The following is a 72,089-nucleotide window of genomic DNA, read 5'->3' on the forward strand; positions in this document are numbered from 1 at the left end:
TACTTTATGGAACTGACAGAGCTCAATGAATCAAGCTGATCTGTGTTGAGGAGTATTGATATGGTTGCATTTACCAGTCATGTTATAAAATATATATATTTGCTGAAATCATACCCCTCAAGAAAGCAACCTTTAATACAGGCAGATGGAGGACACACAAAATATTAAATACTTAAGAGAAAAACTTAAATAAATACTTGTTCTGAATCACTTTAAGCTAAGATTCCATATACGCAGTAAGCCGTAGTGGCATGCCTTATGGATTATCCGGCAAAAATGAAAAAGCATGTAAATTGATTAAAAAATGATTAAAATGCAGATCTCGATGATCCAATTTGTGCACATTACTACATGATGATCTGACAAGGTTTTTCTTTTACTGTTATTCTGTGGAATTTTGACCCACCATAAATCAATTCTTAACATTTGGCTAATATGTACTTGATTATGGCTATATAGAATGAATTTTAACAAAATATTTCCAAGCTTGAAATAGATTTATATAATATCATTTATCACAAATATCAATGGAAATGAAAGAAAAACAGACTAGATAGAATGAAAAGGACAAAAATAGAAGGAAAGACCAAATTAAATGGAAATTAATAACAGTTCTAAAAAATAGACAACTGAACTGAGGGATTTTGGAGGCATTTAGAATAGTTAAAAATAAAAAATCACATTGGAACCTTCCTTGATGATAGAAGAAATAATTTGATACCATTTTAATGCTGAAAAGTAGCCTACTATGAAATGCTGAACAAATTAGAAAATATTTCATAAGGTAACCTTCCCTCAAAGTCTTCTTTTTCTAATATTAAACATTATTGCCATGTCATGAATTGAAAGACAATGAATTGAGTCAACTGGATGCCAAGTCATGTCTAACAAACTGAGCCTGTTTTATTTCAGTTACATTACTATATTAGATTTATTTCACCAAAGTCAATTGTTCAAGCTTACGTTTTGTCAATCAGTTTTTTTAGTCTGGCAGATATTTTAATCTATTAGTTTCTAGCAATATAAGGAAAGTCAATAGACATCTGAACCTATATTTCTGTTCTATTTTTATCTACATCCAGGCTACATTTAATCTTTATAGATTTGATGGAAATTTATTCCTGGTGAAATATGATGAAAGTTATAAAACAGTTTTAAATTCTGTCTGTTTTTATGTCTCAGACTCAGTTTGTCTTTTTTATTATCAATGTTGTCAATTTTCCAGTTAAATCTGATTTGATTTGTTATTTGTGGTTAGACCTCCTGTATTGGTTATTATGTAATAGTTAGAATACAGAGGATTTCAAACTGGGGGTAATTTGGAATTTTGGGATCTAATGAGGTGCATTGTAGCCTAGCATAAATTTTTTAGACAATTATAATTCAAGCTGATCTATTCAGTCAGGCTATATTCTCTGATAATGCAGAGAAAAACTAAGAAAAAATCATGAAATAGTAAAGAGTTATAGTAGGTAGGGGTTAATGTAATGGATCAATGATTCTAAAAGGGGTAATCGAAATTATGTAAAATATTTTGTGGTAAAGAAATGGCAGATCAAAATTACTGAGAACCTAACCCTAGCTGTCAGTCATATAAGGCCACAGAATTTCTTAATGAAATTAATTTTCACTCATTAGACAATGTAGCAAGTGCTGATTAGATGAAAATGTGGGCTAGGTTCTAAGCTCTTTAGACATGTAACTAGACTTCACAATTTATTACTATAGCCTACAAACATAGATAACTAATCTAGACAGGGTGTATCTAATCAAGGCATATATAACAGAAGTAAGCTTAACTCGAGGCATATATAATAGAAGTAAGCTTAACTCAAGGCATATATAACAGAAGTAAGCTTAACTCGAGGCATATATAATAGAAGTAAGCTTAACTCGAGGCATATATAATAGAAGTAAGCTTAACTCGAGGCATATATAATAGAAATAAGCTTAACTCAAGGAAGTAAGCTTAACTCGAGGCATATATAATAGAAATAAGCTTAACTCGAGGCATATATAATAGAAATAAGCTTAACTCAAGGCATATATAATAGAAGTAAGCTTTACTCAAGGCATATATAATAGAAGTAAGCTTTACTCAAGGCATATATAATAGAAGTAAGCTTTACTCAAGGCATATATAATAGAAGTAAGCTTAACTCGAGGCATATATAATAGAAGTAAGCTTAACTTGAGGCATATATAATAGAAGTAAGCTTAACTCGAGGCATGTATAATAGAAATAAGCTTAACCCGAGGCATATATAATAGAAATAAGCTTAACTCAAGGCATATATAATAGAAGTAAGCTTTACTCAAGGCATATATAATAGAAATAAGCTTTACTCAAGGCATATATAATAGAAGTAAGCTTAACTCCAGGCATATATAACAGAAGTAAGCTTAACTCAAGGCATATATAATAGAAACAAGCTTTACTCAAGGCATATATAATAGAATTAAGCTTAACTCCAGGCATATATAATAGAAATAATAGAAGTAAGCTTAACTCGAGGCATATATAACAGAAGTAAGCTTAACTCAAGGCATATATAATAGAAGTAAGCTTAACTCAAGGCATATATAATAGAAATAAGCTTAACTCAAGGCATATATAATAGAAATAAGCTTAACTCAAGGCATATATAATAGAAATAAGCTTAACTCAAGGCATATATAATAGAAGTAAGCTTAACTCCAGGCATATATAACAGAAGTAAGCTTAACTCAAGGCATATATAATACAAATAAGCTTAACTCAAGGCATATATAATAGAAGTAAGCTTAACTCAAGGCATATATAATAGAAGTAAGCTTAACTCGAGGCATATATAATACAAATAAGCTTAACTCAAGGCATATATAATAGAAGTAAGCTTAACTCAAGGCATATATAATAGAAGTAAGCTTAACTCGAGGCATATATAATAGAAGTAAGCTTAACTCGAGGCATATATAATACAAATAAGCTTAACTCGAGGCATATATAATAGAAGTAAGCTTAACTCAAGGCATATATAATAGAAGTAAGCTTAACTCGAGGCATATATAATACAAATAAGCTTAACTCGAGGCATATATAATAGAAGTAAGCTTAACTCGAAACATATATAATAGAAGTAAGCTTAACGCGAGGCATATATAATAGAAGTAAGCTTAATGTTTTTATGTCCTACTAGTTTTATTTAATTTAACTAGTAAAGGTAGACAAAGTCAAGAAATTTTACTAGTATATCAGTATCAGTAACTCTTGAATCATTTTCCAAATGATCTATACCATGTAGAACCTGTACCACACATGACTTCTGTGTATTATCCAACTCATATTGGAAGTTGAATCAATTTTCTCAATAGAAAAATAAATCCTCAACTTTAGCTGGAAGAAGTTCAGGAATATCTGAAAACAATGGCTGAGGAATAGGAGATGACATCAAAATCCAAAAGTTGTGGCATAAAGTAGCAATAAAAAACATTTTATACCAAAATATTATTTTTTGTTTTTAATGAGATGCCTGTATTTGTCAGTAGTCAAGAGTTAATGCCCTTGCTACTCTCAACCCAAGATTTTTTTTGTTAAATTTCTTTGGTATTTGGATAACATGAAAAAGTATCATGGGTTTTTGAAGAACTTGACAATCTATTATTTATTTATCTGTTTCTTACAGGAGTTTGTGTTTGAAAGTTATGCCAGTTCAGTGTTTGCTGCTGTACGAAGGGCTGTTAATTTAAGTGAAGATAATTATCTCAATTCTGTAGCTCCGCCCCAATCACCTTATTTAGAATTTATCAGCAATTCAAAAAGTGGACAAGATTTTTATTTAACGTAAGTATATGGTTTATTATTTTTCTGTCATGTAACTGATAAGAAAGCAGTTTTGCTATATCTATTTGTAAATTGCTACATACACTTAAAGTTATAGAAAACTCTTGAGGTTCTAACATAGTAGAAAGAGGGCTTGAATAAGTGGAAATATTGTATAGTTTCAGACGACAATTTGAGGAAATTAGTGCCTTTTTTAGCCTTATACCTTATAGATTGGAGTTTTCCAAAATATTTTATGCTTCCCATCCTAATAAATATAGAATTCTTGTTTATGGACATATACTTTATATCTTACAATATATTCATTTTGAACATTAATTGAGCACCATTAACTATGCAGAAAACCAACATGCCATGACAGCTTCCAGTCAAAACATTTTTATTAACATTGATATAACTGAGCTGAGCTAGACAATACAAATTACCATATAAATAACATGAAGTTGATATATTTAAATTAGATGTTGATGTGAACCCAGATGTTACCATAGTTAAATAGTATAACATTATCTTGTCCATTTATCACAACCTATTTTATTTAAATCATCTAAAATCAGCAATGTTTTAAATATATTTAGATAGAATAATATAGTATTTTCACTGTTAATATAGTGCTCTATACATCAATATATCAACCCTGTTGTTGATTGTACCCTGATTTTCTTATGGGTTACTGCCAAACTATTATTCAGAGTTATTGCCTTGAACATATTTCTGTAGAAATAACATTGGTAAAAGTGAAGTAGATAAAAAAATTATTGAGACTTTCCAGGGGTTAGATAATGTATTGATTAACAATAACTGCCAGTGGCATATTGAATGTATAATTCAATTCAATTGATATAAATGAAATGAATTGAATGGAGTTTTACTTCCTACTTTTCTGTCAATAGATATAAGAAAGAACAACATTATTTAAGTGAGAGCATGCTAAGAGTTATTGCCCTTGACATATTATTTGTATATTGTAGGAATGATATGCAGTATATATTTAAAACTGATAAGAAATATTGTATAGATTATTTTATATCTATTATAGGGTAAGAATTTTCTCTTTTCAATCTATTTCCATCTCAAGTCCAACATTTTCAGCTGAATTTGAGCAATAAGTACAATGTAGCAAGCAAATTAGGGATTGCTCACCATTCTCAATATGTTCAATAGTCCAATTAGATAAACACTTGAACCAATGTAAATGAACAAGACTGTTTGATTCTTGCAAACTATGAATTTTGAATTTATTTTCTATTTTAGAGATTATTTAAACCATTTTTTAACGTACCCACACTCTCTGATAGTGAAATTTCTAGGTTTATATTCTATCAATATACCAGGAGATCAGAAGGTTCGTCTATTTATTTTTGATAACTTATTCTTACAAGTAGAGATTAGAGGGTTGCTAATTACAAGCAACTACCTGTAGTCACCATTCAACATGCTGAACAAGTCGAGTCAATCAGAGGCTAAGTTTGGAAGTAAGACTAATGATGAATTTAGAAAAAAACAATTGTTTACTCTTTTAATGGAATGGCTAATATAATTACTTTCACAGCCCATTATTCATATATTTATAATCAGTATGAACGATGTTGGTATACATCTTATTATAATGAACAGGGACGTAAATCTTGACCCTTACAATTCTCTCTCTCACTTGAGGTTCCTGTGCTTGTGCTTTCGTAACATTACTTAACAGAAATGTAACAACCTAAAATTCCTAAAAATTCCCTTCTCCCTTCACTATCAAATTCAGTCTAATGGAGACAGCAAGATGTCAAATTACAGCAACTCTCTTATTATTTTATTTCAGAAATATTTTTTAGTGATGCAGAGTATATTTTATCCAAGTCATCGTATTGAAGAACGGTACGATGTTAAAGGATGTTTAGCTGGGCGTTATCAGAAGCCACGCCCACCTGGTAGTACCGTAGTAACTGTTTATAAAGATCAAAACTTCGTAGATCAATCCCTTGATTTAGGTGAGTAGTAAGTCAATGTGACACCCTAAAAATTCCTTTCATGTTGTTCAAGTCTCCCGACTTTGCACCCAATCTCCAGATTTTTCAAGGCAAATTCTCTAGATTTTTTTTCCTGACCTGTACACATGATGTGTTCAACATCAATATTCTGTTTTTCAAAAAATAATATGATTCAATTTAACAGTTTTACAATACTTTATTGATGAACTGTTGTCTTCAAAGGCCAGATCCCTTGAGGCAAATATCGCTGTTTGGGCAAAATTTCTCTCATTGCACACTGTATAATGCCTGATTTATCACCATTTGGTAAAATAATTATTCTTCCAGATGGTGTTAATGTCCATTTTACATTGCCTGACTAATAGTTATAATTGTAGTGGCTCAGCCACCATAGGGACTGGTTTAACCACGTCCATGGACCCCAACCATCTAGTTGCACAACAATCAACTGTTATATAATCTTTCAAATTATAGGAACTCAGGGTGAATGGTTTATAGAGCAGCTAAAAGCTGATACATTATTTATGAAAGAACTGGGTGTTCAAGACTACAGTTTATTAATTGGTAGACAGATTCGTCATGTTGATGAACAGAAAGAGACATTTCCAAATTTAATCGAACGTTTGCAAAAGTAAGAATGTTTTTAATGTACAAATCTTGCACACCTTGTGCTGAGTTCAAACCTTATAATTGTTCTTACTATTAATATTGATATCGTGAATTTAAATATACCATTAATATTGATATCATGGATTTAAATATACCATTAATATTGATATCGTGAATTTAAATATACCATTAATATTGATATCATGAATTTAAATATACCATTAATATTGATATCATGATTTTAAATATACCATTAATATTGATATCATGAATTTAAATATACCATTAATATTGATATCATGAATTTAAATATACCATTAATATTGATATCTTGAATTTAAATATACCATTAATATTGATATCTTGAATTTAAATATACCATTAATATTGATAACATGAATTTAAATATACCATTAATATTGATATTATGAATTTAAATATACCATTAATATTGATATTATGAATTTAAATATACCATTAATATTGATATCATGAATATAAATATCAGACATATGATAAGATAATGTGCTAAGTAAATATAACTAAAATCAATCTTAGTTTATTATTGTTGAATTGTTTCCATGTAAAAAGGACCGGCAATTTTCTTAGTAAAGAGAAAGAAATTATGGTTTTTTTTTCAAATTTCAGATCACATATCCTCTCACAATCTCCTACCCATAATTCCACAGACAATGACGATACAGCAGATAGTCCAGATCAACCAGATGGAAAACAACCTGAGGGAAAATACACTGGCAAAATTGGAAAGATCACTTTTCCTAAATCACTGGTTGATAAAAGCTACCTAGACGAGATTAATATGTCCAATAGAAGACTCTTACCTAATTGTAAAAATGCATTACATATTATAGACGGACCTGAATATCGTTATTTTCTCGGCATCATAGACTTTTTTACCCTGTACGAATATCGTCAAAGAGCTGGACGTGTAATTAAAAGTATCAAATTGTGCTGTGGAGATCATTCCACCATTCCTCCAGGCCCTTACGCTGATAGATTTCTACGATTTATTACAGAACGAGTGAAATAGATGGATTTTTTGATACCAATAATTTATTAATCAAATTACCAAATAATCTTTTTATACTGTGTTTAGAAAGTCTGGTTCTTGAATAAGTTTTCTTTCAGTATAAATACAGTCAAACTGTAAATCCATGAAAGATTATTTTGTCAATGACCAGCTGGTAGAAAATATCCTTGAAGTAGTTGTTATATGAATATGCTGACTTGCATAATAAACAATCAAAAAATAAATCTCATCTGAAAAATATTGCCTATTAATCTGGAAAGGATTTTTTTTTAAGAATTTTAGAGAAATTTAGATTTTGATTCAAAGTGTAAGTAACAAAAGGATTTTTCTCAATATCTGTTTGACTATGTGCTTGTATCAAGATTCTCTTTTAATGGTAGATCTGAAGTACCTCCTATTTAATTTGTGTTCAAGATTGTTTTGAACTTTAAACTTTGACCTCTTGCAAGGATTTTGTCCAATGAAATACAGCTCTAGACATCATTATTTCAATCTCAATTTCTATTAATTTAATTTTTTTGAATTTTTTCTGTGACCTCAAAAACTTTATGTAAGTTAATGAAATATTGATCTTTTAATTTATGACAATTTTAATTACATTTTATTCATTTTAGTTATTGTTTTTCTTCATGTTATTAAGTTTTAAGTGCTATGATATTGTTATTTTGCATTTCTGGGAGGTTATTATGACTTATATCCCAAATATCAATCATGACATATTAATATGATAGAAATCAAACCTTCATATTAACTTGTTTTTATTCTTAAATGGGAAATGAAATGAAATGAAATGAAATGGAGTCTTACGTCCTTTATGGGTAATGAAATGAAATGAAAACAGTTTTACGTACTAAATGGGAAATGAAATGAAATGAAAAGAGTTTTACGTCCTTGATGGCAAATGAAATGAAATGAAAAGAGTTTTACGTCCTTCATGGGAAATGAAATGAAAAGAGGTTTACGTCCTTGGTGGGAAATGAAAAGAGTTTTACGTCCTTGGTGGGAAATGAAATGAGATGAATAGAGTTCTACGTCCTTCATGGGAGTATATACCAACTTCAAAATAATAAGAATTGTAAAAAGAATATTTTTAGAACACAGATTATCAATTTCAGTTAAAATTCTTAAATCAATTCCTAATTATCATCAACAGAAAGGGTAATACTTGTTTTATGAACTGAATTTGCAGTTATAATTCTGCTTTTAGATAATTATATCTATTAATAGTTATCATATATATATATATTTCAAGTATACCAAGTACATCTTATATCCAACATTTAATTTTGGGTTCTGTTTTGCTAAAGATACAGTCAAGTTGAATTAAGGACTAGACCTAGTCTTGGAAGAATATATAAACCTTATTCAGTAGTAGTTATTTTATATCATAGTATTTTTCCTAAATGGTTTAAAGGGGTTCTCTAGCCTCTATATGTGCATCAGGGGACTTTCTGTTTTTTTATTTGCACACAGTAATGCACATTCTTGTCATATTTTCAAGAAACAACCAGAGAATTACCAAGGCTAGGACAATTGTTTTGAATTCGATAGATATATATTTTCAACTTCCTTCCAATTATTTATTAATTTTATCCAGTCGATATTATATTTATTTAATTGCAAATGTTTTGTTTTCATAACTGTATTTATTTTACTGAAAACTCTTTTTATTATTTTGTTAATGTAGCATGCTGTTTTAGTATTATATGTGAGTTTAGAAATGTACTCATTTCTGTCTTAAAATATAGAGAACCATCAGATCGAATATTATACATTGTTATTGAACTTACTGATGCGAAAACAGTACCACAATTGAATTCTATCTTTGTAGTCTATAACCTTCTGTTTCTAAAATGGAACATCAGTGAAATATCTATGAATCATTAATGAAGGGGCTGAATCGGACCAAAGAATTGTCTAGGAGTGCTCACAGTACCAGGCAATTAAGAACGCAATGATAAGATATTTGAAAGTGGAGTTTGGGAAGAGGGGAATTTCGAGGTAAAGCGAAGGCCGTCTTTTTCTGAGGGAGCTATACCCCCACCCCAGTTCCGTATTTATAACATTAATTGATATTCTGGTGATGAAAAGATATACTTTTGACCTCTTTTAGTTTTATTAGAGCTGTTTATATTTATGTTATTATTTTGCTTTTTTTGTATCTCAAAACTATAAAATGTGACAATTATTATAGCCTCCTCTAGTTGTGTGCCAAATGATCTGTTTCATATTCTCTATTGTATTTATAATATACTGTATAATTTATAATATGGTATTGACTTCTCTTCCCTACCACCAGCCTGGAGTGAGTTTTAAAGACGTTCCCAAGCAATTGTTGTTTTGTACTGAACTGCTGGTGATATATCAATAGTTACTATAGAATGTAAGACGGAACTGTTTTAAAACGGTTTTATGAAAACATACAACTGAACTTGAGAAGTTTTTGAGACAATTTTAAATTTAATTATTATTTAGGATGGAATAATTTATTTAAACTTTTCAGTCTACTGTTCGTAAATTACATGAAATTTTGATGATTTCTTGACACTTATCCCACCCCATGTGTTAACATTAGATCTTCTATTGGATGGAAAGGTTTTCGTTCCTTTTTCAAAATCATTGATTTCATAATATTGACGTCACCAAAAATTCAACCCAACCGATATTTTTATTTCCTATTAAGATCTTCGCATTTAACAATATTAGGCGTGGGCCTTGCCTCCTGACCCCCTGACCCCCCTGTAGCTACGGGCCTGCCTCGTGTTAGTAATTCTGATGAAACACAGACAATACAAAACTATTACATAATCTCCAATGGCTTTATTTAAGAAAATATCGCAAATATTATAATAAAAAATACTGATTGAAATCATCCAAAATAAACATAATAAAATAGAGCTATACCCAGTAAAAATATGGTGGCTAGATTGGAGCCCCATTTCCATGTTAAAGTTTGGCTGATCGAGATCATATCGTGATGGACTACGGTATGGCTCATCAACCCTGCCTTGGACTCTTCATCTATACCACAGACCCAGTTTAACATTCTTCTTGGTATACTCACTGACGCTGAAATATAAACAACATGCCCTAATGCAATAAAATTGACTAGAGTTCATCTCATTGAACTAGTGGGCTAGACCGAAACATCTACTTCTATTCAAGCTTCTGAATGCTATTTTGATCCTATTCCAGTCATCAACTGTCATAATAACTATCAGAGGCTGGAATAGATGCAGATGTTTCGATCTGACTGTGGACAGGTGCTTGGATGTAATATCCTCATCATAGCAACTTCATTGAAGATAGAGATGAATTCCATTTTTTCAATATTTAATCGAGTGACAAAGTAGGTATGCGAACCCACTGAACAGAAGTCAAGATGAAGAAAATAACACAATGACACCATCCGAACACCTATTTAGAGAAGTCATATCACCAAACATATTACTACCAACATCAATATTAACAACCACGGTGTTGTTACGGACAAGATGTTTTATTTTGGGAGGCACAAACCATTTGGATTACAAACAAACTATTGTACTATTTGCGATCGTGGACACATTGATAACCAGTATTGAACAACCATAACATCTTCAAAATTTCGCGCAATATGGTAAAGTTTAATCCAAGACTATATCATAAGCAGCAAAATTAAGTCTGGCTACGGGCCTGGTAAGTAGTAGCCACCCACCTTTATCAGCAGATCTATGTTTCTCTTCAGATTCTGAGCACCGAGTTTGCTGTTCGTCCTCGGCATTTTTATGTTCGTGATGATCGTGCATTAAATGTTTAGCCACATCTTTGATATGGGAGAAATGTTGGAGTTCGACTGGTTCCGGATCGTCCTCAAATACCTCGTCCTGTCCACCATTATTATTGCCATTCTGTTTATTTTCTGGATCAGTTGGTAAAGACGCCGTTGATTCTACCCCTCTCATCCATTTATCTATATTCAAACATTTCTCTTTGCTATGTCTCGTCCACCACGTTAAACGTTGCAGCTGAATTTATAGAAATAACAATACTCATTACTTTGCATTGGCCAGAATAAAATCTAAGACACCAAATTGTCACATTCTGCCTAAGGAGACAAACTTGATGTATAAGATGAAGACAACTTTGAAATAAAAATAAACTGATAAGGACGGAATGGGGTGTAATTTTCTATTTCTTTGCACCTCGAATGCAACTTGAACGTTTAGAAAACAAAAAAAAATTGCATGAGCTTTCAGAGACTATTGTTTTTCCTCCATAGCCCAGAAGGTGCAAAAAAGTAGGACGTAAAACTCAATTCATTTCATTTTTATACTTGTGACAACTCATGAACACCCTTTGGTAACATCAGATGCTAAGCTACGAGTTGTTATCTCAACAACATTCTCTGAATAGGGTTAATAAACCTGGTAGTTTTGTCGTGTGAAATTTTGATGTATGGTTTTGGTCTCATGTCGACATGATAGTTTCGACATCCCTGTCTTTTATAAACCACAAAATCTTGCTCATACTTACACATCGTTTATCAATAGGTTTAGTAATGAGACTGATGACTATAGCGCAGATAGAGGTTAATATGAACAGAAAGGCTGAGAAATACAGGTAATGAAAATTTTTGATTATGGACGGGGTGTGGTCTATTTCATCACTATCACAGGCCGGTACTCGATACGAATATTCCACTATAAATCTGATCAATCCTGTACCCATACCGATTAGTGTGGCGTAAAATGCTCCCTGAAAAATAAAACCCAATATGGAATTGCCATTGTGATACAACTGTGCTCTAAGAGCTGGTAGTAACTTGGCTTGCATCTTTTCTTTCATACTATGTCTACACCTTATTGGCCAATCTGTCTTAGGGGGTTAGTGCAATTGATTATCAAGTTGTATGCAACGTTTCGACGTACTTCTCCTGTTATCCTCCGCTACACGAAGCTGTGTCTATGTATCGCACTTAAATTGCCCTTAAAAGGCTTTGAATATTTTATGTCGCAATGCATTTGACGTATCTGTTTAAATTGCTTGATCGTATGCTGATTAACGTTTATGGTCGTCGTCTTTGTTGTTCGCAATATTAAAGGGAAATAACCCATACAATTTAAATGAACAGACTATGTGTATGTTAATGTTACTTCTAACACAGTACTCATTTTCTGAATTGCGGCTTATGAAGCTTCTCCTTGCCCGTGATAACTCCAAAGAGGTATGACAAGCAACTATGCCAAGCAACTATGACAAGGAACTTATGAGGTACCTGTTCATTCAGTCTAGGCCAGAATATTCCGAGTAAAAATACAGCACATATAGGAGGCTGTAAGAAGCTGGACACCTCTTGGATATAAACATACAGATCTGATCCCTGGCTAGCTTTTAACACTGGTATCCATATAACACTGATTACCACTAACACCACTACAAATACCCTGAAAAAATTGTAATGGTACAATCATGTTGTATCTAGACTGGCTAATGGAAAGGGTAACACAGCTTATTTCGGTGAACTGTCTTTAACTCTTAAGTCTAATGTCGAAAAAACAACCAGGAATTCAAATTTGAATGAAAAATGACACATCTCAAATACGTATTAGCAACATAAACGACGTTAGTATCAATACAATGTACATTGAGAAATATAGTTAAACCAAACATCAATGACAATTCACACAATGTTTTCCATTTTCTTCGATTGTCGCCAATAGAGCCAAACCAAGATAAAGACATGATAATATCTCAACTAGTATGATCTGCCGCTTATGAAAAACTGTTGGAATTTAAATTGTAGTTTTGGTCGTTCTCAGAATATCGCAGGTATTACGAAAGTTAAATATCTAGGAATATAAAGGTCCAGGTTGATATTGAAAATACTCCACCTGCCTACAATCATAATCTCCAGTTCGGAACATTTCCTTCTAACTTTGGTCCAAATATCCATTGCAAATATGGTGCTACTAGAGTTAAATATAGAAGTTAGAGAGGTCATTAGTGCTGATAACATTACTGCTAACATCATACCACGGGCACCTGCAAACAGAACGAGTGCATTGCCATTTAACTATTGATGACTGATATGCCTGCTATTCCCACAGGAAAAATACATTCTCCACATTTGTAATGATTATAGAAAGCTCCCAAATATTGCATATTATATAAAAGTTTAGATTTTTAGTAGCTCTGGTTTGTTGGTTGGTAGATGACAAGTTAAGGCCCTCTTCCAGCAGAAGCTGATATCACAGAAACTGTTCATTTCAGTACCGAAAGTTACCTCCAAATGATGATCCGGTCATGTCTTACTGAAACACCTGGAAGGTATAGATCTCGGACCTCCAGGTTAGTAAGCATTCACTGCCAACTCTCCAAGAAACGATTGAGCTTAAGGGAAGGTGGGATATGATTCTTCCAAATGGGGATACGTGGATAAACCTACCTGCTGGTAATAGATGTATAACTAACAATGGATAAGCTATATTACTACAACTTGAAGGACTTCCACAAACTTCCATACACGACTCGGCATCCGCACAACCAACTGAATCTGTAGATTAGAAATTATAATGAAAGTGTTAACTAAACCTGAAGACTTTAAATTACTTAGTAAACCTAATACAGCCGAACACGAGAGCTGTAACAGGTCCTTCAAGGTTCCTACAGATGGTTCGATTTCACAACTTAATAAATAATTACACTGATAAAACATTTAGAATGCTAATAGTTACAAAATAGTATGGACAATTAGCACCATTCCCGTCTGGAACATGATTGAAATAGGGCTAATCTCAAAGGGTCACAGTTCCACCCAACTGAGGCCTCTTTGCCTCACAGAAGCAACCTACTCCAATACTTGCGCCTTCATCGGTATACCTTACAGAAGCAACCTACTTGCACTTTCTTCGGTATACCTCACAGTGGCAACATACATGTACCTTCTTCTGTATACCTCACAGAGGCAACATACATGTACCTTCTCCGTTATGCCCTACAGTGGCAATCTACTTATGTCATGTACTGATCCACCTACCAGTAAACAGGATCCTAGCTATCATACCAGGAAATATCAATAAAAATAAACCAAATGACTTGATAAAACCACATAAAATTGCACCAGCTTTAGCATGGTCGTAATTTTTAGCTGCCAGAGTTCTCTGTACTATCACCTAAAAATGAAACATGGTATGGTCAAAAGGATGAGAAGCACACTAAGAACACTATAAATACCAATTACATAGTTTGAGGAACTGTGGCATCTTACCACTTTAACTACGCTCCACTGTAAATGATCACAATTTATTAAAAATCATTGTCACATAAATCTTTGACAATTATTCTCTTCTTGTCATCAAGTTTATTGTGTGTTTTTCTATTTCTATATTTTGATGATAATCAAACAAATTTTCATCTAACCGATCGGGTTCTTGTATCAAACCTAATGTAACACAGCAAAATAGGTGCAAATTAAATGGCGAATGTTGCTATCAATATGATCATTCATGTTTGAAAAGGAATTAAGGTACCTGACCTGATCAGAGCACCAATACCATATAGAATTAATGGTCACACCAAACAACCCAGGCCACGGGAGATCACCTGTACGAGGATCTCGTAGTAGATGCATGTAGTCGTCTCTGGGAGCTCCACATGTACCAGCTGTAGAGTTATTGATGGAGGTAGAATAGTTGGACGAGAAGTTTTCATGATTAAAGCTTGTATTAGCAATAGCTTGAGGATATTTCTCTACCATAGCATGGAAACCCCCTACCTCATTAAATCCTGAAAGATTGTCAAATTAAATCTTTACATCATATTTGTTCAGTGCTGGGTGTTACCTATGAATTATCCACCACCGCTTTGATGTATGAATAGAGTCATGTCATCTCAAATACGCTATGGAATCAATCATAATAAGCCTACGAGTTCCATAAATCACATATCCCTTGTCAACAGAATAGAAACTTACATAACACAAAATTATGATAGAAGAAAAATCAACATCTATAGTTTTTTTATATAAAGGCAAATTACTAGTACTTAAATACATGAGAATACATGACGTTATGTCACATAGACTCTTTGAACAAAGAGTAATTACCACATACAATACAGGGTTCTGTAGCACAGTTGGTTAGAGCGTTGGTTCTGTGCATTAAGTCTAACAAATGGTGATCGTGGGTTTAAGTCTCGGTCGGCGTGTGCAAGTCTGATGACCTTGAATAAGTCATCTTCACTCATAATTCCAGTCAACTCCGCTGTTAATGGGTACCGATGTCAAGATATTTGGCCAAGGACCCACTGATAGAAACAATCTTTAGTGGCTATCCTTGTAAAATTTAGTTGTTTCGCTTTTGATTTCTTTTCTCATCGGGTAGTAAATTGCTAGAATTGAAGTATTAGATATGAAGACAGTCTCGTGTGGTTAATGTGTATTCATTCAGTTTAGAAGCCAACACTTACCAATGACCATGAGGACAAAAGCACCAACTAACATAATAATAGTCTGAGCAAAGTCAGTCCAAATTACAGCAGTTAACCCACCTGCAATGACAAACAGCATGGAGTTTATACATAAAAAGTTTTTGTATCTGGAATGTCAAAACGAATTAAAATATTTAATAACGGTTGTTTTGCATCTTTACTAGAGAATGGAAATATTGCAGTTCGTGTCACACTGGTCTTCACTGATAATCTTATGAAACGGATTGAAATGATTAACTGAGATGCTCTATTATTGTATGAATGATGCAATGTACGTTCATAACAGAATCCTTGGATAGGGAAAGTTAGGGCTATAAAACTGTCTTTTGCAATTATAAGTATTCATATTTCTGAATTTCCAGCCACGATTTTAATGAATCTTATTCAAACTTTAAACGCTAAAATCCAAACTAAAGCAAGTAAACATTTCTACAGGCTGTTGGAGGAAGGGCTTTAAAAGAAACAGTGTCATACCAGTTATTGTAAAAAGAGCAGCTATACTGAGTAGAAGTAATAAGGCACCGTACATATCCCAACCTAGAGACTGTTCAATAAATATTACACCCGAATATAAATCAGCCTGCAATAAGATGACAGTTGATAAATATATATTTCATCTCAACAGAAAATATAATATAGGTATTTGAAAAATATTCAAAAAGAACAAAACCGTTACGAAGCCATCCCAAGTAAAGATACCCAGCATTCTTCCAACTGCCGAGACAATCAAACTATCACAACGTCTGCTTCTGCTGGCCGAAAACCCATCGATTGATAGGGTTCTAGACAGTCCCGCCCCCACGTACATGGATATAAGGTAGACATTCTCTTGGTGAAAAATATTCGGAAAATGTGAGTAAACGGTTGTCATGGATCATCCTAGATCTCGTGGATTGCACAAACAAGTTGCTGGATGTAGCTAAGTATAGGTTTCCTGTTGAGATTTATTGGCACTTCTGGATCCCCTTTGTTAAGCAATGCTATGGTCCTTAAAAATGTTCCAAGAAATAACTTACTGATATTTTGGTAAAGACATAGACTAATATAGCTAATACCGCTAGACAAACTTGCATTCTATCTCTACCAAATCTTCTATGTAGATATTCCGGCATGGTAAACACCTGCAAAATATTGACATTATCGATATGGTCGACTAACTCGCTTTTTATAAGCCTTGTATCTATTGTCTCCACAGTGTCTGGTAGCTGGTATCCACTTGCTATCAATAATGGTGTTCTCACTTTGAAGGTTTTCATTCAATTTGGAGCGTATAGGAAGGGGCATAGAATTCAATTACCGGTATGATCTTTTCTGGGAATACAAAGAATACTTACCCCGGAAGCAATATAAACGGGTAAAAATACATAACCCAATAGTAACACCACAAATATTGCCTGGAAATAAATAATTGTAACCATCAGAAAAAATGGATAATTTCAGAGATATCAATAGACATGTTCCCTTCGTAATAGTGCACGGCGTTTTGCTGTGAAAGCAATGGTTAGATGTGATAAACGTCGTACATCGTTGTTGATGATCGATGGGTGACAATTACTGATCTTTGTTGTTCACAAATGCATGATCTATTCACGATGAAATATAGATACAGTAATACGGACTAGAATAATAATGACTACTGCAAGGAATGCGTACATTGAGTTCATAATTACCAACACCAATGCCACCCGCGGCAGCAGAACCGGCTAATCCTACAAAATGTAGACTTCCAATATTACTGGCGTACAGAGATGCTCCAATCTGAAATATCAAAGATATACGATTAACAACGGTCCATTCGTCTCACGTTTCTATATATATATATATATATATATATATATATATATATATATATATATATATATATATATAACCCATAGTCACCATGTCAAATACCACCAAATACCATGTGGACTCTCTACAGGAAAGAAAACAAATTGGCTTGAGGTTGTTTTGAGGTTATTTGCACCATGCTGCAACTTCAAGTTCGAAATTGGTAATAATCGGTTGAACGGTGTCAGAGTTATTGCTCTTGACATAGTAAAAAAGCGCCAAATTGGATTGTAGTGGGCGTATGTTACCTTGCCTGGCAAGCTATCTTTAAAGTTTTTGGTAAACCCCCTACACCATCTACCAAACAATGTGTTGAAAGTTCCTTTTATTCTAATGTCAATTTGGAAAACTTTGTGTATTGGACAGTTGAAATACGAGCTTTGTGAGAACAAAACGAAATCAGACAAAATTACTCGACTGTACAGGTAAAAGTGGTTGTTTTAGACCAGGTAAATTGAACGGTTAAATAGAACACCTGGGATGTCAATCATTCCAGCTAATTATACTTGTCTAGATATACTTTACTATAGATTGTATTTAGTTTGAAAATATACCATGGTATTTAGAGTATACTGCACTAGTTGTCTTGTACTCGGTATAATCGTTTTAAATATTAGCTAGTGCACTACCCTTATAACTCCAGGCAGTGTTTCTGAGAGTTGGTCCAGTGTTGGTATTCAACCCCTATCACCAGCATCATGAACTCGCACTGATTACTTTGATCATCTGAGACATTCGTGTCCTAATATTCTACACTTTAGAGGAATGATTTATTAATGATCAGTCTGCAATGAGGGCAAAATCAATCGACAATTTTTTAGATCTTCATCCGTTCACAGTCATTTCATTAACATTTATCGGATGGCTTTTCTTGAAACTCTTCTGAAACAATGAAGGTTATTGCAGACTAAGCATATCAACAAAATTGAAAGTAGTATATAGTAATAAAATGTTACAGTATATCAGGTTCACTTCCCTCACTGATTCTCAGCCAGACTGAATGAATCTGTTTTTTTACGTCTATTGACGTGTGTATTTTATCTTTTGTAAACATCAATTGAAATGAATGAGTTAAACGCCCAGCTGTTATACACCTAGTCAACTGATAAATACACTTACAATATGAAATTGATAGTGAAATGAAATATGTAGTATTAAGACCGTTGATTTCGCTTACTTAGATAAACAAAGAACGTCTTGCAGTGTTCGGTGAGGAAAATTTTTTCCAGGGTAGCAGCACTAACCAACTGATTTGACGTGAAGAACTTTATTTGGTAATTTTATTCGTAGAACATTATTGGGTTGGGTATCTTTTTGAATTAAGTGAGAATGTTTTCAGTTATACGGCTTGAATCAGGTTATCGAACATCCATCGATGGATTCATTTGAGATTTATTTAATATCTGTATAACTTTCTGGCTATAGATACGTGTGAGTAATAGTAATACTTGCTTATTGTGATTCTCTACCAAGACAAAATGTATATTGAAGCGTCGGATTATGATATATATCAGATATATTTTTCATATCAATTCACTGTAATGTCCCCATGGTTGCATGTTAGACCGAAACATCTGCCCCTATTCCAGGCAGTACCAGTAGAGCCAATAACTTTCATTATCTATCAGGGGCTGGAATAGACGCAGATGTTTTGGACCAGACATGACCATGTCACCTTCTTGTACTGGACCTATTCTGACCCATGTAGTAAAATGTAGTTTATTGGTATAATATTATAATATATCATGACAAAGCTGTTATCTGATGTTTCACTGACCCGGCCTTGATACCAGCCAGGTATTTATAACCTTATCTTTCAAGAAAGTGGATTAGTGTTCTGTAATTATATTATGTGTTTTCCAAATCATATAAGACGGTCATTGTACTGTTTTTCTGAGGACAGGCTGTAATGCAGTCGATTAGATCTTTGAAATCGTTACGAGTCATCAATTGCTTGTCAAGTCGAACAAATGATGGTCGTTGATTCTTTTTTTCGGTGTGATATTCCAGTAACATGAACTCATGTCAATCCAGTGGTAAATGAGTACGGATAATCATGAATTCCCCCCAAAATGGCAAGAACAATTTTATTGGCTGTTAGTAAGCCGTTAGGTTTATGGGACAGCATATCTAAAGTTGGTCAAAACTTTGTAAGGGATGAGTGTGTTACAAAAATAATAATCTATACATAATTAATTTGTGTTTTTTTTATAATTTTATACATAAATTCTGTAAATGAATCACACCAGATCACTCTTGTTTCACGACAACCGTCACACCCGTGCCGGTTGCACGGAATACGCCTTTGTCAATTGTTAAACAATATCATATAAGTATATAATAAACATATTATGCAGAAACTCATTGGAATTTCATTAGCTTCTCCTGCAGACTCACTGTCTGATATTTGCACGAAGTTTAAACGGAGCAGGAGACATAGTTATTCCCGACAAGCCATCTGTATTCAGATCATCATTTTCATCAACTTTACTCAGTCGGTATCTCTGTATTATAGACGTAAAGAAGAGGAACAACTCCATTTTAGCCAGGATATCACCAGGACAGGATCTGGGACCAACTGAAAACGGCATGAAGGATGCAGGATGCTTGACAAGTTTGCCATCTTGATCTAAGAATCGATCTGGGTTGAATTTCAAAGGTTCTGTCCATACTTTGGGGTCTCGGTGGCATGCATATGTATGAGCGAACACCAAACTATCGGCTGGAACAAGGTACCCCTTCACCATGGTGTCTTTCAGTGGTGTATGTGGGACGGCAAAGGGGGCAATGCTTCCAAGTCTCTGAGCTTCCAGTAACGTTGCTTCAACGTACGGAAGCTTCTGACGATCTGACATGTCGATCTTCCGATTTTGTCCCACAATTTCGTCGATTTCTTTTTGACACTTTGACTGGACATCTAGGTTAAGGATCACGTAAAGAAACGCCCAGGTCAAGGAACTGGCAGTGGTGTCAGAACCCGCTATGAAAAAATCGACAATGGTCCTCTCCAAACCACCCTGATCACTCGGATTCTTACCGATCTGCGTGAACACAGCATCAATAAAATCACGAATGAATTCAGGACTGTATGTTTCTTCGTGTCCTTTGACCCTTTCATGGACGTGTTCCTTTATTCTTTGAATGCTTTTTTGGAGGACGGTAAATTTTTTGGATAGAATCGGTAGGAATCTCAGCGCAGAAAATTCGTGAATAGGTGAAAAAGATCCTTCACTCTGAAACGCCGATTCCATCACACCTACAATTTTCTTCATTTCTGGATCATTATATTCCCAGCGTGATCCGAACACAACGATACTGATAATATTAGTAGTAGCCTTTATTAGAATCTCTCCGATATCAAGCGGCTCGTTATTTTTAAACGTGTCCATGAGAAATTCTGCCTCTTCTTGTATCCGTTCTTCAATGGCCAATTTCCCGACTCCCAAATCCCGTAGGGTTTGTATGGCCATACGTCTATGTGATCTCCATTCCGAATCATTGGCCCATATCACACCTGCTCCATCCGTTATAGATTGTTTGACTCCCCATAACAATTCTGAAGGTCTCTTGCTTAAAATATCCTTCTGTTTAACAAACGCCTCGTCTACAGCGTCGACGTCATTGAGAACTATCATCAATTTGGATCCCAAATACAGCCTGAAAACTGGCCCATATTTCTCTTTCAGTTCACTGAAATAAAGATGTTTCTGTCGTCTATGTCGACCGAGGTCCAAAATGTTGCCGAGGATTGGTAAAAATGATGGACCTGGGGGAATTCCTGGTTTCTCCCGTGTACACATCCAATATCCCGTTATGGCAAATACAATCAGTCCGATTAATACTGATGTTAAGTCTATATAAGAATAAACGTGGTGCATGTTGTCCAACATTTTGTTATTGACTTGCAACGAACACTAATACAAGTAATGTATTATCTGTAACAGCTTATTAATTCATCCACAATGCTCAGTGTATTTATCATTACTTTCATCTGAATCTCAGTGTTATTCACGGTTCGTTTAAACGACGCCACAATCCACATTCATTGACCTCATTTAGTGGTATAAATATATGTGTATACATACAACTATTGCTAAGACATCACGTGATTCAAGATAAATTTCTCTATCATAATTGCTGAACTCTTCACCTTAATCGGGGTTTCAAACTGTAGATATTGTTTTTGTACGTTAGAATGGGGCAATAATCTATATTCTAGAGGTTGTGCAAGTGAAACTCTAAAATGAATAGGTTACGATTTAAACAATATTTATATTCCATACATACATGAGTAATGGTTTCAGAAACAAAACCGTATGTTATGTACTTCTTATGATTTTCGTTATCACCACAGACCTAACCCTGCTTCAAACAGGTCATTATGTTTCTATTTTTACAGTATTCATAGTATATTAAACAGTTGAGTCATGTTTGATTAAGGGGATCTCGTGTCAACTATTGCAGCCTACTGCAAAACCACACCTCAACGAATAATTAATATTTATCTTCAAAGACTCATCTCTATTACGATATTCCTGAATGACTGCCAGTTTTGAGTTCTGAGTTTGAGATCAATGGTGCAATATTTATTATGCATGGGTTGATCAGCCACACATTAAGCCACTGTCACAAAAAAAATTACTCATGTATGTATCGATTTGCGGAGAGCTTTTTATTTGTTCAAACTCTCTTCTCACAAATTTTTTAGAGTTTCGAGAGTGAAGTAGGGTGGACCAATATTCACCTCGTCTTTTTCTTATTTTTATAAATAACCTTGAAAATATCGCAATAACCCCGACTTGAGGACTTTGCTCTCTTAGGTTCAACAGCTTAATTAAAGCTAAGATTTTTAAATCTTAGAGACAGTCTTGTCCACCAGCAGAGTCGTTGTCTTCATAAAACGTCCTCAATAGATTTATTCGTTTTGTGTTTTAACCGTTTTACCCTCCACTTGTAGGGGTTGAAGCCTTTTAATCGTTTTCTTATTTATATTACTATACAGGTTAAAATCTAGGACAATATATCGTATATACATAGTATCAAGTATATATTTGCCGTTCCACTGATATATTCATAACATTTCAAAGCGTAATGTTGTGTTCTACTTTCGTACCAATATTTATATACAAGGACGGACGAAGCAGACAATTGAAAGCAAGACGGTTTGATCGAACGTAAAAGAGGATAATACATGTAAAGATACAAATTATATAACAGTCCCGGATAATAATAACAAAATCTTAAGTACACAATGAACTATTCAAGGTCAAGGCTATTCAACAAAGATAGGTGAGAAGGGCCTGTTCTTAAGTCTGGATTAGCAGTTGATTATAGCATAATGACTAATTGGTGTGATTCTTATCAACAAATAATTCTGATGTAACAACTTGATTGATTTTCATCAGACACGGTATTAGCAGATTTCGTTTCGGCGTGACACGTGTTGTGTAAATATAAATGATTCAAGGGGGTTATGAAAGCCACAAGTTTGAATGAGAGTATTCATGTTGTGCGACACATATAATGAACTATTGAGTTATATCAGTAACCGTACTAGTGTATATGAGTATTAACACACTGTCGGCGATTAAAACTCAAAGCAGTAGGTCAAAACTTCATAGAGAAGTGAATCAGTGTTCTGTGCCAGAAGATGTTGGACTTTATTTACCTCGTGTTTTCTTATATTGACTTGACCACTGTCATAATCGGACTGGTTGTATTTGCGATAATAGGATATTGGATGTGTATACGAGAGAAAACAGGTATACCACCAGGTCCTCCATTTTTACCAATCCTCGGCAACATATTAGATCTCGGTCGACATAGACGTAACAAACATCTTTATTTTACTGAACTGAGAGAGAAATATGGGCCAGTTTTCAGGCTGTATTTTGGATCAAAGTTGATGATAGTTCTCAATGACGTCGACGCTGTAGACGAGGCGTTTGTTAAACAGAAGGATATTTTAAGCAAGAGACCTTCAGAATCTTTGTGGGGAATCAAACAATCTATAAAGGAAGGAGCAGGTGTGATATGGGCCAATGATTCGGAATGGAGATCACATAGACGTATGGCCATACAGACTCTACGGGATTTGGGAGTTGGGAAATTGGCCATTGAAGAACGGATACAAGAAGAGGCAGAATTTCTCATGGACAGGTTTAAAAATAACGAGCCGTTTGATATTGGGGAGATTCTAATAAAGGCTACTACTAATATTATCAGTATCGTTGTGTTTGGATCGCGCTGGGATTATGATGATACAGAAATGAAGAAAATTGTTAGTGTAGTAGAATCGGCGTTTCAGAGTGAAGGTCCATTGTCACCTCTTCACGAATTTCCTTTCTTGAGATTTATACCCGTTCTCTCCACGCGATTGACTGTTATACGCCAGGCTATTATAAACATAAAGCAACTTGTTAAAGAAAGGGTCAACGTTCACCAAGAAACATACTCCCCTGGAGTCATTCGTGATTTCATTGATGCTGTGTTTACGCAACTCGGTAAGAATCCTGAAAGTGACCCGGGTGGTTTGGAGAGGACTATTGTGGACTTTTTCTTTGCGGGTTCAGATACCACTGCCAGTACCCTTTCCTGGGCGTTTCTTTACATGATCCTTAACCCAGATGTCCAGTCAAAATGTCAAAAAGAAATCGACGAAGTTGTGGGACAAAATCGGAAGATCAATATGTCAGATCGACAGAATCTCCCGTACGTTGAGGCAACGTTATTGGAAGCTCAGAGACTTGGGAGTATTGCTCCTTTTGCCCTCCCACATACACCACTGAAAGACACCATGGTGAAGGGGTACCTTGTTCCAGCCGGTAGTTTGGTTTTAGGTCATATTTACGCTTGCCATCGAGACCCTAAAGTATGGACCGAACCTTTGAAATTCAACCCAGATCGATTCTTAGATGAAGATGGCAACCTTGTCAAGCATCCTGCATCCTTCATGCCGTTTTCAGTTGGTCCCAGATCCTGCCCTGGTGATATTCTGGCTAAAATGGAGTTATTCCTCTTCTTTACGTCTATAATACAGAGATACCGACTGAGTAAAGTTGATGAAAATGATGATCTGAATACAGATGGCTTGTCGGGAATAACTATGTCTCCTGCTCCGTTTAAACTTCGTGCAAATATCAGACAGTGAGTCTGCAGGAGAAGCTAATGAAATTCCAATGAGTTTCTGCATAATATGTTTATTATATACTTAGTAAAGTTGATGAAAAAGATGATCTGAATACAGAAGGTTTCTCGGGAGTAACTTTGTCTCCAGCTCACTATAAACTACGTGCCAATGCCAGACACTGAGATAAGGGCCTCGATATTTACAGGGTTAATTAGCAAGTGTTATGAACATTTTGTTTCCAACTTTTATTTCAATTTATGTTAATTTTAATATCACAGGAAATCCTACAGTCAATAGTTTCATGGCCTCGTCTTTGCTTTGTTAGTGATAATTTGATGTGAATTGAGAAACAATAAATTCCTGAAAAGCAAAACAAAAATCAGTTCATCTAGATTTCAGGTTAAATGAAATGGAATGGAGTTTTACGTCCTACTTTACTGCACCGTGTGGGCTAATGAAGACGGGCAACGCCATGCAGGGTGCAATGAGGGAAATTTTGCCAGGACAGCGGCAAATCGAAATTTTCGATTTCCAACTGTCCAGGGGTCTTTAACGTGCACAGCCTGTAGCACACGGGGCCTCGGTTTATTGTCCCATCCGAACGACTAGACGCTTTTTCCATGTCAGCCCCACGTACCTGCATCACTGACAGGGGGGAAACCGGGTTGAAAAATCCGAAGGTATTATCTCGACCTATGCCTGGATTGAACCCTGGACCTCCAGGTTAGCGAGCAAGCGTCTAACTCACTGAAATGAAATGAAATGTATTAAGGAGCATCAGCACCAAACGGGCTATATAGCTCAAGAATACGTTAAAATAATGAAAAAACTAAAACAATAAAACACCTATCAATATCACAGAAAGGTCACATAGTGATAAAAAAAAAACAAAAACAAAAAAAACCATATCACAGAAACAGTCATTTAATGACTACAAAAAAAACACTAAAAACAATATCACAGGTACTACACCACATGGTGGTATTAAAAACAAACAAAATATTTAAAACAAACAATGACTAATCTATTTAAAATTTAAAATAAAGACCGACTTTTTTGAAAAAAGCGACAACCTTTTCATAAAGAGAAGGTTGCGCAAATAATTGATGTAAAGATCCATCACGGTAGTGCTGGTATCTCAAAGGTTTGAGATGCTTGCACTCAATCAGAATGTGTTTCACTGTCAGGCGGACCTGGCAGTGCTCACAGACTGGTTGAGGCTCTCGCTTGAGCAGATAACAGTTGGTGAGGTGAGTATGTCCAAGACGAAAGTCTCCTAGGAGAGGCTTAATGGCATGAAGCTTGTTAGTGTCTGCAGCATCCCATCTTTGCTGCCATCGATGTTGAATAAAAATCCTTATCACCGATTTAAAATCGGTGAAAGGCAAAGAAAAGGGGGAAACAGGCAGTGACAAAGCAGCCTTAGCCACCGCATCTGCCATGTCATTTCCCCGTATATCCATGTGACTGGGGAGCCAACAAAGGACAATGTCCTTTTTCGGCCCAGAGAGCTTGTATATATCCCCGATTATTGGGTGTACAAGCTGGATGTTATAAATAGCTTGTAATGAGGACCAAGAATCAGACAATATAATACATTTTTTGAATGATGTAGAGGACCGGAAGAACTCAAGTGCCTGTAGAATGGCAATGAGTTCTGCTGTGAAAATGGAGGCTGCTGATGGAACTTCGGATGGTGTAACTGTAGCGGCTGCTACCTGATCCATCTGTATAGAAAGGTGAGTAATCCCCATATTTAGATTGAAACACTATAGAGCTTGTCTGAGTTTTCTTATTGCTCAATAGACTGAAGTCTATCTGAAATGGAGCAATCGACCACGGTGGAGTTGTGGTCATTACGAAGTCCGCAATACTGTCGTGGCTTATACCAGCCGCTGACATAAGGGGTTGAATGCGGACTCCAAAAGAAGAAACAGCACGAGGCTTTGCCTCGTACAGGTGTTCAAAGTAAGGTCTAAATACGGGGCAGTAAGCAGGATGTTGTGGCAATGATGCTATCTTGATAGCGTACTGCAATGAAAGCCTGTAACGTCTGTCGTACAATGAGGGCTCATTAGCCTCGACGTACAAAATTTCAACTGGAGTAGTGCGAAACGCACCTAAACTGATTCTAAGTCCTTGATGGTGTATGGTATCAAGCTCTTTGATATAGGATGGACGAGCTGATCCATACACCTGACACCCATAGTCGAGCTTGGAACGAACCAAAGCTCGATACAATCGGAGGAGGACCTTTCGGTCGGCTCCCCAGTCAGTATTGGATAAGACTCTCAGTATGTTGAGAGCTTTCAGACATTTGTTCTTGAGGATTTTAATATGGGGACGAAAAGAAAGCTTGCTGTCAAAAGTGAGTCCCAAAAATTTAAATTCCCGCACAACAGGAATGACAGCACCATCCAGCTTTAGTTCTGGATCTGGTGGAATCCTTTTCGTTTACAGAAATGCATGCAGACGGTCTCGGATTTCGAAAACCTAAATCCATTGTCAGTTGCCCATTGCTGTAAGTTGTTTAAGCAAAGCTGCAACTGACGCTCAATCGTCTGCATGTTTGTAGAGCCATAAAACATCTGAAAGTCATCAACATACAGAGAGCCATCAACCCCTCGTCTAAGGCACGACGTGATGGAATTAATTTTAATAGAGAACAGGGTAACAGATAATATGCTACCCTGTGGAACTCCATTATCCTGAGGAAGAGGATCTGAAAAAATGGAGCCAAGTCGAACCTTAAACGTCCTATCATGTAGGACATTGGAGATGAATAATGGCAATCTTCCTCTGAGACCGAAGTCAAAGATATCACGAAGAATGCCATATCTCCAAGTGGTGTCATAAGCCTTCTCCAAATCAAAGAATATGGCTACAAGATGTTTATTTTGGATGAAGGCATCCCTGACAAACGATTCAAATCTAACGAGATGATCAAGAGTGCTCCTTTGGGACCGAAATCCACATTGGAGGTTGGTAAGAAGATTGTTTGACTCAAGGTGCCAAACGAGCCTTCGATTGATCATTCGTTCCATGGTTTTACAAATGCAGCTGGTTAATGCAATAGGGCGGTAATTAGTAGGATTCGTAGGATGTCTAACTCACTGAGCCACCGCGGCTCCCTAGATTTCAGGTTAACAAACTAGTGTAATCTTACTTGTTTTTGAAATTTGTATGCAGATTTAAATTCAATTTGTTTTAATTTTAATATCATTGGAAATCATACAGTTAATAGTTCCTTGGTCCCCGGTCTACAGCTTTGCTAATTGATAAATTGTTATGGGGAACAAAATGTGTCAAGTTATCAAAACTACATATTATGTCTTTGAAATATGTATGCAAGTTTTAAGTAAATAGATTTTTTAGTTTAATACCTTTAGGGAATTTTAAAGTGAATCGTTCTCTTACTTAGAGCCGTCTACAGCCTCGTTGAGTACTTTTGATGTACTATACTCTGATCATTAAAAAATAATGTGGCCATCACGGATGAGCGGGTCAAAAATAATAGTCGTTCTACAATGACATGAGGTTTATCTCAAGCGCAACAAAAACAATTTTCATTTACCCTTGGTAAAATACACGTGTTTACCCTTGCAATTGCATTTATGACTTTCACAAAGTCTGCTAAAACATTTTATTTCTGTAATTATTGCATCTTTAAAATCGTCGACTAAACATAATTAGTACATAAAATATGTTAAACACCCATTTTTCTGAATGGGTCATTAGTAAAAGTCTTTGCATGACTTTTTACTGCTTTTGCATCTTAGACAGAGAGAAATCAGATCTATCCAGAAACAAGTACTTCTGTACCCAAACATTATCCTTGATAAAGATCAGATCGACCTAATAATATGAATTTATGACCTGCAACATTATGTAATACATAACCTACTAGCTGTCTGCAATACATTGAAGTTGATAACCTACTGGCTGTCTTATGTCCTTAAATAATCAGCTATAATTTAATCAACTACATATACCCGTCATAATCATAGGTGGGTCATTAGGTGATAGTACTAGACCTGTATCAACACACACGCCAAGGTCTGATCAAGCAGCTGTGGTAATAAGAAAATTCACAAATAATTTTTGCAAGTTAAGCAGAGATGATAACATATAAGTTTATATGTATGGTGTAAGCATACCAACAAAATAATAGATCTATGATTGTAATGTATAACATGATACGTCTTCGTTTGATAGCCACGAGCTATGTTGCCTTCCACAATTACGTATGACTTATATTGCCTTCCACAATTACGTATGACTTGTGTGTTTATGCAGTATTCTATTGGACGTTCGCAATCCCCCAATGCGACTTCCAATATTTTTATGAAAATACAACTACAATGTTGATGGATTTTTACGTTGCAATTTTGGTCTGTTGTGGATTCATTTTTGCGGCGTTACCCGAATGGACAAGAGCCAATATGTGATCATACACCAATCGTTTCTGGTACCACTATCGCCTACAGGTACCAGATGTAATCATTAAATCCTTCATTCGAGAAGATTGTCCTCTAAAAAGAATCTTGGTTGTAAAGATCTGAAGGTTAGTATTCCACAGATGTATAAGTATTCAGTATAGCAGATGACAATCACTCTAGAGCTATGGAGTGGAGGTGGAATTAAACTTAACTTACCGGTATCCAGTTCATATTTCTTCCCGCCAAAAAATATCCTCCAGCACTGCCACGGTTCCTCCGTGAACTCTGAAAGGAAAATACTAACATAATTTTAATCTATTTAAGGACAAAATCGTTTGAGGATTTCGGGGAGTTTTCCCATCCCGAAAAAGGGTTTTAATATTAAGTCTTGTTTGTGTAAAACGCGGGCATCCACGAATTGGGTCATTAGAATTTTTTAAATACCTAATTAGAGTTTCAAACTGGAAGTTATCATGTGAAGCAGACTGGATAATTGGATTAGATTCAATTTAAACAATAAGCATCATCGGTACATGGACAAAAACTGCGCATTCCTGGCGTGTATTACTTTACAGTTTTTTGTGTACAAGATCATTATCTATAATTATTTCTAGAACACAATATGATGACACTCATATACTCAAGTACATTGATGTTCCGTAACATACACATTATCAGTTGTAGAGGATGTCAAGTTGACACGTTGACACGTATCAGTTACTCGTTGACATATCCATTAATATGAATGCCAGGTTGACATATCAGTTATTAGCGATGCGGAGGTGGCATATCAGTTTATATGTTGACATATCAGTTTAAGAGGATGCTGAATTGACATATCAGTTATTAGCGATGCCAAGTTGGCATATCAGTTTAAGAGGATGCTGAGTTGACATATCAGTTATTAGCGATGCCAAGTTGGCATATCAGTTTAAGAGGATGCTAAGTTGATATATCAGTTATTAGCTATGCCAAGTTGGCATATCAGTTTAAGAGGATGCTGAGTTGACATATCAGTTATTAGCGATGCCAAGTTGGCATATCAGTTTAAGAGGATGCTGACTTGACATATCAGTTATTACTAATGCTAAATTGACATCAGTTATTGAAATTGTCAAGTTACTTATGAGAAGTGATACGTAATCATAACCGTTCTTATAGGTGTCAGTCGTTATCAATAGATTAGAAACAGATTTGAGTTATATATTAATATATCATGATTGTAATGTGTTTATTTGGCTTTCTAAGAATATCTCTCCATAAGAAACGCTGTATGTTATTCAATATTACCCTTGTTTCGCCCGACCGAAGCTGGAGCTGCTATTGCTCCTGTCCTACCTATGGTGGGTAAATAACACGCGAAAATGTTAGTGTACTTAATAGCTTTCTCACCAGTAATCCTACTAATAGAACCAACACAAAATACACCACTATCACTGCTATATCTCCTATATGTAACTTTCCGAAACGTTCCCATCCATACATCTTGATTATTGATTTGTTATCGATCGTATCGGAATGGTACTCGTAATGTGCGGAAAGACTGGAAAGTCACTGGACCTGCAGAATGCCACAAAATATCTCAACACAATAAGGCAGACTGTCACTATCAATAAGAATAGTTTTCAATGATTGCATATCAATTTAACTGATTTCACAGGTCATAGTCAGCAACTAGTATACAATAGTTCACTACCACGTTTCGACAAGTAACCACTAGATATTACTTAATATAAGTTAACGGTCTCCAAGATTTTTCTGATCATTATCACTACGACAAAGTATCAAGTAAGAGCTTCCAACTTTCAAAGCAGTCTACACGGTTACACCTATAAATATCACTATCACAAATTTCCACAAATGACCTATAGGTGCTGCTAAAATATAACTGATTTTCCGAGATAGCCCCACTGATCAGAACGTGTGGATGAGGTATCAAGTGTACGCTTTTAAAGCCATCCAAGCAGTCTTTACGAATGTACCAATAATTATCACTATCGCAACGTTTTGCCAAATAACCAATGAGTGCTGCTAAAATATAATTGATTTATCGAGAATGCCTTAATGTTCAACGTGTCGACAATTTATGACTAATCCAACTGTTTAACGTTTTAATCCACATTACAACTTTGATATAGAAGTGTCTATCGAATCCGTTCACAACTAGCAGTGCCAAATGACATATTTCTTAACAAAATCTGTTATAATATACAGAGGCAATACTATATGGTTTTCAAGGTCGTCGTTTCAGAACTATAGCAGATTTACAAGACTAAGTAGTAGGTGTAACGCGCTATATCTAAAACAATGAAATACCTATAAAACACAATATTAGTTTAATTTGTAAGTATAAAGGTAACCACTGCTATGTTCACAGATATACATTAATCTTGATATGTAAACAACCTTGATAAGTTAACTCTGTGGTCAAATCATTGGAAGTAAACAACTTGAAAATCCTAAGGTGGTTTGGTACAAAAAGGTGGGCTGTACGTGTACAGTTCAGTGCGAAAGGTTGCTGACAAATTAAGTTTCGAGTGTCAAGCGTTTGAACATATTTGAACACAAGACGTCATAGTTTTGATAAAGATAGGCAAAATCGAAAACCTTCTGGCCGGGATCAATCAAGAGATTGAAATCCTACAGTATGTAGCCAGATGATATTCAACATCATTTGAAAAGATAAAGTAGATCACTGGTAGGAATTGTATATCAGGTTTAAAAATAAATCTTATCTGCTGAATATGCTTTAATGGCCAGGAGCAGGTATATTACAATAATTAGTATATTTTACGTATGTCTAAGATGCACGGTAACTAATCGGCTGATATCTTCACACATTAAACACAATATTCTTCATGTATCTTCATGACCTACACTCAACCTACAGGATGTACTTACTAGTTCACAAAAACTGCTAATTATCTTCACTAAAAGAACTTAAATTAAGCACCGAGTTTCTACTCGAACTAATCAACAAAAGATAGCTAGCTACGATGCTATTTTCCAAAGTGATCACATCTCCAACTTTAGCAAAATTATTAAATAAACCGTTCTCTATATTCTAATGACATTAATACACCGACACATTTGCAAGTCCTGCTGCTAATGCTGTCACCGACTCAATGAAGATGGAAAATTGTAAACAAAAAGCCTTCCAAACAAGATAAATCTCTTTTTGGCTGGATACAAAACCACAATATTCAGTAAACAAGTTCATAAACTACCATAATCCGACAAAATAATTTATAGTACACCGACAACCTGATTATAAAATGTAAACACCGTATTTCTTGGTATATTCAACTGCTATCTATATTTTAAATAATAAATCGTGTCCATTACGCTGCGATTTTAATGCAATGTAAAAAAAACTGTCCATCCTTTTAAGATGATCTTTGCGTACTCTCTGAATAATAACTTCTCAAATTTGACAAACTTAACGGATCTACACAATTTTATATTCCATCGAATATTCTAGAATATTGTGACGTAATTTGACCTAGATCAGAGTTTATTCTTGGTAACTAAACGGATATTTTGCCACATTGAAGTGTTCTTTGTAACCACGGGGACAACAGTATAATTGTTCAATCAAGGGCAATCAAGCGAAATGTGTGTATGTTTCTAGAATATTGATCAGGCCATAGAAACTATATGTTATTCGGGAAAAAGCCTGTCGCTTTATTTTTAACGCAAGCTAAATTGTCGACCCCTACATACCAACAAGTCATCGCATTTCCCAATTTCAGGTCTGACTGAAAATTTTAGTCCAAAGCAAAAGTTGGTCAGTCAATTAATATTGGTATTTTGGAGAAATCATTTGAAATTTACAAGGTCATAACAGAAGGTTCTGAGATTACACTACATAGTTTAGCCGACCTTCACCTCGGTAGAGAATATCACACTCATAAGTAATTTAATTGTAAATATTATAGCTGCCATAGTTGGATGACAGTCCAAAATCTATTAAATGAACATAAAACATCATGAAGAACACATATTGAAAATATCCATATCATAAAAATCAATATTTTATTTGAAATACAAGTAGAGATGACGGTTAGAATCTCTTTGTTTAATGAAGACCTGTATCTACCTAACAATCCAGAGTAACTTTATGATGAAAAAATCTTGGGATTTGAAAGAAATTATATATTGTCGATATCAGGTACATGAAAAGCTGCTTTACGTCTTACTCCTTTGTATCTGATTGCAGACATGCAACGTCATGTGGTTTATATTTGCCATGAGAACGGCAGTAGCTCACTCTTTTGGATTTCGAGCTATCGAGTAATCTTTAACGTGCACACTACGAAGCATTGGTCTATTCTTCTATTGCCGTCCCTGCCTCCGACTTGCATCACTGACAGAAGTAACTTATCGGCAACAGGTTCCAAGTTTGGTTGATGCAGCAAATGTTCCTTTGGACAACTGACGCTTTTCATTATCATTCCATCTCATCTCATTACTATTAGGCTGAAATCCAGTGAAGCTGGCGTTCTGTAAGAAATAACTGTGCTATGTTTTCACTAACAATTCAAGAGGTTTATACACGAGATTATCATGTTTGTTGACCATTACATTAAGTTCATATTCATCAGTTCTGTTCACTACCAGGTATACGATAGTGCTCAACTAATATACTACACTCATGTGCATTAAGAAATTGTTGCAGTTAAGCTTACAAGAATAATTCAGCAACGTTATGCTTTTGGGCAATTTGACTGAAGAAAACAAACAACCTCATGCATGTAACTTTTTTTCAAATTGTCTCCACTTTCAGTCAGATCTGCCTGGGCGTTTCATGACGGCGCTCTGAAGGATGAGATTAATTAGCATTCATAAACACGAAGACACGCCCAAGAAACTCAAAACGAACGTGATTTAATTTCTATAAGCCATAGCATAATAAAACGTCCTTGAATTCTTAAACACCATTACCCGCAAATACGTGCAACTGGAAATCTTATATGTTTGCTTTTACATAACTTTTAAACGATTAATATGTGCAGCATCACGATCCCTTTGGATTGTAATGTCGGTAACGAACTGGACAACACGAATGCTCTAGATGTAGTGCAGATGCCTTCTTCCTATCGTTCATTGTTACAACACAGCAAAAACAAATGAGTACATGTATGTCTTATCTTCGTTTCTATAGACTTTGAATCCTGCCATCAATTTACAAAAATACGAATATAGAGATGAAGGATTGTTTTTCACAATGTTTATCCTTTTGTCCCTTAGACTGCCTATCAATATTTACTTTAAAAAATGTAATTGCTATTAAAATCTCTGCATATCGGAATAAAGTCAGTGCTTACCTATTGTACCACATAATAATATATGAACTAATATTATACTAATATGCACATAACGATACATCTTCAAAATTACCTTCAATGAAACGCGCAGCATATCTCAAGTTGTATTATGCGTAACTATTATGCTATTTTATAGTATTTATTATTAAATGTGTACTACGTTTTCATACATAATATGAAACTCTTTGTACATCCGAGTATATTAAATGCATGACTATTATGTTATATATATTATTATACTTATTATGCCAAGTCATCACGATCCTCATCTTCAATGAAGGTATTATGCTTCTTATCCTACGCCATCATATTTTTAAAAATGGGTGCCTTTATTTTCATTTATGAGAATGAAAATGGTAATATAGTTAGTAGAGGTGATCTTATGACTTCGAAAAATACCATTGTGTCTCGCATGTCCATAATCAATTCATAATGAGAAGAGAATTACCAGCAGAATTCCAATGAGTGACCAATCAAGAAAGGTCAAACAGTCTTTTTTTGTATATCCAAGAATACGTACATGAACAATTGTTATTGATAAGAAACCCTTGCAAGCAGAACATACTGATATGATTATGAATACATGATAATTCATCAGAAACACCAATTAATCAATTATTTTGCTTAATTTGACACTAAAGAAATAAGGAAAAGCTTCTTTAAAACTTCAATGATGTGAATAACTTTACAATGACATATTTCCGCTCCACATCAATGATTTTATACAAAGGGGAATAACAAAAGTTTTTATCACAACATCTTACTTATGCAAAACATTCTATACGGTTGCATAATTTGAATTCGCAGTTAACAATAATCCTGCCGATGCGTTATACTTATATCAGCAACAACTACAGCTACAACTGTAATTCATTTAAAAGAATAATTTCATGAACATTCGACCATTTTGCATTGCTTGGCCATACTTGTCCCTCAGGGTCAAACAAGTTATCCGTTACTGTTTGCTAATGTTTGGCACTTTGTTGAATAACTTAGATACCAGTACGAATATTATGCTGGTATTAAAGGCAGGCCTTTTCTGATTGTTGTTGTGGCTTAGAAAACGATAATGGGGTTGCGAACAAGTGCATTTATTTAAATTACTGCAGACTACCAACTTTGATGTAGAAGCTGCGTATCGATAAGTTTTGAAAAGCGAAATATACATTGACTGTTAATATCATGAATATACCTACCCATATTCCAACAACAATAATACAGAGAAATAATAGAACTAATACGGCAATATCGGCTGCATCTAGTCTAGATGTTCTCATTAAACTCATTGTTTTATATTACTGATTATATAAACTGGTTCCTGGAGAACAGCAACACAACGATGACTGAAATCTGGCGATACTGTTGAGCACAGAATTTATGCCAAGGTACCTAGAGGTGTGACAAAACAAGGTATGGTGTTCGGTAAGGTTTACGATGTGGGATTGTGAATACAGTAGAAAATTGACGAAGTTAACACACGGGTCCAGTTGCTTCTTATTCCCTTCGTCGATTTTCCATTGTATCTATAATCCCACAGCGTATACGGACCCTCGTCAATTCACACTTTCAAGGGAAGTTCTTTACGACATGCATGTCGATGAAATTATATCATTTCCTATATAGTTCTTCCTAAACGAAACCTCAAGACTGTGGACATTCCAATGGTTCACATATTTTTGGTAGATAAGGCACACCGAAGAATCAAAAGAATCGAATCAATATCATTGCTCATAGTTATCTAGAAATTCAGCGCAAAGTATATCGTTAGTACTTGGTTTATTTACTTATTTATTCCAAAATAATGTAATGGAAATTGATCAAGAGTTAACACATTATGAATACTGAGCATACACAGAAATCCTGGTTTAACATACACAGTTACCGTACAAGGTATCGCCAGGAGACCCCCTATACGATATGAAACAAGGTGCTTATATCATATATATATATTCTGTCATTACTATACAATTGCATGAATACATACGTCACTCAATATATGATATTACCCATGTTATAATGTATGCATGAACACTTACGGATGTTAACAGTGTTTCGTTATTGTGTCGCCAATTTATTGCTATACCTTCTATGTGACTTGTGCACACGATCGCAATGTGTATCATTACTTTCCTAAGGTTGTGGAGAAAAGTGCAAGACCTTGTTGTTAGAAATATTGAAAGCTTGTTTTTGAATATATAATGCTTACTCTTCTACACACCTAATTTCATTGCATTTCACCACTTTCATTATGAAAGTATGATTCCTTCCTCATGTGAAAAGTTCATTAGCTGCTACCAATGTTTTGCCAATATGATGATTTCGGGTTACGTTTTGCAGTTCCGATCGTTGGTACTTGTTTTATTAATTTTATTGAATATATATAGATTTCTGCAAGTGAAATAGAATTGCAAAGTTATAATCTTTTAATAGAATTTTCATGTTTGCATAGCTTTCAAGCTTAGGTGAATGGTCGGGGTGTTGTCGATGCAGTGATAATGTTGACTGAATCTACAAAGATTTCATTTGTGGTGATATTCATTTAAATGGATGAATTAATCGATTTAAACGTTCGACATTCTACTAATGTTTGAACAAATGAAAACGTAATGCATGGAGATTTCGCTAGTACCAGAAAGTGAACTTTAGTTTTTTGTTTTACAATAATTGTTGAGAGAGTTTAAAGCAAACACAGTCTACAACAAACGAGGCTTTGGTATATTTTCCTAAACGAACGACTATATATCTTGAGATGTATGTTGAATAGATATGCTTTAATTAGGAAAGGACATATGATAATGCATATCGAATGTCAAGTCAATCATAATGAAAATTTGCATTAACATTCGTTCACATTTTGAATATCAATATGGACATTGAGCGGTAATTTTCCATTGCACTCAATTATTTGATATGAATGGAAAGTTAGTAATGTAAAATTAATACACGAATCATGCGACCTATTTAATTATAGTCAGTCAATTAAGCACCTCCAAAACAGTTTTTTTGAATGCACCTTTCTCTCGAAATGTCAAACATACCGCCTACAATATGTGTACTGTATAAAAACAAGTGCTAAAGATCCAAACCACAATAGGAAACCCGAAATCCAAAAAAAAAAAAAAAACTATTGGCAAGTTTATGTTTTACAAAAAATAAAGTTAATTGAAATATTGTTATAAATGCCAACGTCACGCAGTGTGATGGGAGAAAAATATTTTCTGGGGAGCACAATTGTCCAATTATACCTACAGTTTCGAGTAAACCTGCACAGAGTAGCACATGTGTAATTTATTAGTTAAATTGTGATAGCTTGTATATCATTTTGTGATCATGCATTTGATCGCAGCAACATAACCTGTCTATCTACTACACATGTACATGAGTATTTTTAAACAAATTGTACATCGAAATATTGTATAGAAGTTTTGTTCATATCCATTGTATTTATGATTAGTATTATTAATCGTTTTATTACTGAAGAACTAAAGAAATTGTGAACATAAACATTAAGCTTACCCATATTCCAACAGCAAGTATACAACAGAAATAACCAAACAAGACAACTATATCACCAACATGTAGATGAGTGGAACCTATTGTATCTTCAGGCATGATTCGTCTTTGACAGTCGTTTAAAATGTGGCTGTCTCCTTTCAGCTGAACGCTGTTCTGTATGATTTATGCAATGTTTAAACGTTTGTACCACTGGCTTGAAAAAGGTACAGTAAAGTATTAGCAACTAAATGTCGATGACAAATAAGCACAAATATTTCGCGTAAGACTGTCATGAACACTGTTCGAAAGGTTGAAATAGAAATAAAGTAGGAAGAAGTATGTTAACTTTTCGGAACTATTGATTGTTGATATCTTTACGGTTGACCGACTGAAAAATTTCCATTGTCGCTTTCTGTTTAAGGGAATCATTCAATAGTTTCGCTCTGCTTCACTTCCAGAAACAAAGTCAGTTAATTATGTGTGTGTGTGTGTGTGTGTGTGTGAAGAATTTATGTTTTTCACAAACGCTTGGACAACTTTTGACAACATAAAAAAAGCTACACAACTAGGTAACGACAGGTCGTTGATCACTGGAAATATTTTGCACTTAACTGATATGTTACCTATACTATGTGGCTATCGTTGTCGAATAGACATGATTGTTATATTTTTACCACAGTCGTTTACTCAATGACACGGTTGATAAAATATTCATATATGGTGACCTATCAGTTTCACTTGAGTGTCATTGACAATATAATAATTGTAATGTTTTCAAAAGCAAAACTCTCTCTTCTCTGGCATTCTAAAACAATTTCGTTTCTATTTATCTATATTGTTGTCTACATAGTAACATTACAAGTTTTCACCCAACCGTTTCTTGTTGACGAATTATGGGATATCACTCTACTTTTGCACCCACAATTCACTATGAAACGTGCTATAAAATGTACCTATCCTTCCAAAAAAAAACTCAGTCAAATAGGTAAAAGTACACTTGCCAACCAACCAAACCCTTGCGGTTGACTTGATACGAAAACAGCCACCCTAGATTACTTTTGACGGAAATTAATAAATGTTAGAGCTAGGTGTCATCAACTCTTGGACTGCTTTGCCATTGACCTAACTTCGAAAGCTGAGTATCGGCAAGTCGGTGATCACTCTTAACTTGGTTGCACTTACGAGATATGTCAGAAAAGTCTCAGGAGGACTGATATTACAACATATTTATTTCGGATCCATAGTACGAATTTTCCCCATATAGTCTAATGCTACAAGTCTTGAAAATGGATGTTCATAGAGCTTCGGTAAGAGGAAACAAGATCAGGAGATGTTCCTCTAAGCCTGAAACTGTCGGTTGGATGATCAGGGCATTTTGTCCTGCCACAATCCTTGCCCTTCTGGAGCTAACGCCGCAGTGTCTCTATGGTGAAAAAAGTCTTTTACAACGGGACTCGTTGATATATTATTTATTCATTGATACTTAAAGGTCTTAACGGGGTCAAATGGGCGCTTTTTAGAAGATGAAAGAATAGCAAAGTTGCGTCAGACGGTTCAAATGTGTGAACATTTCATGAACAAAGACTTACATAACATAGTCCGAATTCCGAAACTCTGCTTCGTTCAAGCATCTACGTGTTATGATTCCCTGATATATTTCCCCTTTATCGTGCGGAAAAATACCCATGAATCGGGGCGAAGTGCTTCTGACCCTATTTCAGCTGAAAACTGTTAAAATAGATATCAGAGGCCGAAATAAACTAGTATAGCCATTGTAAGAAATAACTGGGAATAAAATAAAGAACGAGGATGTTTACGTTGAAAAGTGGAGCTTGGCGCGGAATGTTAATTAGATTACAATTTATGGTCGGTTCGGCTTGTATTCTCATGTAAAGAAATTATACAACCTTGAAAGAATGAATGATGTATGAAAACATTGATATACATTTACATATAATTCACTTGAAAAGTTAAACACTTACCCATACTCCAACTATAATTACTATTATAAAATACACTATAATCACTAAAACGTCTGCAAAATGTACATTAGCCATTTCGTTTGCCTGAAAGGAAGCTACTAACTACTTGTATTCTGAGAATTTGGCAGCGTAAAAACATGTTTAATAAGAATGTGGATTTCGTTGATGCCAGAAGCTCTCGTCTGTTCTACATTTATAATAATGTAACTAATCTGGACTGATACAATCAATCTGTTCTTGTTATTCCGGACTGTATAAATTACCTCTTGTTATAATGCAGTAGAAATTTACCTGATATTTAGGCTATTTTTTACTAATTTTTTTAAATAGAATACTAATATGACAAACGGTGGCGGTGCTAGCCTCCGAACACTTGGGGTACAGTCTAACTTGATGGGGGGGGGGGGGGGGGGTTGAAATGAAATGAAATAAAATGAAATGCATTAAGGAGCATCAGCACCAAACGGGCTATATAGCTCCAAAATACGTTAAAATAATGAAAAAACTAAAACAATGAAACACCTATCAATATCACAGAAAGGTCACATAGTGACAAAAAAACCAAAAAACCGATAAAAACCATATCACAGAAACAGTCATTTAATGACTACAAAAAAAAACACTAAAAACAATATCACAGGTAATACACCACATGGTGGTATTAAAAACAAACAAAATATGTAAAACAAACAATGACTAATCTATTTAAAATTTAAAATAAAGACCGGCTTTTTTAAAAAAAGCCACAACCTTCTCATAAAGAGAAGGTTGCGCAAATAATTGATGTAAAGATCCAGCACGGTAGTGCTGGGATCTCAAAGGTTTGAGATGCTTGCACTCAATCAGAATGTGTTTCACTGTCAGGCGGACCTGGCAGTGCTCACAGACTGGTTGAGGCTCTCGCTTGAGCAGATAACAGTTGGTGAGGTGAGTATGTCCAAGACGAGAGCGACACAAAACAACTTCATTTCTCCTGTTAGCACAATAGGAGGAGGGCCAGTCTCCTAGGAGAGGCTTAATGGCATGAAGCTTGTTAGTGTCTGCAGCATCACATCTTTGCTGCCATCGATGTTGAATAAATGACCTTATCACCGATTTAAAATCGGTGAAAGGCAAAGAAAAGGGGGAAACAGGCAGTGACAAAGCAGCCTTAGCCGCCGCATCTGCCATGTCATTCCCCCGTATATCCATGTGACTGGGGAGCCAACAAAGGACAATGTCCTTTTTCGGCCCAGAGAGCTTGTATATATCCCCGATTATTGGGTGTACAAGCTGGATGTTATAAATAGCTTGTAATGAGGACAAAGAATCAGACGATATAATACATTTTTTGAATGATGTAGAGGACCGGAAGAACTCAAGTGCCTGTAGAATGGCAATGAGTTCTGCTGTGAAAATGGAGGCTGCTGATGGTAAAGCTACAGATAGAACCCCGGATGGTGTAACTGTAGCGGCTGCTACATTATCACCATCCTTAGATCCATCTGTATAGAAAGGTGAGTAATCCCCATATTTAGACCTTAGTTCTAGAAATTTAGATTGAAACACTATAGAGCTTGTCTGAGTTTTCTTATTGCTCGATAGACTGAAGTCTATCTGAAATGGAGCAATCGACCACGGTGGAGTGGTGGTCATTACGAAGTCCGCAATACTGTCGTGGCTTATACCAGCCGCTGACATAAGGGGTTGAATGCGGACTCCAAAAGAAGAAACAGCACGAGGCTTTGCCTCGTACAGGTGTTCAAAGTAAGGTCTAAATACGGGGCAGTAAGCAGGATGTTGTGGCAATGATGCTATCTTGATAGCGTACTGCAATGAAAGCCTGTCACGTCTGTCGTACAATGAGGGCTCATTAGCCTCGACGTACAGACTTTCAACTGGAGTAGTGCGAAACGCACCTAAACTGATTCCAAGTCCTTGATGGTGTATGGTATCAAGCTCTTTGATATAGGATGGACGAGCTGATCCATACACCTGACACCCATAGTCGAGCTTGGAACGAACCAAAGCTCGATACAATCGGAGGAGGACCTTTCGGTCGGCTCCCCAGTCAGTATTGGATAAGACTCTCAGTATGTTGAGAGCTTTCAGACATTTGTTCTTGAGGATTTTAATATGGGGACGAAAAGAAAGCTTGCTGTCAAAAGTGAGTCCCAAAAATTTACATTCCCGCACAACAGGAATGACAGCACCATCCAACTTTAGCTCTGGATCTAGGTGCAATCCTCTTCGTTTACAGAAATGCATGCAGACGGTCTTGGATTTCGAAAACCTAAATCCATTGTCAGTTGCCCATTGCTGTAAGTTGTTTAAGCAAAGCTGCAACTGACGCTCAATCGTCTGCATGTTTGTAGAGCCATAACACATCTGAAAGTCATCAACATACAGAGAGCCATCAACCCCCCGTCTAAGGCACGACGTGATGGAATTAATTTTAATAGAGAACAGGGTAACGGATAATATGCTACCCTGTGGAACTCCATTATCCTGAGGAAAAGGATCTGAAAAAATGAAGCCAAGTCGAACCTTAAACGTCCTATCATGTAGGAAATTGGAGATGAATAATGGCAATCTTCTTCTGAGACCGAAGTCAAAGAGATCACGAAGAATGCCATATCTCCAAGTGGTGTCATAAGCCTTCTCCAAATCAAAGAATATGGCTACAAGATGTTTATTTTGGATGAAGGCATCCCTGACAAACGATTCAAACCTAACGAGATCAAGAGTGCTCCTTTGGGACCGAAATCCACATTGGAGGTTGGTAAGAAGATTGTTTGACTCAAGGTGCCAAACGAGCCTTCGATTGATCATTCGTTCCATGGTTTTACAAATGCAGCTGGTTAATGCAATAGGGCGGTAATTAGTAGAATTCGTAGGATCTTTACCAGGTTTAGGAATGGGTACAATGGTAGCGATCCTCCAAGATGGAGGAAATACACCGTCATCCCAAATCTGGTTGAATATACATAAAAGTTTTTTTAATGTTGGGTAAGGGAGATGCTTTAGTATCTGGTAATGGATATCATCAGGCCCAGTAGCTGTATCATGAGCCTGTTTCAAAGAAAACTTTAATTCGGAGATCTTAAATTTATCATTATAATATTCCTCGTTTTTTGATGTAAAATTAAGTTTTTTCCTCTCTTCCCGGAGTTTGACTCTCCGAAAAGCATCCGAGGAAAAGTTGTGGCCCAAGGAATTAGCAATATCTGGAAGAGTGGTGAGAGTTGAACCATCTATTTCTAGATGGTTCACAGATATTGTATCCGCTTTACCCTTGATCCTACGAATCCTATCCCAGACTGATTTAGAAGACGTACCCCTGCCATGACGACCTCTTTGCTTGGCGGATAGTCCTTCTGGCTTTCGCCCGTGCAATGCGGAAAGAGGCCATGTTGTCATCAGTAGGAGAACGTTCAAGGAGTCGTAGAGCACGATTTCGTTCTTTCAGTGCTGTCTTACAGTCTTCGTTAAACCATGGTTTATTGAATCGGTTTGGAGTTGCCGAGGTTTTACGAATCTTCTCCCTCTACAACCTTCCCCGCTTCGGGATAGGAAACTCTGGTTTCTACTTTAATTTTTTGGATGCGCTTTTCCAGTTTCCACTTAGGGCAGTCTTTGGAAAAAGCGACATGGTTTCCATCACAGTTACAACAGCAAGGAGTATCACTACAATCCTTGCTGTGATGCCCAGACTTGCCACAACGCGCACATCGCAACGAACTTTTGCAAGTCAAAGTTCCATGCCCGAAGCGCTGACAGTTATAACACCTGAGAGGATTAGGAATAAAAGGTGACACTTTAATATTAAGGTAACCTACTTTTATTTCTGATGGTAATTTGGGTCTGTCAAAAAGAAGAATAAATGTATTGGTAGGTATAAGTTGGCCGTCACGACGGATGGAAATTCGACCAACGTTCGTGACCCCAATATCTTTTAGTTCTTCCTTCATTTCTTCTGAAGAACAACCACTAAGGTCAGGGTGCCGTACAACACCCTTAGAGGAGTTCAGAGAAGAATGCGGTGAGACAGTGATAGGAATATTGACTAAAGATGTTGATTTTAATAATAATTCCGAGTGTATCTTACGGTGGCATTCGAGCAATAAAGACCCGTTACGAAGTTTTTTAATGGATTTGGGCTCGCTAGCCAGACCAGTTATTCCTTTGGCGATAGCAAATGTTGATAAAGATGCCAAAGACCTCTCAGGGTCACTACTGTTAATGACAAGAAACCGAGGCCAAGAATCACTAGACGAGCTAGTGGAGTGGGAGGTGGGAGGTGTTGTATTCGAGTTACGGAAGCTTTGTAAAAGTTTCATTCACAGGGGTTTCCTGGAGAAAATAGAATTGATTTGGTGCAATCTTACACATATTTTAGGTGCAAACATTTTACCCCTGTACCCCCACTGGCGCCGCTACTGATCATAAAACGGAGCCATGTGGTGGCGGTAAAACAACTAATTGAAGTAGGCAATGCACAGCACGATGGATTAAAATATAACAAATTTTAAAAATTGTACTAAATGGACGAAATTCATGACAATGGTTACAATTTACAATGATGATTGCCCGTAAATAAAACGTAACATCTGATATCACTGATTTTTGATACAAATGAGTTGGTAATTGAAAAGCTCCTATTTAATATCGAGAGACAAGAAACCAACAAAAAATATCTTGGTATTTTGATCAATTAGTTATACGATTTGTAGGTGGTTGAAAATATTTGTAGTCTTGTAACTTTGCTTTGGGTTATCTACCTTTAACAGATTTGACAGATTAATTCTTCACACACGGTGTTGCAAATTTTGCTATCTTATTGCAAAACTGGTTATCGAGTAATTGACCGTGAAGGCTAATGGTCGAGTCAAAGTGGTAAAGATAATATCAATTTAATTATATGTAATTATATACGTGCGTTTAAAAGGATACTACCTATTAGAATGGACATTAATTTAATATCTCAAACATGGTCAACAAGTGTGTATATTCATAGTTGTACTTGTCAGGTGCCATTACTAAAGAATGGAATCTCTCTAAGACAATATAACTATTAAACTAAATAATGCTTGAATTACGCTTCTAAGTATGTTTCAAAATAACTAAGGTTAATTTATTGCATTATAGAGGGATTTGGAGGAAGTTATGATACTAGGTAAATCCACTGATGAACAAAGACTCATTTTTACCAAGTTTACAAAGTTTAATATTTTTTCATCCTAAGAGGGAGTTCACCTTTAAAGGAGATTTCCAATACTATGTATTTAATTATAATACCAGACAATTTTGAAGGGTTTCGCATTAAGCGAGAGTCAGGGAAATGTATTATACATTAATCATTGTAAATTCGCTTCTTAATCAACTTATAAAAATTGATAAATGTTCATGATATATCAATCAGGTCTACAGAGCAATGTTAAATTGGATTTAGAAAGCCATTCACGCTATCATTTACCAAATTAAACAATCCATTAGGGATAACGGTAATATGTTGTTCTACGCTGAACATTTTCTAAATTAGAAAACAATATACAGTCTGTTGTCTGAATGTGTTCGTCACAAGGCGTCAACAAATCAGGTAACCATTTCGTCGCCGATGGCATCAGTCGCTTATTTGCAATGCATCACTGGTCAAAAGGTTGAACTGTCGCCATGACATGAATTGCTGCTAAGGAGCATCAACACAAATTGAACTTTATCGCACCTCGTGAAGTTAATGTTCCATTTTAAATATAATATTATTTAATACGAAGGTCAGCAAATCATGATGAAAGACGATTTATGATCCATCTTATGGTAAATAAATCAAAATATAATAATAATAATAATAATAATAATAATAAAAATAATAAAAATAAAAATAATAAAATCAGGTAATGAATAATATATCAAATAATAAACAAAATAAAATAAACAAAAATAAATCAAATACTGATGTTATCGATCAAATAATGATATTATCAAACAAATAATGATGTTATCTATCAAGTAGTAATGTTGTGGATAAAATTATGATATAAGCACTCAAATAATATTATCGATCAAATAATGATATAACCACTCAAATAATGATGTTGTCAAACAAATAATGATGTAATCAATCAAATAATAATGCTATGAAACAAATGATGTTATCAATCAAATACTGATATTATCAAACAAATAGTGATGTTATCAAACAAATAATAATGCTATGAAACAAATAATAATGCTATGAAGCTAATGGTGTTATCAACCAAAGAATAATGTTATCAACCAAATAATAATGTTATCAAACAAATAGTGATGTTATATAACACATAATGATGTTATCAACCAATTAATAATGTTATTAAACAAATAATGATGTTATCAAACACATAATGATGTTATCAAACAAGTAAGGACGTTATCAACCAAATAATGATGTTATCAAACAAGTAGTGATGTTATCAACCAAATAATGATGTTATCAAACAAGTAAGGATGTTATCAACCAAATAATGATGTTATCAAACAAATAATTATGTTATCAAACAAATAATGTTTTCAATCAAAACATGATGTAATCGATTAAATAATGATGTCATCAATCAAATAATGATGTTATCAAATTATTGTATAAGCACTCAAATATTAGTAGTATAAATTAACAAATAATTCTATCAATAAACCCAGTTGGCAAACGATCGGATCTTCAAGAAAAGAACCCAAGCATAACTTAGACAACTGAAATCCTTTTTATCGATAAAACAATCTAACAAAACCAATATATACATTTACTCAATCCACATGAAAGAACAAAGGAATAACCAACAAATTCATATATGAAGATATAAAACAAGCATAAAACCACGTTAACATCAAATCAATAAATGAATTGGAAACAAAATCTTTAAAAATAAAGAAACCGACGAAGTAACCAATCTCATAATCGGAAACTTCTTTGCCATTTAAAAAGGGGTATTGCCCTTACTTCAAGATAACACGCCTTTTTGATTATTTATGATTGACATTTTATAGATATTTTTTTAATAAATACCAAGTAAATCGATACGTACTTCGACTCTTAAGACGGTTTCTGGTGTAAAATTTACTTCATCTTTGTTTTTATTTTGTAAACCTATGATCTGAAAAAATGTCTCCGGTACTTGACTTAGTTTTTATATTGATATTTCTCCTACTTCTCTCTTTCTAAATGAACGTGACAAGTACATGACATCTACTTCCGACACTACAAAAATACACCACGCACAATGTGGTGATCTTTGATGTCACCTTGTTCTATCAAGTTTAATCTGTAGGTTAACAATTAATTTCATTTCAAACCTTGTCTTACCTATTCCTTTGATTATGACTTAGGGTCAAACAAAGAAAATTACACATATTGTAATTAATAAGAATCTGGCCCGTGTTATTACATACGTGGTACGGAAAGGAACAATGTAATTAAAATTATACTACATTTCGTATCTTTTTTGTTTTCTGATATTTTTAGCTTACATAGTAATCTAACAACTTTTTAGTATTAGTATTTGAAAACAATCAAAGCACGTAGAACCAAAATCTTGATAAAATGACGAATTGTGGGAAATCGAAACCCAAAGTAGAGCAATATGACAACCGTTGTGGGTTGCGCTATTCCACAATTCCTGTAACAGATTATTGATTTCAGGTTCCAAATCATAAATCTTTTTCCAAGTATATCAGATATATTACTGTATGGATATTTATCGCCTTGAGATATGCTATTGTCAGAGATAACTGCTGGAACGTTTAATGCATGATAAAGTTCTATATTGCTGGTAATTGTTATCCTTCATAAATAATCATTATAGATAATTTCAGGGAGGAATCAAGGGTAAAAACAGATGCTTGATATTATTATCAAACTTTTTATACCATCTTCACAATGTCAAACTATTATATTATACAATATATCTGTTTCTGGCATTTTAGACATGAATTGATCTGGTTGTATCTCATGATTTCTTACATTTATGGTAGCGGCGGGTAGCAAAGCAGAGAATGCCTATTATTTTTGAAACACCTGTTGGTACTTCCCTGTGGAGGAGTTCACTTCTTAAAAATTTCTACTCCCAGGCTATCATAGTACATATTTTAAGAAACTGACACACGATCAACTGAAGTAAGCTTTTGTAAAATATATCATAAATATTTTGATTTTTTTTTTTAATCTGTCCATTGGCGTTAAGTATAGTATACAAATTCCGAGAAGTATTTTCTCGAGATTACAAAGTCTTTCTGTCGTCACTATGTGACTGTGATTTGTGGAAGGAATTCAGTATTGAAACTTGTAAGATAACTATTATCACTCCAGATTATCAGACATCTTCAGGGCATTATTATAGAACCTCAACACCATCGACAATGTCATTTCATTTCCTGTTCTCAAGCTATTTGTAGTCAATAATCACATACTACTGTTTCATCCCACGGGAAAAACGACTGGCTTTGAAATAATTTTTGTCAGGAAATTCCGGAATTCAGGCCAAATATTGGGTCGATCATTGTGAAACACGTCAATTACAGTACGATCTGGTATTGCAAACTTCTTTTATCATTCCACAGAATTCTGAAACTTGAATATTTACTACCCAAATTTTTTAAAGAAATAATTCTTCACAGAAATCGGCTACTTTTATCTTAATTTTTTTTTTTATGTATTAAGATGAAATTAGGTTGAAATCAAATGTATTAAGGTGCACCGGCAGAACTAAAAAGGTATTAAACACAATAGATAAAAATATAACGACTCAAGATAATATAAGCATTATTAAAGACAAAACCCTAAAGGGCTGACAACAAACAAAGATATAAACAACATCACAGTAATATTCCCAAAAGGGCATAAAACGAACAAAAAATTCAACTAAAAACAAAATCATGACAAAAATATATTCAAAGTTTAAATAAAAATTGCCCTTTTTATGAAAATGGGTTAAAGGGTGGCATCGGGTTATTGTGTGACATTTAGTTATTGGCTGACATTGAGTTATAGAGAATGAATTAGTTATAAACTTCCCTTCCCTGTCCTTCCCTTTTTTTTGATTACAGCTTGACGTAGGATATCAGGTAACATGATATAAGCTTGCATTAGGCTAAAGACTGACTTTGAAATGAAAGATCACATGAAACAAAAAAGGGTCATTTCCAAGTACTCTATATTGCACCTCGCAACAGTTAATAGATGAGCAGTCAAATGAAAATTAGACTTAACTTTCGTTCCGTGTATTTTTTATTAGCTTTTGTTTTTAATATAGCCACTTCACGACAGCCCATTTTAACGTTCGTCAAATTAGCTTTTTTTAAATGAAGAGATTGGAATATGACTCAAGTTATGATGAAATGTTACCAGATTCCACTGCTAATTCTGAAGCTCATTTGAGATTTCATCATTATTAAATGGATCGATATTCGTGTTGCAATCGTTTTGGTAAATCTCTGATAATAACCTTCAACTCAAAGCGGTCTAAGAAATAGATAAAGAATAATTGGATTTACATCTAATAATAGGTAAAACTAGATATTGAAATAGATAAATACTACAAAAACTTGACATACTCGACTAGCAATTCTCAGTATATCTGACTTTATACATTTAAATATGAATTCAGTTTAGTTCTGTTTTTTTTTCTAAATGTTTACACCAAGTTTCCTTAGGAACATAATTTAAGGAGATAGACTGGTCCAAAGCGAATTCTCATGATAAAAAAGAGGTTTTATTGCCAAAACTGATAGTACTCTATTTAAAAAATGAAATGAAATGCATTAAGGAGCATCAGCACCAAATGGGCTATATCGATCGATATACGATGGAATAATGGAACTTAAACAATAAAACACCTATCAATATCACAGAAAGGTAACATAGTGACACCATATCACAGGATTTCTGAAGTTTGGTAAGGTATATGATATAACGGAAGAGGCTGACACAAATGATATTTTTCTTATTAACTGCAAGACATAGACACTAAATGGCAGACATAGATAGAGGTTTTACTACAAAGACTGCTTTTAGTTTCAGTTCTGTATCTTTCTGAATGTACATAGCAAGTTTTCTAACGACTATGATATCTATGATGACGAATAAATGTTAACAGTGACCTAAAATTGATGTTTTTTATTCAGGTTTTGAAGTGATATATATTACTCCATTGGCGTCGTATTACATTTCTTCTCTGTAAATACTACTCTAATTATTTTCTTCGTCTCTCCAGGGCCAGTTGAATTATTTGTTTTTATTATTCTAAAGAATGATCTACGACTTAATCTGTTACTTAGTGAGCGACCTGGATGTTATCAAGTTTATGTTTCAGGTTATCTTCGTATGTATTTGAAAAATCTCGTTGATTTCTCTTTACGTACGCAAAAAAAAATCCATTTCTTGTCATATTAAACTCGGTGGTGTATTGGTGTGCAATATCTATCAAGATTGTAAACGTTCAATTAAAAATCAGTACAAGCAAAACAATTCCGTTAATCAAAATCTCGTCTTAAGCATGACAAAATCAAGAGTAAAAGTAGTATAGTAGTGGAATCCTCCACCGAGGAGTACCATCAGGTGTTTCGAAAAGAGTAAGCAAACAGATCTTCTATGTTGCCAAAATTTTTATTTTTATTAAATTTACAGTGCGGCTTGTTAGTTGTTGGGTTTTTTATTTTGATTATTGTCAGCTCAGGAACATCAATCATCACATAATTTCAGGTCAAATTACAGAAACACCATCCATCACCTTAACAACCCAGTGTCTTACTTTCTGAATGTGATCTAATGCTCTTATATTGTCAGATTATAGAATGATCGACTTGTATTAAAGGGATACTACATCTTAGGATGAACATAAAATTTTAATTTTGCTCAAATTTGGCCAATAACAGTATATATCCATCAGTGGACTTAACTGGTGTCCTAACTATACATCAAAATCCCTCTATAATCCGATATATTCATAAAATCAAGTAATGGATTAATCCATCCATTATGCGATTTTCAAATCGTGAGTCTAGGAAATCCGGTGTAATCTTCAAGGGGAAGTAACTCTCAAGTGGGGTTTCGCGCGTCCTTGACCTCTACTCTTGAATTGACCTCGGCATTTTTAGACATATTTTGAAGACGGAATGATAATGCCTCGTAGGAGATTAAGCGACCCCGCGAAAAAACAATTCATATAATTTAGAATGAATACTCCACCACTGACACAATTTTCAACGAATATTAATCATTGGCAAAGTTTGTTTGTATACACCGGAAGATGATTGTTTCCTGTTTTAGCGTTGATTACCCAGACTCTTTTTTTCTCAAACTGAACCGATTTGTCGCTTGCTCACTTTTTTTAAAATTTTGATTATAGTTTTATTGTCGCTTTTTCAAACTTGATAAAGTGTGGGATGCATACTTATTTACCAATGGTCACTATTTAACACAAATATTAGCCACAGGACGAGTGTATTCTAAGACGTAGTATTCAAACAAACAGGAGCATGGAGGCTACATTGCCTTTCATCTACTTATAGATACGTCTTTTCTAAATGACTATTTCAAATGAAATTGTCTTCGTGAAACTTTTACTACTGTCTTTTAACTATATCTAATTTTACCAATTATTTTATGTGAATTGGAATATCAATGGCTTCTTAAATCTGAAAGACTTGGAATGACTTAGGTGCAAATTAACACATGAAAATTTAAATTTACAGAGGACAAATTAAAGACATTTGTTGGAGGAAAAGTATTTATAATAAATGTAAACAAAAACAACTTATATTTTACTCAATATAAAGTTTTCAAAGGTTTTATCTATAGATCTATTGAGCGCGACGACAGAAATTGGACAAATACATTTTGATCTGGGGATATAACTGTATCCAGGTAATATTATAATATTATTTATAAGGTGTGTCATTGGGTTACAAGTGACATCTAATATTCACTCAGGTAATATATTTAAACAAGAATTCTAGAAAATTATCAATCTTTTTATCGTATTCCATATATAAGAACATAGAATCTGTCTAGAGCTAACAATATATTTCTTAAACATTTTAAGTAAAGTTATAAATAGGTCTGCTGAGTTCTTAATAGAAAGACTACTTGGCTCAAGTCGTAAAATAATAACCGAATGAAACAGACAATTACAGACAAGAAGTCAAACATCTACTAGTTTCCGGTTGAGAGTTGAATCTTGACCTAAGCAAGATGAAAGGACTTCCACTGAATTAAAAAATCACTAGATAACGCATACAATGTCGAACATCTAACAATTCTAGTTCAGAGCGACATTGTCAATGGAAACACTAAGCACATTTTCACAAAAACTCAAGGAGTCAAAGACTGCACCAGTCTCGTATTATCTGTAGTTATCAGACGCCCCCAAGGGGTATTGAAATGATAATATTTTACATGCAACAACCAATAAAAAACCGAATTCTTTACATATAACAAAAGAGTTTCCTTTCCTTAGAGATGCGACGAAAGGCACAGTATCGACAGATTTGCTTTTATCTACTAAACTATCTCACTACAGAGTTCAAAGACTTTAACATAAGCGGACAAGAATAGACTATACGTGAATTTTGTGCACGTTTGAATTGCATATAAGTGTTTGCATACACGCATACTCTTTTGAGTAGTAATTTACATATATATTGGATATGAAGGATTTTTTTTCACTTTGTTCCGATCACGTTATACCTTCCACAGAAGTTATATGGTCCGTCTGCATCTGGGTATTTCGCGATAACAAAATCGCACAACAATCCCTCGCACGACATATTAATATCCCGGCTACTAATAATGATCCGATGACACACATTACACTAATAACCATAGCAACTATCATATCCATTATTGTTAATTCACCATGGCAACTACCATATCCCTTATTTTACCATAGCAACTTACATCCGTTGTGGTTTTTTAACCATGGCAACCACCATAACCATTGTGTACAATTTATGTTATTTTTAATTAACCATAGCAACTTATATAGTTTTTTTTTTAAATCACCATGGCAGCTAGCATTAACTTTATTATTTCACCATAGCAACTACAATAACCATTGCTAATTTACCACTACACTATAATATTCATTATTGTACATGGAAACTAACATTTTTTTCTATAGATCTACCATAATCAAGATTGATACTTTACCAATACTACTACCTTAAATATTATAGTTAATACAATATTTAAATATTACAAATTTACCGTAGCAACCATGTTTTGAAATGCTCGTTTATTGTAAAATTACTGAGAATAGTGATCCACAATTGTGTTGTACGTAGTATTTATTAAAGTTATTTATTATGCGAATATAGTAACATCGCTTTAATAACTAATCAATAGTCTAGTAACATAACTAAATTGATCTAGTATCCAGTAATAGTTTTGGCAGATGTAAAGTCAAATAACCCCCGCTAGTAACTGCTGCTAAATCCATACACAACACATAGATGTAAATGTTATGTCCGCAAAGCACACAGTCCCGAATCCTACTATGTTACTGTAATATAGCATGTACTGTGATATACACTAAACATCAGTCTAAAATTACAGGTATTTGTGATTCAGTGCACATGAATTCAATACAGTGAAAATGTAGGCTCCAAAATAAAATCTGGGCTCAGTTTATAAACGAGGTGTCTTAAGAAATCGCGTGAACTAGAAATACTATTTGTTACAAGTCAAATCGAGCTGCAATATATACGACCAGCACACTTGGTTTCATTCCATTTATACACTCTTTATGTATGATATTTGCTCTAAAATCTATTCAAAATATAATGCCATACGTTCTATTACAGAAACACTCCGGCATTATGTTACAGAGTTCTGCAAACTTCATATAGCTGTCACAATATGATGCAGTTTAATAGTTTCATTGCGGAATTTAGTAAAACTTAGTAGTACTATAAATAAGTCTTTTCTTATCAGCTGATTCCTATTCGTTTGAACCAATCTAAATCCTCTAGTCTGATATCCTTCAGTCAGGTTATATCAAATTCATCTCCTAATATTAGACAGATTCTCAGACATCTACTGACAATCTAGTAGAATATATTTCATCTTTCATAGTTTATTCCATACTGATAATGCAAAGTTCAGTAAATCTTATAATAAAATGTAATATATAACTTTCACGATCTAATGGAAAATATTCCAACTAAAAGTTAACTTCCGGAATTAATCAGACCTTAACATAACAACTAATTCTATGTAGAAGCTGTTTCCTTTCAGCTGTTCACTTTCCGTTTGATCCAATTTGTAGTCTAATATCCTTTAGTCAGAATAAGTTAATAAAATTTATATGAAATTTCTCCTAATATTAGACAGTTGCTTAGACATCCACTTACAATCTAGTAGAATATATTTCACCTTTAATAGTCCCATTCCACCCTAATATTCCGAAAGTAAGTAAACTTTCAATAGAAGTGGCTTCCTATCTTTCAGCTACATACTCTAATCTAATTACCTTTAGTCATAATGCACTTTGTCAATCTTCATATGTAAAGGAATATAAGGTAATGGTTGTGAATTCGTTAGCTTTACACAACCAAAGTTATAGTTGTATAGTTGTTTCCTATCTTTCAGCAATTAACTTTCCGTCTGATCCAATATAAATACTCTGATTAAATAACCTATTCATCTATATACACTTTGTAAATCTTCATATGTGAAGGAATAAAAGCTAATAACAGAATTTCGCAAACTTATATACACGATATAGAAGTTACTTTCCATCTTTCAGTTGTTAACTATCCGTTTGAACAATATAAATACTGTACTCTAGTTTCACTATCATTAGACAGAACTCTTCCATATAGAATTAAATCAGATAAATATATTATACTTATATATCAAACTGTCACGAAGTTCATTAAATTTTACATAACCAATAATTCTACCATATAAAAGTTACTTCATATCTTTCAGCTGATACCTATCTGTTTGAACCAATATAAACCCTTCAGGCAAAATAAGTCAATAAAATTCTTATCATATTCATCTCATGATATTGAATCGAATGGAGTGACAATCTCTCGGGAATTTAAAATGATCAGACAATTGGAATTGATTAGAAGAGTTGAATATCTACTTGAATGAATGCAATGAATCAATTAACTGCATGGCGAATCTGAATTGCATTCATTCTTCTCAGTTTCTGTCAGTGCTATATAATAGTTTAAACATATCTCGAATATCTCCAATTGAGTTATATTGAATAGATAGTATTCTTATCTTTCTTATCGTGCTTGCAGCGGTCTCTTGTGATTATCTGATTTCAATAACAAACATGTTGAGCAAGAATTCACTACAATCTTTGCACCCTTGTCACTGTTTATATTCGCGTGATAATCATAGATTGACTTCAACTTAATAAAAAAAAAGTACACATACCAAATTTTCAGAAGAAATATGTTCGTATTAAAAGTATATTTTCAAATTAAATTTTATTCTTTATCAACGCAAAATACTGCGGACTAATATTCCAATGGAAAATATAGTCAGTCAAATTCAATTGTCAACGATAACCCCATACCGGTGTCCATACTGAAGTTATTTGCAAGTCTCCGGCATCTCCTAATTTAATTCAGTTTTCTCCCGCTAAGACGTATATGCCATACGTCCAGGATTGCTTATACGCTATTTGCAATCTAGTTCACTTAGGTATTTTGCACAAGCTTTAGTCTTTCAATGATAACCCTTTACACATCACTAGCTATCTTCACAAATTCAACATTGTTTGTCCAATGTATTGCATACGAGTCGTGGTGTTTGTCACAATAATATTGGTGATGTAATTCACAGGTAGGTCTCTCAAGACGTAGAGGTAAAATAACCAGTTTTAGTTACTTGAAGGATAATTATAAGGATTTGTGACATCATTCAAGATATTACAATGTCAAATACAAAACTGCGCAGAAATATTGACCACTCTCAAACTAATATTTACGCCTACCACATCCACTCCGCTTAAATTGAGGCAATTATGTATAACACATTTCTAGCACTTCTGAAGACAATTTACACATATTCAAGACTAAAATCATCCCCCCAAAAATGGTACTTCTGTCCCTTTAACATTCCTTATCAGACGTGACTTGTTCATCAAACTATAGAAGATGCCATCGAACTAGATCATATAATTACAGAAACAACCCTTGACTAGTTTAACCAAGATCAGGATCTACTATTATCTTGTCAGAGAATGTTCTAATTCCATGTTACACCCACCTGTCAGTAAGCGAATTAGGAAATCTAAGATGGAATAATCCACAGACTTTAAGTCAAGATATCTTGTAGCTGAGGTTATTTTATATAAGCCCTGAAACCGTTTAACCTACCTTCAATTTAATAACAGCGATTTGAAGTAATCTTAGTAGCTGGTACTATATCATTCTGACATTTGTTAAGTCGTTTTTAACATTTTTAGTCGAAAAATATTTTTGGTAGAATCGAAGCAGCTAATAGATGAATGCCGCTATATTCTGACGCAGGATCATTGTTTTGCTCTGCAGAGAGTTATTTAATGTAATTGCATAGCCCTTCCAATCTCCAATTACCCAACAAGGTGCAGAAAAGTAGGACGTAAAAAGTTCAGTGAAGTCTTCTTGTTTTTTTGTGAAGAGTTGTGTTATCTCAGGAACTGTATGAGTTTAATCAAAGGAGAGTAGCTTTCTTGGCCATCGCCTCATTAATTTCAACTATTTCACTTTTAAGAGTTAGATTATAATTTAAACATCATCGATTTCTGCCGAGAAAACACTTAATAACCTCCGAATACTTAAAAAAGCCGACATGGAAAAACTATTAAATTTGCCGATCTAATTAAATTTGTCAAAAAATGCTTTCACAGTGGAATCGTTCCAACAAGTAGTGCGTACAATATAATTTAAAGTATTATAATCCTGTCGATATGGCGCCATGGTTTTCGTTCAGAGCAAGTTTACTGTCACAGAATTAATTCAACTTAGTTTATTCTTTCTAAAAGTTGTTTGTGGTTTATTGTCGAAGTGGTATTCAGTGTGTCTACACTAAATCAACGTTATTGATGGCATAATATATCAATTCCTTACTTCAATTTGCCCAATAAACCTGTGTTTCATTCCTCTGAAATCTGCAGTAGTATGTTTTTAGTGTCGAATGACATCGTGAAAATTTCCTAAGGCCAAAAAATTCGATTGATAAATTGACCAATTGGTTTTATGATTATAGTTTGTGGTCAGAACGTTTATATAAACAGATATAAATATTATCATATATCTGCTACGATTGCATTTTAAATCGGTTCAGGAGGATTTTCAACTCTTGAGCAAGTAGTAAGTGTAGAGATAATTCAAAACCACTTGGCAGGATGTATTTTCTCCTCAATTGTGACAATTTGGCGCCCTGTAAGTTCTTAATTCCATAATTAAAAACACGCTAAAATGTGCAGCGCTCTGAACTCTATCTTGTCATAATAGGCGAGACTCATCCGAACAACGAAAGCTTCAATGAGAAATGAAATTTAGACTTTGTGAGGTAAAATATGAATCCAGAGGAAGTTTGATGAGAAATCGTTGGTTTATAATATGGTATTGCGATTTATTGATATATTGTGATGAGTACAAATTGACTTCTTACTCAGAAATCAATTGCAATAGTCTTCTTTACTCAGTCTGATGAAAATATTTGGATCACACGCCTTAAATTGAAAGCGTTAAAAAATGAAAGCATTAAGGTACACCATCACCAAATCGGTCCATATAGCACCAAATCATGATGATCAAATGTAACAGATCTTACGACTTAAATTTTAAGCGTTTGCACTTTGTCTATTATGAGATAAAGCAAAATGTCAGGGACTATGTTCAGTGACATTAGATAATTGTAAATTACTTATACTCCTCCAGTATTCCTGCTGTTAGTTTATATTAATTTCATTTTCATTAAGAATCTTTCTCATCATTATTTTCTCCTTGTAGGAGAAGGAACATCTCAGAGTTTCATTTCCGTTATTAGAGAAGAATAAAAGAAAAGTGTGTTAGTGTGATCATGGCATTCCATTAGTCATGTATTAATAGTTAAATAATTGGAAATGACGTGTCAAGTTGTCCAATCTATTGGTAAGCTAACCACAGGTGTTCCGAAGGAATGAGTTGACGACACTCGTCACTCTGTCTAGCTTCTTGTGAAGCTCAATTTTGAACAATTTGTCTACATGAGCAACACTATTTCTTACCATATAGATAGACAAATATATCCATTCCACGGATTCAATAGGAACCAGTTTCAACCAAGGTGCGGGTTTAAGGCCCTACGGCGGCTTGAAATAGTTTACAAATGAAATGCATTAAGGGGCACCAAAACGGGCTATATAGCAACAAAACTTCAATTAAAAAAACTGAAACAAAAACATGACAAAAATGTATTGAAAATTTAAAATACAGCTATATCTATATGTCTTTGGAAAACGTGATGACTTTTTGTACAGTCGAGATGAATGTCCTGTGAAATTCTGTCGGTTGCTGAAATTTATGAAAAGAAATATTTTTTCATCCATCAACACGATTCTGTTAACATCCTCATTGGAATACCTTTGGTACAGATTCTTTCATTAGCTTTTGAATTTTGTCTCATCATATCCATTTGTGATTGTCTGATGGTCTGATCCTTCTCAATTGTTTAAGCCCAGTTTCCTGTCCATTGACCCACCTATAAGTCTGCAACAATTTGTCTTTGGGCTTTGTGTGTGTCTGAGGGCTCCTTTTGAGAAGCGATCATTACCTCCAAGTATACCATGTTTTCTTAACGTCTTGCAGCCCTTGGTCTACTTCTACTGGTTGGAATGATGTCCATATCGGTGAATTACCTCTTGTTTTATTTAGCTTATTTATGACTAGATGTAAAGAAACCCTTTACAGGAAACACGTTGATATTTTTACCGCTCCCAAAAACGTGCCCAACAAGATTCATTGAAACCATATTGGTGACTTACTGAGAATTACTTATCAGAGGTGACACCAGCCCAAGTGAAATTTCACACTGTTGACATGTGATACTGATATTGGTGACTCACAACTCCACAACAGAAATGAAACCAGCACCAATACGGACTTTATAGCACCTGGACGTGATAAAAGTATGACAAGTCTCAAATTAAAAGGTATGACACAATAGATAAAACATACCATCATGCAAAGCCAGAGATGAAACACACTCCAGAGGTTATACCAGCCCAACAGAGAAATGTTGTACTGTTGGCAATCGAGAGTGACTGGCAGTTGTTAATTACAACCAGGTACACTGTCATTTGACAAGGGAAACATCAAAGTGATTCAGCTTATGAAGCTAATTTTTGTGAACAGATCTCATATCATGATAATAATGAGGTTGAAATATGTTTGATGGGTATTCGGTGAAGGTTTAATTTAGCTTCAGTGACGTTTTCCTATGTATGGTTCCTAACACCCTGGGCATATAATAATAAAATGTAAATTGTAGCTGGAAGTCTTCCAAATTATTAGTACTAAGATCAGAATAAAATTATTTCGTTATATAAATTACTATCTGATGAGAGTTGTCACAATGTCGGATTCAGAGAATCACTGTGAGGTTCAGTAATTATTGTTGGTAATGATCAGTTTTGTGAAATCCTATACAGTTTCTGCTAACGAATTGAAATAATGTTATGTATATGGTTACCCTAGTAGGCGGTTAAGCCAGCCAGACAAGATTATCATTTTAATCAATTATATTAAATATTGTCATAACATGCGACGACATACACTTACGTAGAGTAAGCTCCTTATGACACAGCTACATCTGTACGATTAAATTCCGGAACGCTAATGGTATAAACTTATATAAAGTTGCATCTAAAATAATTACAATAATAAGATATTTTTACTGTTAACGTAGTGCCCATTACACCAATTGTAGAGCGATATATTAAAACAGAACTTAAATCATGCTGTTACTCAGAGTGACTATGCGATATAAAATGCTTATATACTTTGGAAGAGCTGTTACATGTACGTATGCGACTAAATTCCACACCGCTATCAGCATAAACTTAATTTATAATTAACATCTTCCAAGATTTCGGTCATGAACATTGTTAGAATTAGGTCAATCGAAAAAAAAAATTATTATTATAAACATAATACAATATTGTGACATTATCTCGCCACCGAAGAGACATATCTTTAAAGGATTTTCTTTTAATTCTACTCAAATAGACAGCATCAACATTAACCCCAACTTTTAATGCGCACAAAATGTCAGGAGAGATTCCAGCTTGGATTTGGGAATAAAAGTAAGCTCAGACAATATACATGAAATGGGCGTACCTACATCAACTATTTTCTGAAATTATAATAAAAGAATACTTGATATTCTTTAACGTGTGTTAGAAATAATGAACAGATGCGGCTTTAACATTATTTCAATTATCAGACATCATTTACGTTTCTTAAAGTTAAGAAATTTTAAAAGATATAAGGAAGTTCGTGACTGAAGTATTTAATTCGTATATCGTCGATAGAGTAGGATGTCTGATAGATAACAACATTGACATAGATAGCAGGATAAAATATGTTCACTACAAATATTAATGCTGTGGAAAAGTGGCAAATTTAATTTACAGTATACTCCATGAAAATAAAAAATAAACCAATTATATGTCACACTGACATAACTTACAGACAAATCAAAATTCGTAATATTAATTGTTATTTTAAACAGTTGGCAAAGATAAAGTAAAACCATTCCTTACAACACGCAGTTGGCGAATGCCAATATCATCAACACATAGGGAATGGTGTAGTCAAGCATATATGTTTTTATACGCCCACATAATTATGTGGTCGTACATTGTCGTCGCCCCTGTCCGTCCGTCGGACCGACGGTCAACATTTCTTGTGAGCACTATAGAGACTACAGTTTTCGTCTGATTTTCATAAAACTTGGTGTAATGCTTTAGATTGATAAGATCTCGGTCAAGAACGAATTTGATATATTTTCGATGAATGGTTTTTGAGATATTGCCCTTGACTTTGCTAAAACGCGTCGAAATTTATTAAAATAGTTCGTGAGCAGGATTGAAGCTACAGTTTTCAACCGATTCTGAAGAAACTTGGTGTGATCATTGGAATTGATAAGATCTCGGATAAGTTCTAACTTGACGCATTTTCGATGAACGGTTTTTGAGTTATTGCCCTTGCCTTTGTAAAAATGCGTCGAAATTTGTTTAAAATAGTTTGTGAGCAGGATTGACGCTACCGTGTTCAACCGATTCTGATGAAACTTGGTGTGATCATTGGAATTGATAAGATCTCGTTCTAACTTGAGATATTTTCGATGAACGGTTTTGGAGTTATTGCCCTTGATTTTGTAAACATGCGTCAAAGGTTGTTTTTTGCCCTTGATTAGAGTTGTGTGATTTAATTGTTTGTTGTATTTGGGTTATTGATATTGATTTTAAAAAATTTTGTGGAATTACTCAGCATAAATAACTGGCATATATATATATATATTTGTAATTGAATTCACTTTACTGTACTTTAGTCACTAAAGACAGTTTTATCATTTCTGACAGCTGCCAGTGGGCGTATGTTACCTTGCCTCGCAAGCTATCTTTGCACGTCCGGACACACACATAAACACAAACATTTCACGGGTAGAAGTGGCAATGCATTTCGAGGGTTTGACTATTCATAGTTCCGGCATGGAAATTCTTAATAAAATTTGGATGAACTGTCTGTCTAAGAGGGGCTGATAACAATCTCTAAATCTAAACGAAAACCTGCGAGATCGGGTGTATTCGAATTTTTGTTCCAGACACCTTCAATATTATTTCAATGAATGAGTGGCGTGGATAAAGAAACTTGAACCGAACATTCCCGGGAAGCATCTCAAATTTAGTTTTACGAGTTCGTTCGAAGATTAAGAGATCAGAAAAATAAACCTTACCTGGTGTACGCTTCTACGATAACACAGTTTGTTATCCGACGACATATTAAGCAATCTTGCTAGTCGGTGAAAACTGCAAAATGCCCATTATCGTGGGGTTTGTTTTTTTTTTCGGGGGGGGGGGGGAGTATAAAATGTTTGGGGGTCGGTCGGGGCAAGGAAACTAATTGTTACTACGAACATTAAACTTTTTAGGGAAATAAAAATGTATTCGACCTTGTTTAACGCTAGTGGGCACACAAAATCACGCCGATCGAACGAATAAGTTAAATGAGTAAAAGAACCATTTGTACTTGAATGTCTGAGGATTTGTGTTTGAAAGGCCGCTTATAAATGAAATGGGTAAACGGGTTATATAAGACTTAGACAAGATATAAATATAATTTTTGTTCAAAATTTGAAATTAAAATGTTGAACACGCGTTTTAAAAATAAATTAAAAATAAGTTAAAAAACAATGTCTATAATTTTCAACAAAATTATCAAAGATATTTTATATTTAATAAATAGAAGGTTGTGCAAGTAACGGGAATAAGGACCCAACATTGTGAACATTGATTTTAAGGCTTGAGATGGCGGACGTAAATAACAGAATTTATGCTGAAGATTTGTATATAAATATGTCCTCCAATATCTTTTTAAATAGCACCTAACAATCTCATTTGGAACAAATCAATCACAATAATTTCCCTGTAGTGACATGAACTGTAAATTGCTGTTAACAAAAATCGACATATTCAAAGCTTTGGATTGAAGTTCATAAAGAAACAAATAGAAGGTTATAATGATGAAGATAAGGAAAATTACAATTTCCAACAATTTTAAAAGTGGCATTTGAAAAAGTTTGAATCAGGAACCGTTAATTCAGGCAGAAAATAAGGTGAAAAATTCCCCAAAATTGAATTATTTTCAATTTCTTATTTAGCATTAATGTCGGTGGTGGAAATGATGCTGGTGAACATGGAGTAACGTTTCTTTCACCATGTTATTTACAACGCTGAAAAGCGGAAACACCCCCCAAAGTTTTTTCTGGTCTTACTTTTCAAAGTCTTGAATCACTCAATTAGCGTCAGTTGATTTGAAAGGAAACACTGTTGTTAGTGTCGGCAAATGTTTATTGTATATGTTTCATAGCTAAGGCGTGACATCTTTCGATTCAGCATATGAATGTTTCAGCCCCCTCGTAGTTTAAGACTGTGATCTAAATCTATCAAATTATCTTCTTAGAAACTAGTGAAACTGGTAAGAAGAGGAAATGGAAATTATGAAATCTATTAGATGAATGAATTATTGGCGTGTTGTAAATCTATATCTCCATATTTCACAATAACTTAACTAGAATGAAAAGACTTGCATCACGATAGTATCAAATAATTTCTTTAAAATGTGTCAAATTATTATAACGGTTATTGAGAATTCACTATGAAACATTTCTTTTATCTTTTCGCTGCAAAATGACCTAGATAACTGCCTTCGCAAATTCATTCGTATATCGAATTTTATCCATTTTATTACATTATATTTGACTGTAAGCTATAAAACAGTACTGATCGCTTTAGAATGTCTTTGCGTTGGTATATATATATATATATATATATATATATATATATATGAATTTTCGTCGGTTCACGTTGAATATTCTCACACTTCCCTCCAACAATTTCAACCAAAAATGTCACAAATTTCAACGTGATAACGTGTGCCCATGGTTCAATTTAATTGACGCCAAGTCATTCTTATAAATGAAATGAAATGTATTAAGGTACATCAGCACCAACATGGGATATATAAAAAATAAAAAAATTAATACTGGTCAAAATGAAAACCAAAAAGGTAAAAAAATAGATTAATCTTCAAACCATATTACAGAAAAACACCATGAAGTGGTGATATAAACAATAATAAAAACCATATCACAGTAGTATACCAGAAAACGGTTTTAAAAAAATGAAAGAAAATGAAATGCATTAAGGAGCATCAGCACCAAACGGGCTATATAGCTCCAGAATACGTTAAAATAATAAAAAAAACTAAAACAATAAAACACCTATCAATATCACAGAAAGGTCACATAGTGATAACAAAAAAAGACGATAAAAACCATATCACAGAAACAGTCATTTAATGACTACAAAAAAACAACACTAAAAACAATCAGAGGTACTTCACCACATGGTGGTATTAAAAGCAAACAAAAATATTTAAAACAAACAATGACTAATCTATTTAAAATTTAAAATAAAGACCGGCCTTTTTTAAAAAAAGCCACAACTTTCTCATAAAGAGAAGGGTGCGCAAATAATTGATGTAAAGATCCAGCACGGTAGTGCTGGGATCTCGAAGGTTTGAGATGCTTGCACTCAATCAGAATGTGTTTCACTGTAAAATGGTTTTAAAAGACAAAACTAAAAAAAAATAAGACAAAAGGATACTTCAAATTAAAATAAAAATTTACTTGTTTCAAAAATTCGACAACCTTCTCATAAAGAGAAAAAAAAAGTTGAAACAAAGATCCAGCTGTGATCTGAAAGGTTTGATATGCTAGCAGTACTAATTTGAGGCTTATATTTCAATTCATATGAAAATAATTGGTAAAATTTGATATAAGAATTGGGACATCAGCTTGAAAATATTTAACCTTTATCATTTCATTTCAACGAACTTGCGAAGACAGTAGAATGAGATTTTAACATTAAGTATGAAGACAAGTAGTTCGTGATTTTTATAATAAATATGAATATGATGGACAATAATGAAGCTAATAAGTGATTCAATTTTTCTCTGTTCAACTTCATTTCATACTCAAATATTGATCGACCACATTCATTAGAGACAGATAACAAGATATTAAAGAAATCACTCTATTAACTTTATCACCTTCACCAAGGCCGCAACCTTTTAGCTTGAGCTAGATAATCCTCAATAAGTTCTTGATTTCCTTTAGAAAAATACCAATAAGTTCAAGTGTAATACTAGACTCAAAGACTAATTGAAATTGTTAGGGTTACTTACATACAATTAAGACCCTTGGGGTTTGTAGCATAAGGTGTTCGACTGTATATCTAAATTGACCGCGGATGTATATTGTTTCTCAATAAAGATGACTACAATAAAATGGGACAGAGGTTTTGTTCTGTGGTCCATTCCACCATGGTATACTTTCAGTATACAAGTATAACTGCACATTAATAAACAATGTTCTACAACATCACTTAATAACGTTACCCGTTTGTGTAATGAAACGTTGTGTTTAAATAATAAATAGAATTTTATATCCATAAAACTGTCGTTTCTTTATCATGCATTTTTGTTTGAGAGCACAAAGTTATTTCAAGAATTTCCGTTTGTATCCAACTGGAAAAGCAATTGAGCCGACTTCGAGTGAGCCAAATTTGTGCCATAACTCGTGTCATCGTTAAACCAAATGTTCGCTTCACCGTATTCAAACCGAACATTTCATCATAAATAAAGGTATTTAGAGTTATAATTTGCACAAATTTCATATCAAACATTTTTTCCATTCCGTTAAAACTAAGCAATATAATACGTAGTAAAGAGCCACGGTGACGCAAATGTGAATGAGTCGGCAATATTTAGTTAGAAAATGCCGCCATCTTGTAAGGGGAGATACAGTTTTTTTTGCAATTTTTTTTAAAGTTTTCCTTTAAATTGCTAATTGCAATAGTGTTATTAATTTTGTTACAGATGAAAACATTTAATTTCATTAACATTTTTACACTAGCTACATGAAATCTAAATGTCTAATTTTAATATATGTAATTATGAATTGAAGTGGGATATTTTCAAATACTTCGAGATCCCGGACTATGAGGTCTACTGAAGTGATCAAAAAGTTGAAAAAAAATATATGTTAGACTAATATTAAACAAATAGGGAGGCTGCAAGTAGAAATAAAAAGGACACAAATACAGAGATTTTATAAATAGCCGAAAAAGTAAAGGGTATGGAACGGAGGAATAAAACATGGTTCAGTTATCCATGAACAAAAAAAAATATTAACCTTTCCGCCCATTGCTTGAAAATGAAGTTGATGAAATAAAATAGTTTATCTGGTGGGGCGATGTTCACGTTCATGGAGAGATGGATGGCGTTAGCCGATGGGTTTATGTTTGGTTTGAAGGATTAGAAAAGGATTTATTGGTTCTGTTTCAAACTGGTACTCTTCACACTAACAGTGGAAGAACGATTTTAGCTTTTAAATGAGAACGAAACACTGATACACTTACAGTTGATCCTCACTCTCATATAGGATGCGGGATACATTCGGCAAATCTTAACATACATTTGGCTGATTAAAATTTATACCCAACAAGCTTTGATGAAGTCAAATGAAATTTATATACTCTTCCAGCATGTCAGAACTTGTCTTGAATGTTGGTTACTAAATGTGGGTTACAAAGAACTAACTTGAAGAACACCCATTCACATACGTTCACACTGCTGCACAGTGCCAAAATGGAGAACAGAGCTCTCATCTCCTTGTACACCAGACCTGCATTTGTTTTACGACACATTGCTATATGGTTTAAAAAACAGGAGATTTTGATTGTCATGAGGAGACCTGATGTTAAGAACAGCAAATGTTACTGGCTATGTTCCTTTAGCATTCAATAAAGATGATACATTCAAAGTTCAGTTGGAGATAAGACTTCAATGTTATGATATAAAGTATACACTATCGAAGCGTTTTCCCTTATTAATGTCAGGAATAATAATCAGAATTTTATAGATCGATTACCTCCCCTGATATACATTTTACATACTAAATATAAGTTTATTTATAAGTCGAAATGGAATGCAGAAGTATTTGATAATATACTTAAAAAAAAGGGTCCAGAGATTTGACAATGTATCTGTATTGAAAGTATATCATCTAAGATTAAAATGGAACATTATTTTTTGAAAAGCGGTTGACCGGCTATAAAGATATGACGCGTGATAGTTTTGAAATTCACACCTGCCAGTACAACCCGTATGGGGTATTTCCTTGTTACTAAAAATAGACGTAACGATTCTGTCCAGAATTGGCCGCGTGGAACCGGTAAACAATGGAATTCGGCAGTGTTTCAGAATCAGAATTAAATCCCTTTGGCAAGGAGCAATTATTGATTTTTATTTCCGTTAGTTTCCGTGAATTTCCGGATTATGTAAATGAAGTAGGTCACGTTACCTTATATGGTAAACGTTCATGAATGCAGAAGTTGACTTTACAACTCTCAAGAATACAGTGGTCGAACTTACATCTTTCACGAATGCAAAGTCAAGAAGACATAGTTGATAATGTCAATAATTCAAAGTTAAGAATTCATTTTCTTAAAGAAAAGTTTGAATGGTGTCTGATGTGAAATATAGTTTGAAAGTAAACTATCAATATCTCCACTTTGTAATTAGCACATTGACTTTTTGATTTTAGGAAGGTTTATTTTGTAATTGTGTAATGTTGAAATATGACTTTGTAAAGTCAAGACCTTGTTTTCAAGTTTGACTTTGTAAAAACTTTTAGCAACAATCCCCTTCCATACATATCGGCCCTATCCGAAGATTTTGACACAGAATCCAATGCTGAAATCAATGGAACCAGTAGTTTCGAACCATAAGTTTGAGCCACTAGTTTCCGATGAAGAAGAAGTTAGAGGCAGCGATGATAGCAATGTTGTGAATGAAGTCAAAGAAAATGAACACGAAAGTCAAAGGCTTTATTCATGGTTTATACTGGTTAGTATAAATAAAAAAAAAACAGATGACAAGCGTTTTATAAGCAAATATGAAATTTAGGCAAAAAGATGTGAAAGGTCTAGTGAAGCAGAACAATGTCCTCGGTAGTTGAAAGGGGAAGGGTGTTGCAGTCGGTCGGTTGATTACCGATTTTAACATCTACTCTCATCAGATCTATATCTTTTGAACATCTTTAAAACATTATTATGAATCTGGTTGATGTCGACATACATACAGTTATTCAAACATTTTATTTTGAGGTGCTCTTTTGGCAACTGCATCATCATGTCGACAGTGGAGGAGTGTATGTGCTGCATGGAAATTGATGTTGTAGTGCATAAATGCGAGGAAGATAGATTCAATTGCATTCTACAGCATCCTGGATTTGAACCTGTTTGTTTTGGAAACGGCATACCTACAGTACCGGCAACAATATGGAGATACAGAAGCGACTGAATCAGGGTATGTAAATTTTTTCTTAATTAATATAACTCAAGAGGCTAGTTTTGTTTGAATACCAATTGAACTCACTCTGGTTTGTATCTGGTTTTTCATGCAAGCCAATCAAATTAATGTCTCATTCTGCTTTATACAGTTTGTAATTTCTTTCAGGCGTACCAGTTATACAGCTTACAGACAGTTTGCTAGATGGTGTTGGGGATATCTTGGCAAAAAAGTTCGTGTGGTGATACCATACTGTGTTGTTAATAAAATTAGAGAAACACTCCCATCACAAGTATATGCAAGATTTAAAGAAATACAAAAAAAAGTTGTAATTTGAAATTTCATTTATTAGTAAATCGTAAATCTTCACAGCTTCCTCTTTTTAACATCATTGCTCTAAAATACAGAAATATAAAGTGAGGGACATATACAGAAATGAAATCGAGATTAATATTCCATTATTCTGTCCTTTATTAGGCTCAATGGTGACGTGTGCAATGAGGGTTAACTTTGCCAAGAGGGACATAAAGAGTTCAGCATTATTGCTTGGGATCTTGTGAGAATCAGAAATGATATACACCTGAATCAATGCCACAATAATTATTTTGTAATCCATCATAGTATAGGACCCATACTGGGCATTGTGTCCGCTCCCAATGATACATACTAATGGACTGATTCGCGCGTACAGATTAGGTTTGTGGCAGTTTTCATCACTTGTGGCGTGAAATTCACAAGTCTGTGTCCCCAACTTGTGACTAATCTGACGTCATAAAAAATTTCACGCCAGAAATATTTCGGACATTCGAAAAATGAGTGACGGACGAAGACCGCACATTCCATTCCATAAACAGAGTCATCCCCCCTTTAGTCTTGAATAACCAGATCGTGATACTGCATAGTAGAAATTAACCAATGACGTCTTGAGTAATTTATAGACGTCAACGTAATGGCTAATGATTGGATGAATGAAAACTGCGCATGCGCTCCTGTCTCCATCAGAGGTCAAACCAAATGACGTCGAATAGAAAAACAGGTGGTCATGGACGACATCGAGATTTTGATCGCAACCATTTTTTGACCATTTTGGTCCTTATTGCTGTACATATTATTGTTTTGATTTACTTGAGCATATATATCCGTAACGTGTTTGGACATTGGGACCCAATGATCCGAAAAGGTGTTGGATTCAGGCGTTAGGCCTGTTTTTTTATGGTATGATGGCAAAAATGTTTATGAAATTTTTGCGACGTATAAGTACGCCTAGATCTTGAATGAAAAGAAATGATATTTAGTATTGCTACTGGTGGGGGAGAAATAAATCTTGAGATATAGATCTATAATATTGGAAATATCTTAATATATACTAAATTTTTCATTTTATTTTCAGCTATGAAAAGATTTAATCTGTCAAAGAGAGTTTCGGTTTTTTGTTACAATGGCCCTCCAACCCATAACTTGCACTTTTTTCAAGAATCATATAGCAGGCTACTCATTCATAAAAGATAACACATGAAGCAACATCATGCCAGGCCTATTATATCTTCTTGTATAAAGGGGACGAAAAGGATATATATCAAATTGTGGGTGTTCACACCAAGTCATGTGGACACCGAGAGCAAGTTGTGAAGAAAATAACAGATTTAAATGCCAAACTGGTTATAAATCACAGGTCGAATCTATGTGTAAACACGGTGACTGGATTTTAGAAACAATTTAGTCACGAGTAGGATTAAAAGGCATATTAATAAAAGACTCCAATGTAATCTCATTTTGTTGTAGATTGTGATAATTATTATACAACAATACCTGTGATGGGAGAATCGAAAACTAAATGTAAGGACATGAGGACACAAGAAAAGATATAAATGCCAAACTTGTTATAAATCACAAGTCCAAACTACGTATTAAAACAGTGGCTGCGGGTTTCTTTACAACCTCTGTAATTGTTATATAAACCTATAATTTAGAGAGATAAACCCCAGTGGTCGTTCATATCAATATTGCTTGAATGAGGAGGATTACAATAATTCTGTTGAATGAATACATAAAGAAATAAAACAATATATAACATCAATGGTAATTTGTTGCAGATTGTAATAAGTACATTATCACAATACATGTGATGTGAGAATCGAGAACTACTTCGAGGACAATAAGAGATGCAAATGTGAAACTGGTTATAAACCGCAAGTTAAAACTACACGTAAAAAAGTTTGGAACGAACTTCTCCGAGTAAGAATCTGATGAACTTATGTCTTTATTTATGAAAGATTACACTTGAAAAGGGTGACTTTTTTTGTCGGATAGGATTAATTATACCTTATAATAAAAGATGTAAACGTGAAACTGGTTATTAACCACAAGTCCAAAACAACACGTACAGAAAGATTGGTTTTTGAAACGAACTTATAGGGTAGGATTAAAAGGCACATTAATAAAATACTCTAATGTAATACATCATCTCATTTGGTAGCAGATAGTGATAATTACATTATAACGATACATGTGATATGGGAATCGGAAGTTAAATGTAAGGACACGAGGACAGTAAATGCCAACCTGGTTATAAATCACAAGTCCAAACAACATGTAAACACGGTGGCTGGTTTTTGGAACCAATTTGTCAGAGTAGAAATAAAAGGTATATTAATTAAGGACGACACCAGTCTCATTTTGTTGTAGATTGTATTATAACCATACATGTGATGTGAGAATCGAGAGCTACATGTGAAGACAATAAACGATTTAAATGTCAAACTGGTTGTAAATCACTGCAAACCGAACTACTTGTAAAAACGGTGACTTCGTTTTTGGAACCGACTTGTTAACTAAGATTTAAAGGTATATTAAAAAGAGTCCAATGTAATATATCAATCTTAGTTTGTTGTAAATTGTGATAAGTATATTACAATACATGTTTTGTGGATACCGAGAGCAAGTCGCAAGGAAGATAAAGAGATTTTATGTTAAAATAAGTATGAATGGTAAAATGGTATTGAAAAGATATATCAATGAAAGACTGTAATACACTAATCTTATTTTGTTCCAGAATTTAACAATGTTAGATGTAAGGAAAAATAAAAGGTTCAAATGTTTACAAATTTTATGAATCATAGTCCAAACTTTATGTAAAAAAGGACTGATTTTTTGAACCAACTTGTCAGGATAAGAGTCAGTTTCTTTACAAACTTTATATGTTGTTATAACAACGTACATTTCAACTAGATTAACGGCTTGAATATATCATCATTCGTTACTTCCTCGGTTTCTGTCATGCTTTATAACAACGCCGTAACTTATTAAAGTTAGTATAAAGAGGAATAAATATGACTTTGTAATACATGCTAACAATACAGTGCTGTGGGCATCGAGAGCTATATGTGAGGACAAAACGTATTCAAATGTTGAAATGGCCTGTCCAAACTACATTAAAAACTGACTGTTTCTACTTGTGGATTAGTTCGGACTTACATTGTTGTCTAAATATTCTAGAAATAGTAGTTTCCTCCAATGGGCTCAACCTTAGTTAAAACAAAATGTTCTCATAGCCATTTGTACAAATCGGACGCACTAATAACCTGGCTGTAATAATTATGTAAAATGATGTTCAATAGTTATTCAGTTTTATTAAGCATGAAAAACACAACGTGAACTCTAATTAAATCTTTAGCTACATTTATCCACACTACTTGTCGGGTGAAATAAATGTGTTCGTGTATTTAAAAAAGACTTAAATGTATAACACCAAACATAATTTGTTGTAGATTGTGATAAGTATATTATAACAATACATGTGATGTAGGAATCGAGCAC

General features: G+C 34.3%; 4 protein-coding genes across 4 annotated transcripts; 2 read left to right on the forward strand and 2 right to left on the reverse strand.

Moving 5' to 3' along the window:
- Positions 1-5,648: 5,648 nt before the first annotated feature.
- On the forward strand, positions 5,649-7,462 carry LOTGIDRAFT_125751 (hypothetical protein; the record flags this gene model as incomplete). The annotated part of the gene is made up of 3 exons (XM_009062435.1): positions 5,649-5,802; positions 6,277-6,383; positions 7,154-7,462. The coding sequence occupies 3 exons, from the start codon at positions 5,649-5,651 to the stop codon at positions 7,460-7,462; spliced, it is 570 nt and encodes a 189-aa protein (XP_009060683.1).
- Positions 7,463-11,911: 4,449 nt separating this feature from the next.
- On the reverse strand, positions 11,912-17,689 carry LOTGIDRAFT_125668 (hypothetical protein; the record flags this gene model as incomplete). The annotated part of the gene is made up of 11 exons (XM_009062436.1): positions 11,912-12,199; positions 12,720-12,888; positions 13,336-13,486; positions 13,890-13,997; positions 14,481-14,616; positions 14,979-15,229; positions 15,911-15,991; positions 16,406-16,511; positions 16,948-17,052; positions 17,266-17,325; positions 17,585-17,689. Coding segments are annotated over 11 exons (1,560 nt in total), but the record flags the coding sequence as incomplete, so codon positions are not given.
- A 2,465-nt stretch (positions 17,690-20,154) lies between these two features.
- On the reverse strand, positions 20,155-21,639 carry LOTGIDRAFT_125746 (hypothetical protein; the record flags this gene model as incomplete). Its single annotated transcript, XM_009062437.1, has 1 exon — positions 20,155-21,639. The coding sequence occupies one exon, from the start codon at positions 21,637-21,639 to the stop codon at positions 20,155-20,157; it is 1,485 nt and encodes a 494-aa protein (XP_009060685.1).
- A 1,862-nt stretch (positions 21,640-23,501) lies between these two features.
- LOTGIDRAFT_179079 (hypothetical protein) lies at positions 23,502-24,911 on the forward strand (the record flags this gene model as incomplete). Its single annotated transcript, XM_009062438.1, has 1 exon — positions 23,502-24,911. The coding sequence occupies one exon, from the start codon at positions 23,502-23,504 to the stop codon at positions 24,909-24,911; it is 1,410 nt and encodes a 469-aa protein (XP_009060686.1).
- Positions 24,912-72,089: the final 47,178 nt, after the last annotated feature.

The sequence above is a fragment of the Lottia gigantea genome (assembly GCF_000327385.1).
Source record: "Lottia gigantea unplaced genomic scaffold LOTGIsca_51, whole genome shotgun sequence".
NCBI lineage: Eukaryota > Metazoa > Mollusca > Gastropoda > Lottiidae > Lottia > Lottia gigantea.